The 72,089-nt window shown below is 44.0% G+C and overlaps 1 protein-coding gene across 1 annotated transcript; it reads left to right on the top strand.

Moving 5' to 3' along the window:
- The first annotated feature begins 16,929 nt into the window (after positions 1–16,929).
- On the top strand, positions 16,930–53,031 carry Thumpd2 (THUMP domain 2 tRNA and snRNA guanosine methyltransferase). The gene is given in 11 exon segments (XM_021149410.3): positions 16,930–17,077; positions 25,456–25,591; positions 26,853–27,262; positions 28,419–28,496; positions 31,414–31,466; positions 35,187–35,274; positions 41,116–41,187; positions 41,680–41,794; positions 46,941–47,049; positions 52,393–52,789; positions 52,791–53,031. Coding segments are annotated over 11 exon segments (1,650 nt in total). The 5' UTR covers positions 16,930–16,951; the 3' UTR covers positions 52,857–53,031.
- Positions 53,032–72,089: the final 19,058 nt, after the last annotated feature.

Below are 72,089 nucleotides of genomic sequence, written 5' to 3' on the forward strand. Positions count from 1 at the left end.
TCATACAGTACATACATATATCTAAAATATAACTATAGCCACAGCACTAGAGCATTGGTTCTCAAGCTTCCTAGTGAGGTAACCCTTTAATACAGCTTCCCGTGCTGTGGTAACCCCCCCCCATCCATAACATTAACTCATTAATACTTTATAAGTGAAAATTTGCTACTGCTAGAAGTCATAATATAAATATCTGATATGCAGATTATCTGAATTACAAAACCCCTTGTGAAAGGGATGTTTGTTCCTTAATGGGATTGCACCCCACAGGTTGAGAACCACTCCATTAGCGAATAAAGTAAACCTGAGAACCAGGCAAACAAGATGAAAATTAAGTCTGAAGAAAACCATGTGCATACAAGCATCCCTGATGAAATGTAAGGGAGCACAGAACAGCATAAAAATATAATACATCAGGAGTAGGGAGGAAGAAAAGGGTTGCCAGGTGGGGGAGAGATGGGAAGGAAAATAGAATCTAAACAAAGTACATTGTGTATTTGGAAAAATGAATAATTTTTAAAAAGGAAAAGGCATGTAAGGGTGGCAGATGCATAACACGTATCTCTAATGATGAACCTATCTCAACACAAATGGGAATGTTCATCAACAGAATTCTCATGAGCATTTAGTGATATAGCTCTTCCAGATCTCATGCAAGAGAGAAAGACACCAAGCAGTCAAGAGATTGGGCTTGGTTGGGAGCAGCCCTATAGCAGTGGATAGCTTTAGGAAGGGCCACCTAACTGCTTGGTGACTCAGTTTCCTTCCCTGTGAAATGAAGCTAATGATGGCATGTGCCTAGTTCTCGGGAGAAATAAAGGAGATAGAACAAGGAGCTAACAATTGTTTCTTGCTACGCCCCGGTCGAGTCAACTGGACAAGCCGAAAGGCTTAAAGGTCACTCATGAGGCAAAGGGGTTTCAAGGAAACCTTCCTCCTGGAGTCTGGCATTCCCTACCCATACAGTAATTTTTCATTCCCGTGTTCCATTCCCGCGTTAGTCTAGTGTATGGATCCATGTGCTCTCTTCCAGTATTTTCCTATTATAAGTGCCCTCTAAGTTAGAATTCCGAAATGGCTAAACCCTTTCGCCAGTGTCCCAAAAGTCCAAGGGCATCCTTGACCAAGATCGAGGCCTTAGAATTCAGTAAGATTGTAAAAGCTAAGTCACTCCCTTACACAGGAATTTACCATCACTAGGAATAAGGAAGTTTCAGACCAAAGGAGAAGTCACTCCCTTACACAGGAATTTACCATCACTAGGAATAAGGAAGTTTCAGACCAAAGGAGAAACCAGAATAGACACTTAGAAATGTAACAGAGTTACACCCATACACAAGTATTTACAATGGTCTAAGGGGAAGGTGGACCATACAAGAGACTAAAATAGGAACTATGGCAAGGGCGCGAAGCCCTTGCCCCTGGCTTCTAAGATTAGTGAATCTTAGGTGGAGCCCTTATTGATCCCAGCTGTTATCAATGAATTTTATCCCAGGTGGTTCCTGTTAGACCTGTTGCGTTTTCATTCCTCTGTTCTGTGTAAGAATCATTAAGCATCCGGTTACCTCAATTGTACCTTGAGAATATGTCACCCGTCTTCCTTATTGTACTCTGCATAAAAAGTCTAATGCTTGAGTGGAAAAATTACATTCAGATTCTACACACGAACTCTCCTGTGTGTGTCTGTCACTCGCCATCCACGTTTTGCCCACCCGCGTCGGGGAACCCGTTCCACGCAGACACAGGGACCCAGAGGGTCTGCGGCAGTTTCTAGCGCCTCAAAAGCTTCTGGGAAAACCTTTAGAAAGTGATCTGCTGGGGCAACTGTAGCTGAGAAGCCAGCACAACTGCATAGACGACATCTCAGAACTGTGTTCTCCCACTCGTTGGTTCCTGACCGAGCAGCCAAAGCAATGTTGGGGAGGGGGGGTCCAAGATTCCTCCAACCATTTTCTTCTTTCACTAAGAAAATCAGTATACAAAAAGAAAAATACAGTTGGGGCAAAGACAAGGAAAGAGCGAGTGTCTATGACACATGCCTTCCTGTGATCAGTGACAGTTTACAAACAGTTTATGGTTGATATTATAGAGCAGAGATTCTCCTGCCTTGTTCAGCACCTGAGCACCAAGCACCGGAGGTTTTCTACAGGAACCAACTGCCTGCTGAGCTTGTTTTGCAACAGAATCCAGCTGAAACAAAGTAACAGAACCCAGCTGAAACAAAGTAACAGAATCCAGCTGAAACAAAGGATGGGTCTTTGGGTTTCCCCTATATAAATATAGAGCTGAGAATTAAACTTTGAGCCTTGTTCAGAAAACTTTGTCTTGGCTTCATCCTTCTCTCACCTGCCTGTCCTTTTTCATTCCTAGCTTCCCTTTCAGGTACCCAGTTCTCTGTGGCTGCAGGACAGCTACAAAGTAACAATGAAATAATTTTATGGCTGGGGGTCACCAGAATTTGGGGAACTGGATTAAAGGGTTAGGAAGGTTGAAAACAGCTGCTGAAGAAAGTAAGGGGTTCTACACTGTATCTACCAGCCCACCTTTACTAAGGTATATGGGAAAATGTTTTCTTTGTTTTCTAAATATGTTTTATTGAATTGAGCATAACCGGTACAAAGTAGATAACTACAGTCATTTCCAAAGTCACAGAAGCAACACCAAGCAACTTGGAGTTTAATGTAAATTTCTTTCCGACATTTATTTACTGAAATATTTATCAAATAATTAAAAAATATTTGTCATGCCATAGAATCTCAGTTTTAGAGACAATGCTGGCACTACAGCATTAGAACAACCAGGAGGAGCATATATTAAAAGGGGGAGGGATGTTTACAAGGGTGATAGCTATTTCTCAAACTTGTCCCTGAGGATGTATATCATCCCACTCCTGTTTACACTTTATCCGGGATGTGAGGTCGAATGAGTTGCCTGTGTCAGATGTGGAAGTCTGGGCAAGATAAACAGTTTTCATTTTGTGCCATAAAACTTCAGACCAGAAGGTCATCGCTGTCACTCAGGGATAAAGACTGGAATGTGAGGCCCTCCAACGGCCACCCTTCCTTCTCCTCTCACTTCACAAGAGCACAGACTGACAACATGCCCTGTGGCAGGTGTCAACCCTAGACCATGTTCCTGGAAGGTGAGGACCTCCAGAGACTTCTCAGGTTTTCTCTCAAGGCAGATTATTGCTTTGACTGAAAGTGAAACTGTATTCCTCTTTGTGCCTGTTTTTAAGCAGTAACTTTCTTTTTGATCTTAGGTAACTGCTGTCTTTCACCTTCCCCAAGTATATTAAAAAACAAAAACCACCCTTGCTCCTATCTTGCTCTCTTGCTCTTCCTCTGCCCTTTTCCCTCTCTCCCCATTCCCATTCCCATGCCCTGAATAAACTCTATTCTATACTAAAGAACAAACAAAGAAACAAACAAATTCACAGATATTTCTTTAGAAAAAAAATAATCCAAAGGATAGCTAGTTACAGATTTGCCCACTGTCTCCTAAAGAACTTGTGTGCTGAGATGGCAATAAGCAAGTGCCAGTGTTACTCAAGACCAAAGCTAGAGAGCCCCTGTGGCTATTCTTGAGGTCTTACTGTGTAGCTCTGGCTGGCCTAGAACTTCATATATAGGCCAGGCTAGCCTTGAATTCATTTGTGCACTTACTTCAAATGTAATTTTTTTTTTTTTTAGATCTTTCAAGTGATTTACATAGAAAGTAATGATTTAAGCCAAGCCTTAGGTGTGTGTGGTAGTGTGCATACTTAGTACTCACAATGCCGTGGGTTCAATCTGCAGAGAATTAAATCCTCGAGCTTAAGGTGTGTACATGGTTTTATAAGTCCCCTCAGAGGAAGACTCTCAGGCGGCAAGCAGTTCCCAACCTGTGGATAATGACCCTCTTGTGGGTCAAACAATCCTTTCACAGGGGTTGGCTAAGACCATCCTGCATATTAGATATTTACATTACAATTCATAACAGTATCAAAAAATCACAGTTTTGAAGTACCAATGAAAATAATGTTATGGTTGGGGTCACTACAAAGTGAGGCACTGTGTTAAAGGGCTGCAGTGTTAGGAAGGCTGAGAACTATTGCTCTTGAAAAAGGCTTATTCCTACATCTGTCTTGTTCCCATTCTTGACGTTCATGGTTGGTAAGGCTTCACTGGGAGCTCATACAAAGTCTACCAGGGCAAGCCAGAAAGTCAAGGATGGTAAGAGTGACACCTTGCCGTAGGCCTGAGGAACACCAGCTATTGCCTCTCTCTCTTCTTTGCTCCCAAAAAGACCAACACATTGCCATTGCGATGCCCTGCTTTGCCAAACTGTACTAAAATAAACTAAAATCCAAATCACTCCATGGTAAGTATCACCCACAGATAAACCTGAAGGGCATCATGCTGAATGAAGTAAGCCAGTCACTATAAAGCAACTGTTATAAAGTTCCACTCATAAGCCATACTGAAAATAGATGCATGGAGACAGAACAATGATGGTGGCAGGAGACAGGACAAGGGGAATGGGAAGTTGTCAATGGGCAGAAAGTCCTGCTTATGAATGATGAGGTTCTGATTGCTGTTCAACACTATGCCTATACATAACAACCCGAGCTGTGTATTTAACCATTTGTTCAGAGACTATGTCTCCTATTACCTGTGCTTGACCCAGTAAAAAGAGAAAACAGGAAGGACTTCTGTAGCCAATCACAAAGCAGGGCTAATGGAACAACCTATTTTAAGAGGTGCAAAGATGGAAAGAGTCATTTAACTCTCAGACCTCCTTGGTGAGAACAAAAAAAATAGCTACATTTATCTTGTCCAGCATGTTGGGTCACCTCAGTGATTCACAAACTATTACCAGGTACAGAAACAAACAAACAAACCACAAAGGTGACAAAGGGAGAGCGCTCAGGAGTTTCTTAACCCCCAGGACACCTGTTTGCAGGAGCTAGTTCTTTGAGCATGGCCTCTTTAGGCTCATTCACAGACATGCCCACGCCTAGAACACATGCAATGATTAATTTTTAATTATTTATTGATAGATTGATATTTTCTTTTCTTTTATGTATGTGAGTGTTTTGCTGCATGTGTGTCTGTTTACTACTTGTGTGCCTAGTGCCCAATTAGGCTGAAAGAGGGCGACAAATCCCTTGGAGCTGCAGTTACAGACTACAACAAACTGCCACATGGGTACTGAGAATCAAGCCCTGGCCCTCTAGAACAGCAGCCATTGCTCTTAACAGCTGAGTCATCTCTCCATTTGTAATTGTTACTTTTTTAAATGATCCTTTGGGGTGGACTTGATGGCAAAGGTTCGCAATGCTGGTAGTCAAGTGGTAGAGACACAAATATTACAGATTTAAGGTCAGTACGGGCTACTAAGTGAGAGTTATTTCCCACCCTCCAGACCAAACCAAAAGTTGTTGTTTTTAATTCTATAAATTTGGACTGCAGAAAATTGTGTCAACTTCTGGTTTCCAAAATAATATGCCTTAAAGCGTGTGATGAGAACGTAAGGCAGACAGAGGACTCACAATCTCAATATCATCAAGGGGTCTACCTTTTCCCTTATCTGTGGTAAACAGTTGTAACTTTCCTTTGCCCTCCACAGAACACGCATCGGTTATAGCATGCATTCAGAAAACGGATATCATATTTAAGATTACATCTTTCATTTTCTAGCATCACGTTGTCCTCTCACCTTAGCCAGGCACTGCGACCCACCTGTAATCAATCCCAGCACTCAGGAGGCAGAAGTAAGAGAAGCACAGACTTGGGAGCCAGCTTCTGCTGCACAGGAAGACCTTGTCTCAGAAAAACAAACAGAAAAGGAATGGGACGATCTTGATGTCCTTTCCTGGTGTAAGTGTAATATAAACCCTGCTCTTTTTTCTATTCTGGACCTTTAATTTCTTACACACGTGCACACACACGCACACACACACACGCGCACACACACACACTCACACACACATGCACACATGCACACACACTGTAATAAAGCAGGATCTCAATGTCCACCCCAAGCTGGCCTGAAACTTACGATCCTCATGCCTCAGCCTCTGCAATACTAGGATTACAGATGTGGGCGGCCAGACCGGCTGGCATCTTCTACAGTTTTTAAGCACTTTCAATACACTATATATCTTATTATGGTGATTTTCCCCCCTCCATTTTTCCTCATAGGATATAAACTCTATGCAGTTATTGCTTTGGTGTAATCTATCCCCTAAAGTCCGTATGTTGGGTGTTGGCAGTATTTAGCAGTACTGGGCTATTAGAATCATATGAGGTCACGAGGTGAGGCTCCCATGATGAGACTAGTAGCTTGCATGTTCTTTGGGATGATGCAGAGAGAAAACACTCGAAAAAAAGAGGTCCCTCTGTCTTGGATTTACCTGCCTCCAGAACATTTAGGAACTCATTTCTTTTCTATATACATGACTATGGATAAACCCTGCTAATTAAGGTTGCAGTCTACCATGTCCAGCTACCTCCTCTGAGCTGTATACAAAATGGAAGACTCCCTTAGTTAGCATGTTAGCATTTTCTAGGCTCTGCCCAACAGTTACCTAGCAAGAGCTGGGTAGGCCTGGCTTGCTATAAAAGGGATTGTTTGGCCTCTCCCTCTCTCTGACCCTTCTCTCTCTCTCTCTCTCTCTCTCTCTCTCTCTCTCTCTCTCTCTCTCTCTCTCTCCTTCTCTGTCCCCTCTCTTTCTCTGCCTCTATTCCCTTCTCAACCCCCGTTCCCATCTCCTTAAACTTCATTCTGTATTAGACCCATTGTGTGACTGCCACCTGGGGGAGGGGGATTGGATGCCTCAACATGCACCTGCTGAGGTACCCACACCAAACCATGCTTTATAAACATATCACTGGTGCCATTAAATGGGTTTGGGGACCAAATTTAATGTGTAAATTTAGAAGCCTTTAAGACCAAGAAGCATCCCAGTGGGGAGCCTGGAGTTAGCACTGAAGACCTACCCATTGGTAGGAGTTATTATTCTATCACTAGCGGTGTGCCAGGGATAGATTTAATAACTGAGCAAGCAGCCAGACTAGATTGGCAGCTTGTCATGAGGTCAACTAGGGGCTGAGGGCCAATGCCCAAGGAAGAATGATTCACCTAGGCCTGGAATTTTTGAGCCATGAGAGGGGAACTGTCTCGAGGAGAGAGAGAAATCTCACCAAGGGAAGAGGTCCTTAGATGGTGCGTCAGCAAGAAGGGCCAGTAGCGAAGAGTGTGGATGCCTCCATCCTCCAAGACTCCAGAGGGTGGCTGAGAGCTCAACAGCCCTCCCTTGGGATCAAGGGCCATTTACACTGACCGTTGGGGTAGCTTCCAAACTCCCTAGTGTTTGCATGGAGAGATCTAGCAATCTGATGGCTAGAAAGTCAAATTGTTGGTTTTACAAAACATATCACCCTTGACCACCAGGGCTTCTCCTTCTTAGACCTTAACTGGGAAACCCAATCCACAACACCTTCTACCCGAGAAAGGACACGAAGCCCTTGGCAAACCTACAATTTCCGCTTCTACTTTTCCTTATAAGAACCTACACAGCAAGTACCTGGGATTCCTGCAATGCCTCTCCATACAAATGAAGCATTCACAGTACTGTGAACTCTAGCCAATGATTTTCATGTATCCTGAAAACTCCTTCCCAGTCTCCAAGGTCCGTATACAGCCCTTCTCCTCCACGAATAAAGTGTATGCCTACAAGCCCATCGCTAACAAAGAAATGCTCACAAGCTAAGGTCAGCTAAGGGAGCTGTTTCACTAAAGGCGGGCAGGAAGGCCTACGTTTTAAAAAGCTGTGTCACTAAGATCCTCTGAAAAAGACATTTCCCCACCCCATTCCCCCAACCAACCCGGATCCTGTAGACCCCACCCATTCCAGACCCTGCTTCGTTCTTCCAGCCAGGTATTGCAGCAATGATATGTATTCATTGATAAGTGGATATTAGCCCAAAACTTAGGATACCCAAGATATAAGATACAATTTGATAAACGCATGAAACTCAAGAAGAATGAAGACCAAAGTGTGGACACTGTGCACCTTCTTAGAATTGGGAACAAAACACCCAGGGAAGGAGTTACAGAGACAAAGTTCGTAGCTGTGATGAAAGGATGGACCATTTAGAGACTGCTGTATCCAGGGATCCGTCCCATAATCAGCTTCTAAACGCTGACACCATTGCATACACTAGCAAGATTTTGTTGAAAGGACCCAAATATAGCTGTCTCTTGTGAGACGATGCCGGGGCCTAGCAAACACAGGAGTGGATGTTCACAGTCAGCTATTGGATGTATCACAGGGCTCCCAATGGAGAAGCTAGAGAAAGTACCCAAGGAGCTAAAAGGATCTGCAACCCTATTGTTGGAACAACATGATGTACTAACCAGAACCCTGGAGCTCTTGTCTCTAGCTGCATATGTATCGAAAGATGGCCTAGTCGGCCATCAACGGAAAGAGAGGCCCATTGGACTTACAAACTTTATATGCCCCAATATAGGGGAATGCCAGGGCCAAAAGAATGGGAATGGGTGGGTAGGGAAGTGGGGGGCGCTATGGGGGACTTTTGGGATAGCATTGGAAATGTAATTGAGGAAAATATGTAATAAAAATATTAAAAATCAAAAAAAAAAAAAAGAGTGAAAAAACAGAGGACTCGGAACCACGGCTGCCCACCCCCACACGCATACCACACGTGACCTAATCTGCGGTCTGAAGTTACAGCAGCACAAAATGTATGAGGCAGCAATCTGTGTGTGTGTGTTCCCATGTTTGCCCAGGAAACTGAACCTCCTCATGTGCTACGTACATAATCTATCATACATCCTCACTTCAGACGGTAGGATGGGCACTTTTTTTTCTTTTATTGGATATTTTCTTTATTTGCATTTCAAAGTTATCCCCCTTCTAGGTCTCCCCTCCAGAAACCCCCTATCCCATCACTCCTCCCCCTGCCTTTATGAGGGCACTCCCCCACCCACTCTCCCACTCCCGCCTTCCCACTCTGGCATCCCCCTCCACTGGGGCATCAAACATCCTCAGTCCTAAGGGCGGCTCCTCTCACTGATCTCCAACAAGGCTATCCTCTGCCATATATGCAGCCGGAGCCATGGGTTCCTCCGTGTGCGCTCTTTGGTTGATGCTCCAGTCCCTTGGGGCTCGGGGGTTGGAGGGGTCTGGCTGGTGGAAGAGTTGGAGAAGGGACTGAAGGATGGGTATTTTTAAGGACAAAAACGTTTGTTTTGGTTACTGAAATGCTCCATTTGTTTACCTGAAACCATTTTCTAGTGTATAATTAATAAGTAATTGTTCAATGACTGGATAACTGATTTCTTATGTATGGAATGTTATCACACTGGATGTATAAAAATATGAAATAGATGCAAAAACTGATACATATTACATATAAAATAATTGTATATAATGGGCATCAGAGTGTTTTATGTAAAATCTTGTATAATAACATATGTATGGTAAGGCAAATTGTTTCAAAGCTTTCACCAGGATTTTGGAAAATATTTCATCTGCATCCAGTTTATGAGTTTTGTCCAGAGTCGTTTTCACCTACATTCAGAATGTTTCTGTAAGCAAAGAATAAAGAACGTTTATTAAGTGGTCTTAAACCTTCCTAATGCTGCAGCCAATTAGTACAGTTCCTCATGTTGTGGTGAACCCCAGCTATAAAATCATTTCCGTTGCTATTTCATAACTGTAATTTTGTTACTATTATGAATTGTAATATAAATATCTGACACGAAGGATATCTGATCTGGGACCCCTGTTGAGAACTGCTGACTTACAGGGGGTTAAACTGCAGCAGCCTTTACTGTTTACTTACCAAGAAAGGGTGGAGATTCTTTGGGTCCAGCAATGGTATTAAGGGTCCAGATTCTTTCCCAGTTTCAGTTTTTCTCCACTCTTGTTAGAATTTGTTTTGTATTGCTTTTTTTTAGAGGTTCGTGGTTGCAAGATGGACTGTCATAGCAAAAGCCCCACCATTTGTACATTCAAGATAAAAAAAAAAAAGAAGAAGAAGAAGAAGAAGAAGGTGCAATACCATGGGCGCCTGTGTATTTTTAAAGAAAATTAAAAGCCGGGCAATGGTGGCTTAATCCCAGCACTTGGGAGGCAGAGGCAGGTGGATTTCTGAGTTCGAGGCCAGCCTGGTCTACAAAGTGAGTTCCAGGACAGCCAGGGCTATATAGAGAAACCCTGTCTTTAAAAAAAAGAAAGAAAGAAAGAAAGAAAGAAAGAAAGAAAGAAAGAAAGAAAGAAAGAAAGAAAAAAAGAAAGAAAAAAGAAAAAAAGAAAAGAGAAAAAAAGAAAATTAAAATTGTTTTTCAGTAGAGCTGACAAAGCTTCCCTTGGCAGAGCTGGGTCTCATGGAGCTGTCAGAAGCGATGTGTGTCAGAGCAGATCAGGTGCTACAGCTGGGCGTGACAATACACACCCATCGTCTCAGTACTCATGAGGCCAAGGAAGGAATAGTGCCACAAGTTGTGGCTAACCTAGGCTACATACTGTGTTGCATAGTAGCCAAGGCTAAAAAATTAGACCTTGTCTCAAAAAAAAAAAAAAAAAAGATTATTTTTCTCAGCCTGGCTTCATTAGATTCTGGAGCTTTTGAGAAAGGAGATTAACAGCATCAAAATTAATTAGATTAATAGAAACATAAGCTACAAGTAGAAATCAAAGATATTAATATTACCTTAATCTAGTAGTTACCTAGGTTCAAACAATGTCCGCTGGTATGTCCCATTGCAGAAGTATTTAATTTTTAGAAAGCTACTTCTGCTTTTATTTTGGACAAAATTATTTTTCTACTTTGCCAAATAACTCGCATTCATCCTTTAAATACATACCATTATGTGTAAATATGCATAGTATCTATTTAATTATTAAAGTAGCAAGCTTTAAAAAAGAAACGTGTAGAAGATATGGCAGATTGCGTGAGAACATACCTCAGAACTTTTCAAAATGCGCTAAAGGCTAATTTCCAGAGCCGCACAGATATCCATGGGCTTCAAGAAATTATCACACTTCAACACAAGGAAAAATGAAAGGAAACGAGCAGAGACGCAGCAAGTAAACTCCCTTGCTCTACAGTCTGCACTCTACACTTTGTGCCAATCATGGAAGGGAGCCGACAGAATTTAGCCAACCGCCTAACAAAACTCTCAGAATTCCTTCTAAATGCCACTCATGTAAAACAGGGGACTCTGTCAGTATTTTAAGAAAATAAAATGCATTCCCTACCTATTTCTGTTTATTTGTACATCATCTTTTTGACCTTTATGGTGATTTGGTTTTTAAAACATCATGAAGAAACCATGCAAACTAAATTGAGCACCTACCGTAAGGAAGTAAAGAGTTAAGTGAAAGGGAGAAATATCAAAATACAGCATCTTTGCTGGTGTTTTAGACTTCAGTGGTTTTCTTTAAAGGATGAAATAGAAACAGAACCAGGCCCTATAGCGCATGCTTACACTACTACATTCTTGCAACCCAGGAGGCTGAGGCAAGAGAATAGTGTGTGTGCAGAATTCTGAAGCCAATCGGAGCCACACAGACTGACAGCTCAGTGGCTAAAAGAATTTGCTGTACGTTCATGAGAACTGGAATTTCGATTCCTGAGCTGGGTAGCCTTCAAATGTCTGAAAATTCAGGTCTGGGGATCCACAATTCTCTTCTGGCCGGTGCATGTGGGCGTATGTGGGCACGCGCGTGCGCGCACACACACACACACACACACACACACACACATTGTAACAAAGAGGTTAAAGAGGAGATAATAGCTAAACTCTAAAGGAAAATAATTTACACAACCACAATCATGGTGCAGCCAGAAAAAGGAATATTAAAGTAACAATCTGCATTAAAATACACATAACTGCAAAAAAGAAAATGGCTTCGTTTTATTTAGGCAATATAGCTCATTCCAGTAAATTGAAGAAAATTGCACAGTCATTCATTCTGCAGATACATTGAAGAAACAATTTTCCTACGCTCTTCTAACGGGAGCATTCAAGGGGTCTATCAAATATATATACAGTTTTATAGGCTCAAAGTGCATTTAAACAAATAAAACCCCATTAAATAGCTCAGTGTTTTGAAACAGGCACTAAACAAATACGTGATACACTACTCCAAAAAGGTACGAGAAATACTCGACTGTGTTTGTACATTAAAAAAAAAAAAGGTTTCCTGCACTGTGTAACTAAAGGCCAGACAATGTGTAAACAGGAGCGGTCTCTGAATGAGATCATAAAGATTGCATCTTTAGAATTTCAGTGCTACATTAGAAGTACATCGTTGTAAACACCAATTAGCAAGCGACATTCTACAGACAGTATTTATGTATCCTCTACAACTACTTTCTGCTGAATTTTCTCTTTTTGAACCATATATTCAAAGAAGCCTCATCTGAAGCAATTATCATGCACATATAAGTGGCTTAAATGATCATGTGATCATGGCTGGTGCTAGCTTTTCCCCAAATGGCTTGGAGTTGTAGACAAAAATAAGTTGATTCATGTTTTTTTGACTGACTCAGTTAAAATATGTCTCTCGGTCACCTTCATCTAAGGTCTGACCAAACATTACAGTGCAGCTGAATTTTAAAACATATTATTATCATTATTGCTATTGTATGTATATGTAGGTGTAGCAAATGCCTTTACCTGCTAAAACTTCAGGATGGACCTACATTCTCCTTGTAAATCACTCACTATATGTCTGTCATTCCGCCATGGAGCTCACAGAGGAATAAGAAGAGAAATGAATAAAAGTCAGGGGAGGGGTGGGGAGCAGAAGGGAAAGGGGAGGGGAACTAAGTCAGGGAAATTCCTGCCCAGAAAGAGTAGGAGAGTAGATCCGCGCGCATCAGTCAGGGCTCTTTGTTACGAAAAATAGATGCTCATTTTTTCTGATTATAAAAAAAAAAAAAAGAGAGTTTTTCTTTTTAAACAAAACAAAACATTATAAGACATCACTGAACAAATGGAAAAACAAAACAAACAAACAAAAAACAACAACATCATAACTAGGACAGGAATGCCTCCGACATCTTCCTACCCATTTTCTCCCGATAGTCCAATGGTCCCTGAAGATCAGAAACTGCTACTGCTGTCACAAGGAGAAACCGTTTCTTTCCAAGTTAGCTGTCAGTCACATGAGCTTCTTACTCATCTAATTCTCACTGGTAAACCCTCTGTTCCATCAGGATAACCCGGCTACAAAACTCCCCTAAGGCAGGGAACCACCCAGGTAGGAGAGACAAAGGCTCATGGAACTTCCAAACTACATCATTCATTCAAGGTCGCTTATTCTTATTAAGTAGCTACAGTATGCCAGGCCCAGTCGCTTGGCTTAGTTCCCCAGACATGACATTGCATTAAAAAATTTTATATGCTTCTCTTGGCATTCCAGCCCCTTCCACATTACCTACACCCTAAATTAAAGGTTTTCCCAGGACTGGGATCTTGTCATATTATGTAACATGTTGCCATGTATTCAATAAATATGTATGAACAAATAAATAATAAAGGAACAAAATGTTATATAAGCCAATGGTGCAAGAAAGAGCATCGCTGATGTGGAGTTCTAGATTAGCCTTAAAGAAAAAACTAATGAGTATTCTAGAGAGAGGGGACATATGTAGCGCATCCTGGAAGTGCGAGGTTGGGGGATATGATAGATAGAAGGTATCGGCGGTTTATGTGTGAAATGTCCCCGTGCAGTATCTGAACGCTCCATCACAGGCCGGTGGTACGTTCTGAAAAGTTGTGAAACCTCTGGGAGGTGAGTGAGTCTCCTTAGAGGAGGTTATCCACTAGAGGCCTTGAGTTTTATGCCTCGTCCCATATAGGAACCATATGTTGTCTCCCGGTCCATTAAGAGGTGAGGAGCCTCAGCCATACCAACCACTTACTCCCTCCCCCATGAACGAACTGTCATGTTGTTCCTGCTTGTTCTAGCTTGCTTTCTGTTGCTGTGATAAACACTGTGACCAGAATCGACTTCGGGGAGGAAAGGGTGTATGTCACAGGGTCCCAGTCCATCACTGAGAGAAGCCAGGGCAGGAACTCAAGCAGGAACTGAAATATAAACCACAGAGGGACGCTACTTATTTGCTGACTCTCATGCTCAAGATTAGCTAGCTTTCTCCTACAGCACAGACCACCCCACCCCACCCCACCCCACCCCCTGTATAGGAATGAAACCAAGACAGTGGGCTGTGCTCTCCTGAACCAATCAGTGTTAGGCTGGAACCCCTGCTCTCCCCCCACACACACTGGGAAACCCTGTCTGCCCTCCTTCTCCAAACCCTAGCCCCACAGAGAAAACTCCCTCATCAGCTTGGAGAAAACTTTGGGCTAACCTGTCATCACTCCTTGTCTCCCCATTTCCAGCAACCCACTCAAGAGAACCCACCCAGGGACTCAGTTTTTGACCATGTTTGGACACAATCCCAGCTCCTAACTAGCACATCACTCCTCACCGAAACTCTATAAAACCCCATTGCTTTTAGCCGGAATGTGTGACTTCACTGACCTCCACCTGTGAGATCGGTGAACCTACCCGACATCTGGCTCCTAATAAACCTGCCTTTATCTGTTTTTTATCTGGTCTAATCTAGCCTTTCTCTGTGTCACAGTGGGGTGGGGGTGGGGATCAAGACAATGCCCCAGAGACATGTCTATGGGCCACTCTGATTGAGACAATTCTTCAATCAAGGTTCCCTCTTCCCAGATGACTTCCGTTGACAGTAAAAACTAACCAAGATATGGGCCATAATCTTGAAATCCTGCGCACAGTCATTCTTTCCTCCATGAGGACGTTTCTACTGTCGTGTATCTTGCTGCATCAAGGAGAAAAGTAACTCCCGCAGTTGGCTCTATCAGTGGTTCTTAAGACAAGGCCAGGTACCAACACTCAACAGCATCAGTGTAGAGGAAAAGGTAGTAGCAAGAATGCTGCTGAAAGACCATCGTGGTCATTCGGAGGGATATTCATTCCTCTTGGCTACAGAATATGTTGCTGAGATGACAGGAAGAAGGAAAGCCAACAAGCTATGTTGCAAAGAAGTTCAGGAGTGCAATGATCCCCTACCCTTTAGCACCCCAACTTTCCTACTTTGTTGCCCATACTTCCTTTCCTTTATTCCATGCCTGCTCACAACAGCCACTGCGGATAGGATGGTGTTCTAGTATCATTTCTGTTGCCAGGATAAAACAGCCTGACTGAAAGCAACTTAGGGGTGGAAAGGGTTTGTTTGGCTTACAGTTCCAGGTTATGGAATTAATGTGCCACCTCGACACTCGGGAGCAGCAAGAAGATGGATAAATGGAGGCTGGCTTGCTTGGTTTCTGTTTATAAGCAGAAACTCTTCCCCGGCTTAGGGAATGGTGCCACCCACAGTGGGCTGTGTCAGTTAGCAAGACAATCCTCCAGAGACGTGAGCACAAGCCAACCTGATCTAGATGATTCCTTGGTTGAGGACTATAGGTGATTTTAAGGTGAAGCAAGTTGGAAAAAAACTAACCATCCTAGGCAATTATAGCCATCTTCCTAGCTGAGAGAGACTTCCTGTGTCGGTCTTTCTTTTAGTCTTATGCCAACGAATTGCATCCAATTCAGCAGCAAACTAACTTTTTACCTACCAAGAGTAAGCCTGTGTGTGACTATGGTATCCAGATGAATGAGACTATCATCTCCCCAGGAATTTTGCAGCTTAAAACATCTGCATTCTGATAGTCAATTGCATTCATTAAACACCTTTGAAGTTAAAGGAATCAACAATCACATCAAAACAGGGAGAAACTGGGAAGCAAATGTCTCACAGCTACGCCACTCTAAATGTGTACTTGAGGTGAGATAAAAATGACTAAAATTTATTATAGAAATATACAGAACTGACAAACATGAAAAAGAATTAAGGTCTGTCCGTTCTAAAATTGTTTCTGTTGACTTCCAACTTCCTCAATGTTGAATAAGTAATATTCAAATGGCAAATTGCAGCTGGATAAGTTAAATTCATCTGAAGGCATCTGAGGCTATTTTTTAAGTACAGACTATGTATGTATGTGTGTATGCATGCACATGTATGTATATGCAGGAAACTATGTGTGCGGCATACATGTGCATTTGTACACATAGAGGCCAGAAGACAACCTCAGGTATCCTTCCTCAGGTGTTGTCCCTCTTTTATTTTTATTTTTTTGGGGACAGGTCTAGGGTGAGCCACCAAATGAAACAACTTAAAACTCACCTTTGGAAAAGCTCAGGCGACAGGACTTCATAAGGAACTTGGCTCTAGTGCCCCAACCCTTCAGGAGCTGACCACTGGTTAAGGGGCAAGAGAATGTCAGTTACCCACTGGCATTCATTTCTGGACCTGGAGAAACATTCCTCTAACAGTTTCTAATAACTGATTCAATATAGAACTGCATAGCTAATTTAATGTTGTTGAATTAGAGATAGATTTTATTCTACCTGTATCAAATTTTGTCATTTTAAAACTCAAGAGGTTTTCTTTAAAAAAAAAAAAAAAACATTCAAATACCGTCACTAGCTCAAATCGATTAGACTAAACTGGATGGCACATTCATTATTTACCTAGGTGATTGCCCAGATTCAAGAAATGTAACAAGTGTCGGGAACACAAAGACGTTTTGCAGGAGAACAAGAATTTCTTCTCTTGGCCCCCGAGTTCACCGGTTCTGCCCAGTCTTTGATGAAGACAGTAAGGACAGTATATCCCCAGGACCCTTGACAATCAAGAGATGCCTGGCTGCAGGAGGCTCGCTGTAGTTTCCGAGACGCCCTATAGGGGGCGGGCCTGCAAAGGCGACGCTCAGGTGCGCGTTCCACGGAAGACTCCCAGGCGCGCTCCCGAGCTCACGTGACCGGGTCTCGGGGTCGCGCCTGAGCGCCATGGCGGTGGCCCAGGCAGACCCGGGTTCTGACCCCTCTGGCGGCGCCCGGTTCTTCTGCACCGCGGGCCGCGGCCTGGAGCCGTTCTTGATGCGGGAGGTGCGCGCGCGGCTGGAAGCCACGCAGGTGAGTCGGGCTCACCGTGCTCGGGGGGAGCCACGCTCGCACCGGGTCCCCTCTTGGCACCAGCGTGGGGCTCAGGCCCGGGAAGGACTTGTGAGCACCCCATCCTTAGCGTGCAGTGGGCCCCACCCGGGACCTTTGATGACTGCTGAGAGCAACCGGCTGCTCTGGTGGTTTCGTTCTTTATCCAGTATGGTCACTGCATATCTGTCACAGCCAAAGTTGTAAACAGAGGAGTGCGGAAGCCAGTTTTGTCCCGGAGTCCTAAAAAAAGAAACTATGACATGGCAATAGCTAGAGTTAGAATCCTTCCTTTATACCTTAAATGCAGATATACTTCTTGGGCTTACTTGTTTGAGTCTTGTTACTTGACAAGGTTGGGTTTTACATTGTAGGATGGCTGTAAGACATGCTCAGTACACCCACAACACACGTGGTAAATAGAAGCTAGAACAAGAACTCTCCCCTGCTACCCGTGCGTTTCAGTGAGTGACTAGTGAACAGATTTAAAACGTACCAGGATGTGCTGAGTTCTTGAAAACACAGGGAAAGGATGTAATAGGATAGGTCGGGACTTTTGTGTGTGACGTGTTCTTGGAAAGGGGAAACTTGCTAAAACCAAACTAGCTGTTCGCCTCTGGGAGCAGTGTTCGAAGCCTACAAAAGGACTCTGCCCACAGTGAGGATCCAGATGGAGATGGTGGAGATGCATATGGAGATGGCAGAGATGGAGATGCAGGTGCAGTGGGGAGAGTTGCCAAGACTAGCGTTTAATCTAAATAAATTTAATCTAAATTAAATATCTAAATAATAACCTCTGCATTCATCAAGGATTTAAAGTTTGTTTCAGTTTTTTGTTTGTTTTGTTTTGTTTTTAATTGTGTGTGCTCTCATATGAATGCAGAGTACTAGTGAAAGCCTGAACCATCAGCTCATCTACCTGGAGCTGGAGTTACTGGTGATTGTAGGCTGCCCTTTGTGGGTGCTAGGATGCAAACATGGTTCCTCTACAAGACTAATACCCAGTCTTAACCAGGTGAATCCAGTGATGTATTCAAGTTATACAATTACAAAATGATGTTGGTGATATTCAGATTTTGAAATCAATCATAACTATATAATGTCCAACCCACCACATGTGGGCATATACATGTTGCAGGGCACTTGATCACACTGTGAACCCCAAGATTGCCCTATTTACTGAAAAAACATGTTTCTATTTGTGGTCTGGCTCAGCCCTTAGCACATACCTTTAATCCCTCTGGCTGGAATACAGGCATGCCCTTAGCACACATCTTTAAACCCTTAGCACACATCTTTAAACCCAAACAATGAAAATCAAGTTAGTTTGTAGAAGGAGGCAGCCATGTTTGAAAGTGATGTCTAATTGAATGGCAGACAAGGTGACGAATCAGAGAAAGATTTCACAGAACAAGGACATGCCCAACTCACAAGACAAGAGAGAGGAAAGGGAAGCTACTTGAACAGGGGCAGAGAGAGGAGGAAGAGGAGGAGGAGGAGGAGGAGGAGGGAGAGACGACAGACAGTTTTACCGGACAGTTACAGAGAGATAGGTTGCAGAGAGAGAACAAGCTAGACACAGGTGAAGACAGAGCAAGCCAGAGAATGAGGAGGCAGAAGATTAGAACAGATTGCCAAAGTTAGTATGAGGCCAAGCAGAGCAATTCAGGAGAGGCAGAGAGAGAGCAGAGACAGAGACAGAAAGCAGATTGAATCAGTCAGCTTGGAGAGGAGTTTGAGCTAAAACAACTGAGTTGAACGATCCAACCAGATTTTGAGAAAGAACTAGAAAGGGTGAGTTTATTCATCAGTAAGTCTCAGAGGCTGCAAACATTCTAGGTCTAGATTAGATTGTACAGAGGCTGGACACTTCTAGCACTAAGCCTAGGTTAGCAGACAGAGGCAGGAAGCCTCGGAGACAATTCTATCTGGTAAATAAAAGTTACTTTTCCATAGTGAGGCCCAGGAATTTGTTTTGTTAACTTGGCAAGCTTAGTATGGAAATAACAATGTGTCATCCAGTCTGGTTATTTAAGATTGTTAGAAAAAGTCTTCTGTTTGTCTCCTTGAAAGAGAAAATCATTTCAGGAAGTCTTCCAACAGTACCTGAAGGTCTGTTTGTACCAGTCACTGGCCTTCTGCTGGGCTGTCAGGCAATGTACTCTCCCTCTGGCCTGAGTAAAAATAAGTTCAGGGTCAGCAGGGTCATCTGTAGTTTACCAAGACTTGTAAGATCAAAAAAAAAGGGGGTGTGTGTGCAAGGCATTTGAAAAAGCCATGGCTGAAATAGCATTTTAAATGATGTGTGCTTTTGTAGCAAGCAGCTGTGGTGACTGTGTACCTTCCTCGAGACCTCCATGGCGTGCTAGGTATTAGGGCAGTCCAGCTGCACAACTGACTGACTGTCCTTGATAAAAAGCAGCCAGAGCACCAGAGAAGCGTCTGAAGCACTTGGAGTCAAATTTCCCCAGCCCCCAACACCTTAAGCTTATTTAAAGGAAACACAGACATTAAGAGGGTTATTTGTAGAAAATGATTTGTAATCATTGATATCAATATTTAACAGTACTGCAGCAATAAGCTTACCTTCTGCCGCAGGGTGGGTTCTTCTGATCTGTCTGAGGATATTGACATCTAAGACACCTCCCTGTACACAAATGCATAGTTGCTCAAGTCTATATACAAAGTAGTGCGTATAACTTGCTCATGTGAACACTATGCAGGTAGCAGAGGGCACTAATGCTGGGTCAGCTGTGTCAGCAAATTGTTTAGGAAGTGATACCAAAGAAGGAGTCTGCGCACGTTCAGTATTTACCTCCTAAATTCCTTCTGTCTGAGATATTGAATCCACCAAGGGGGTAGACGTAGAGGACCAAGTACAGTAGTACACCTACACTGTAGCACTGAGGGAGGCTATGCTATAAAGCCACAGGAAGGAACATAACATGGCAAAGTGTTCAGTTTCCTAAGCCTCACTTTTCCTTGGCTGATACGCTCATATGACCTCACTCAACTAAAGATAGATAAGCCTGGAGTGCATTGCAAACAGTTGGTGCTCCATAAATGCTCTCCCACAAAATGAGTTGTACAAGGATACTTAAAAATCATTCTGGTGGGGCTGGAGAGATGGTTCGGAGGTTAAGAGGGCTGGCTGTTCTTCCAGAGGTCCTGAGTTCAATTCCCAGCAACCACATGACTATCTATTATGAAGTCTGGGTGCACCCTTCTGGTGTGCAGGTGTACATGCAGGTAGAACAGTGTATACATAATAATAACTAAAAATATATATTTTTAAAAGATCATTCTTGTGGTGAGAAGAGTCTCCTAGAAATTTAGGTTTGCTGGAAGAAAATTAATATTCAAAACCTCTGAATTTATAAAGCAGATTAATTCAGAAGTGACTGTTTACTTTTAATCAGTGTTTTCATGACTTTAGTGAATGTTAAGGCTCACCAGGGAAGCTTGGTGGAGGTGCATATTCCTAGGTTTGAGCCCCAAAAGGTTTTTCCTTCAGTAGGTTGCTGATGAGCCCAGGTGTTTGCATTTGCAGGAAACCACACGCTCCCTTCCCAGGGGCTGTCACTCAGGTAAATCCTCCAAAACGGCTGGCAGCAGAAAGCCTCCTGTGTATTCCTTTCCCATGCTTTTCATGGACACAGAAACAAACAAAATAATACGGTGAATTCACCATGCTCATCAGCCAGCTGCCTTAGAGCTCAACACACAGTGAGTTCTGCTCCATTCATCTCTCCTGCCACACATCCAACCCGTGGGATTTATGTATCTCTAGATTCTGATGTTCAGAGCAGGGCATATAGTGTAATGTAAAGGAGCTGATGAAGCTTTTAAAAATGTCACCTTATCATTTACATAGCTAAAAAAAAATCATCCTTTATCAACAAATACCTAATGAGTATTCAAAGTTGAATTTGTTTATAGCACCATTTTTCTTTTTAAGTTTGTGTGAGTTAGTAGGGATTTAAATGCCATCCACACATTGTGATTGGTTTATAGTCTTTTTCACCTAGTATATAAATTTACCTGTGTTTCTCTCAGAATTTTCATGTTAAAGTGATTATGTTGTTTGCCCTTAAGCTAAAGCAATCTGTAAAATAAAAGCTGTGTGCCTCACAGTTAGCTTCTGTCACACTTCCTATCATGTGGCTTGACTAGTCACGTGTGATTTCTATGAATTTTTTTTGTCTTTGCTATTGTATTTATATCCCTTAAAAAATATATTAAGCTATTCTCAGCTCAACAGAGCCAGTTAGCTCAACATGACTCTCCACGGCTGTGCAGCAGGGTCACTAATAGCCCTGTCAGTGGCTACTTAAAGTTAAATACTCATTCCCTTTTTCAGACACCTTGTTGACACTTCAGGTGCCCATAAACTACACATCCTGGATGGGATACAAAGTGGCCCTGGTCTAGACGCCCTGACTGTGCTGGTTTGGATGAGGTTGACCCCCCCTGGGCTGAGATATTTGAGTGTTTGGTTCCCAATTGTTGGTCTGTTAAGGAAGAATTAAGAAGTGTGGCCTTGTGAAGGAGGTGTGTCACTGGAGATGGGCCTCAAGGTTTCTAAAGCCCATCCATGCTAGGCCCAGCCTTTCTCTGTCTCTGTCTCTCGGTCTGTGTGTGTGTCTGTGCATGCATGTGTGTGTGTGTGTGTGTGTGTGTGTATGTGTGTGTGTGTGTATGTGGGTGAGCACGTGGTGGGGTGAGGGGGGAGAGAGCGCCATTGTCTCCATCTCTCCCCCTTCTCTCTGTCTCCATCTTGAGAATAAGATTTTAGGTTTTCAGCTATTACCCCAGCATTCTGCCTGCCTGCCTGCCTGCCTGCCTGCCTGCCTGCCTTCCCACCGTAATCCCCACCATGATGATCATGGACTTGCCCTCTGCAACTTTAAGCGAGCGACCAATTAAGTGTGTTCTTGTAAAAGCTGCCTTTGGTCATGGTGTCTGTCCGAAGTAATAGAAAAGTAACTAAGACACCAACATCCCCATGGCGTGATTTGATGCGTTCCTCTACGTCTCGATCCTTTTGTATCGCTGTAAGTGAATATTGCATATTGAATACTGTATAAAGAAAAGAAATATGCTTTTTACAGCCCTGGAGGTTCAGAAGCCCAAGAGAGAGGGACTGCATCTGTGAGAACTTCTTGCTACCTTCTAACATGGCAGGCAGCTTCTAGGGAGAGAAAGAAAAAGATTGTGCAGGGGCACACTAGGGCCCAGGCTCATGTTTATAAGAAGTTGGTTTCCTCAGAAACATCAATCCACTGTGAAGCTCTGTCTTAGAAAGCTCCTACCTCCCATAATGCACAGAGCATTATATTTCCAGCACAGAAGCAATGGGGATTTGGAAACCTAGGGCTCCATCCTCTGTGTTTCCTGCAAACTGGGTTCCTGTAACTTGGTCAGATTGAAGCTTGATTCCCTTGTTCCAGTGGTGGGGTAGATGTCTTTAGAGCTATGTGGATGTTTTAAAATATTTAATACACACATTTAGATCACTCTCAGTACAGAAAAAAATCTCTTTATACAATATGTAATGTCTTAAACACTAATTTTTGGTAAGGATCAGCAATAATTGTCTTGAAAATACAATTGAATGTCGTGGAGGTGACGTCGTGCTAGCTAAGCATAGGCTTCTGTCGATTGACTCATTGATCTTTACAAATCCACACAGCAGAGACTATTAACCCAAGCCTTTGGGAGGCCAAGTAGTTTTTCATTTTTTAATAGTGTCATGACAGTGGGGGATAGTTAAAGCTAAGGGGGTTGTTGAGTAGTTATTTCTGAAGGACAGAATGATTGTATAAGCCTTCCAAGGGTCTGCACATTACTTTTCTTTCAATTTGATGGCATTTTGAAAATTAAATCTATTTTTAACTTCTGTCTTATAAAATGAACCAAAACAAACTTAGATACCACCACAGATCATTTAGTACTTTAAAAATCCACCCTAAGTCTAAATAGTATCAGTAGAATTAGAGCTTTGTTGCCTCCCAGTGATACTGTAGTTTACCTAAATTAAACATCTACTAAGCTTTAGGCTAAACTTGAGTCCATAAATGTAAAAGGAAAGATAAAAATGTTAACCATTTATGACACACTTGCAAGGAACGGCCCTGAGCTCATCTGCAGAAGTGTTAGGCGTTAGACACTTTGTTTTCAATGGACTCAAAACGGGAGAAACAAATTGCAAATAGCTTTTCAAGTAACAAATACTGAGATAAAAATGCTATGTTGCTCTGAAATATTATAATTGAATATGATCAGTTAGAAGCAATAAGCCAAGGCCTAAGAGATCCTCACAGGTAAAAACCGCTTGCTGCCAAGCGTGACAGCCTTGAGTTCAGTGGAAGGGGAGAGCTGACTCCACGAGCTGTCCTCTGACCTCCACATTCGCACTGTTACACACAGATGCAGTCACACAAGTAAATACATGTTAAGAAGTAGTGGCAGTGGTAGCTGCTCTTCCAGAGGACCTAAGTTCAGATCCCAGCACCCACATTCAGACAGCTGACACCCACTTCCAACTCCAAAGGGTCTATCTGGCCTCCATGGGCACCCATGTCTGCAGGAGAGGGGTAGGATCCAAGCTTCTCTTATAGCAACCTGCTTTTCTGGGAAGTAGCTACTGTCATGAGACCCAGCAGCAACCATGTGACCAGCATTGGTTTCAAGGTCATTGTGACACAATCACTGCTTGCTAGACTAAGTCTAAAATTTCTGCCGGCTTTCGGTATCACCACAATGACCAGCCTCCCTTACTTGACCCTTGGGATACACATTCATCCTGTAGCACAAGGTACCCCACATTCCCTGGTACCTTAGTTCCAGATAACTTAGGATTGTGTCGGTCAGCCATGACCAATATGAAAAGAGAACTCCAGGGCCATCGATATCCGTCCTGAACTTAATGACAGCTAGGATCCCTTTTTCACCACACACTATTTCCCGCACCACATTTAGCACATTCAGTTCCCTGTGGATCAGTGAGTTTCCCATCCTTCCTCCCCACTCTACCACATGCGCATCCCAAAGACTCTTTCTATGTAATGTGGATGCCTCACTCCTGTCTCTTTTCCTGTGCCGTGGCCACCTGCCCCATCGTTCCTACCACAGTCATCTATTCCTCCCTCCAGCATCACATTCTACACCCGTCTTCTATGCCCCTTCAAGGTAATTTTTCTGTCAGCTAAATCATCGCTGTCATAGTTCTCATCAAAATTCTTTAATGGCTGCCCATTACCATCTGTGGTACTCAGGATTTCATGGCCATACATCAGGCTGGCCTAAGCTATGCCATCGTTACCCCTGACGTTATCAATCAGCATAATTCAGCCAGCGCTGCCAGGATCTGACAGTTTGCTGCAGCCAAGGTTTTGTTGCTTCTGCACCTGCTCCTGTTGGTTAGAATCCTCTGCTTCCCGGCTCTTACAAGATTCTCCTCCCAGTATTTGGAAATGGTGGCTTCCATGTTCAATGCTAAAATACTGGGTAGCTTATCAGATATCCTGGGGTTGTTTTATGAGTTTTATATCTTAGCTTACATGTCTGTTGCATCAGTGTTCATTATTTCCTATAGTTCAGCATTTTCCCTAGTGGACAATGGAAAGATGTAAGAAACATCTGCCTTGCTCTAGATACCTAGTTTGTGCTTTCTTTTGCCTACTTCTAAGCAGCGGTTGAGGTTTGGCAGTGTGATTACTAAATCTTTTGTCTCCATATTTTCCAGTCCCATGGGTGTGTACATCATAAGAAGTAGCATAATCAATAGTCTGACTACGCGACCTCAAACAGATTATTTAGTGTAGCTGTGTCCAACAGCCACGGATGAACTGGGTTACCTGAAAGGGGGGCTGGAAATGAAAAAAGAACGGGGTGCTAGAGAAGGATGGAGCCAAGACAGAGTTTCTGATCAAGGCTCAATGTTTAATTTTCATCACTGCGTTTATATAGGGAGAGCCCACAGACCCCATCCTTTGTTTCAGCTGGGTTATCTTGCAGAGCAAGCTCAGCAGGCAGTCTGCTCCTGTAGGAAATTACAAATGCATTGAGGCCAGAGACTCCTGGCTTAATGGTTGTAAAACCATTTGTGACCAGCACTCAAGGTTTGTGTAGCCTACTCAAGGGCACAATTTAGCCTACCCTAAATGCCAGTTTCTGATGTAGAAAATGGACATGATAAAATCTACCTTAGTGTTTGTAACTGTTTAAAGGAAAACCACATACTGACAGTACCTACTGCAGAACCTAACCGAAGACAGGTGATCCATACACGACCAGAGGGGGAAAGTGGTCCTGATTCTGACCCTCAGCCATAATGATACCTGTTTTTCTGTGTCTAGGTTGAATACATTTCAGGCAAAGTGTTTTTCACCACCTGTTCGGATTTGCCCTCTATGAAGAAGTTAAAGTCAGCGGAAAGACTGTTCTTGTTGATTAAGAAGCAGCTTCCCGTTGCAGTCTCTTCTCTGCACAAAGGTACAGTGTTCCCTGTCGCTTTGGTTACCCACTCAACAGTGTGTGTCTCCATTTCACACTTCCGGGTACACCCGTGCTGTGTCACTTACCGACTTCTCAGTACAGGGTATCGTCTCATAGCTATAGCAGACCCCGTGGCTTCTCTGTGGAACCTGCCACCTATCCTCTGGGTTTTATTGTTCATGTGTTTTCTTTCTAGGGATAAATACACTCCATTGTACTTGTTTGATTTTTCAAAGCATGTAATAACCAGAATGCAATTATGCATCACACATTGATTAAAAACTGTCATCTTAACCGAGTGATACAGTTGGAAAATTACTACATAGTAAAATTTTCTTCTCCTAGAACCTTAAATGTTTTCAACAAACTTATGACCATGTATAAAGAGAGCTTAGGAGATTTCTTAACTACTCCATAACTTTAAAATTATGTTGTATAAATAATTTCAAGATCGTGATTAAAGACATTTTTAAAGGGCAGAGCCTGCAGGATTTAACCCTACCTTAACCTTCACTCTGATTGCTATGTGCATAACACATCAAAGAATTATATAAATCTATAAGGAGCTATTTCAAGAAATAAATGCAGATGACAGAAACCAAGACTTGAAGAAAAGAACATTAGAGAAATCCTGAGGCCTTGTGGGTAAATCCTGAGGCCTTGTGGGTAGCATAGTTTCTTTCCAGTCATCTGCATACTGTCATCTTGAAGGAAGTAGAGTGATAATTTTCAGATAATCGTGGTGGCTTTTGTTAGCTTTTGTTTATAAGAAAAGATCAAAGTTCCCTTGGCAAGCTGACAACCCTTAACTTTAAAAAGTGGCTTGTGTATCTGAAGTTTAATTTCATGGAAACTCATCTTAAGATTTATGTCAATTTTTTTTGTGGTCTTAGATGAAACTCTGTCTCGAAAAACCAAAAATAAAAAATAAAAAATGAAAACCGTCACAATCTAGCTGAGTATATTATCACTGGATAAATGGCTTTGCTAAGCTAATACAAGGGATTTCTATAAATTTGATAAAACTTAAGAGCTCTGAACGTAAAATAGTGAAGTTTGTTCTGCTTTATATTACTAGGGTAAATTATATAAATTCCAAATAAAAGTGAAATTTTGTTCATGTAGCAATTCTTGTTTGTGTAGCCATTCAGCAAAATATTTTAAAGAAATAAAGGCCATTAAACCTGGGATTGGGGAATGTAATAGACAACTGTCCATAAAACTTGAAGATGGGTGAACTGAGATTTTGTTTATTTAGGAAGAATACTTAATGAGATGCAAAGATTTGTAAATGATGATCCAGGAAGTTGGCTGGAGGCCATTTCACTTTGGAAAAAACTTCTCGAACATGATCCAAAAAGAGAAAAAGTTTCTCAAAGGGATGCAAACCCACTAAAACGGAAAACAGGAGAAAATGAAATTATCGTTGCTAAGAAATTAAAAGTAGAGGAGAAACAAGAGGTTGCCAAGGATCATGGAGAAAGCCAGCAGGACAAACTTCTACAAGGCTCACCGGAGCAAGGGGAAGCTGTCACTAGAACAGAGCTGCAAGAACAGAGACTCATTAGTACCACAGAGAAGGCAACTGATGCTCAGAACCAGGAGGACTTGACCTTCAGGGTTTCCTGCCGCTGCACCGGGAAGGTCAGAAAGGTCATCACAGGACAGGTAGGCTCATCTCCCGAGTGGGATCCTGCTTTCCAAAAGCATGCCGCTTACAGAACAGGTAACATAGCCCAGACAGGTGAGGAAGAAGTCTGACTCCATAGGATTGTACATCTTTAAAAGTGCAAGTCCCTTTTCAGCTTAGCTCCAGAGGCTCCAGAGGAATAGTATGCTATTCCATATAACGGCTTTCTTTTGCTTTCTGCATAAAGGTTTCTCTAGGTTCATAGCTGTCCTTTGCATTTGTGAATCCCAATGCTGGGGTCTTAGTATGTTGGGGGTACTTCTGTACTTCTTTATTACATCCATATGCCTGTTGAGGACCACCCTGCTTGTGTGATGTTTTTAGACTTGTCACTGGGACCGAGACCACAAATACACCAATGCACACAAAATCTGACTGTCAAGGAAAGGTTGGTGTCTTAGAATTTTTCTGCTGTGAACAGACACCATGACCAAGGCAAGTCTTTTAAATCTTTTAAAAGACAGCATTTAATTGGGGCTGGCTTACAGGTTCAGAGGTTCAGTCCATTATTGTCAAAACAAGAACATAGCATCAAACAGGCAGGCATGGTGCAGGAGGAGCTGAGAGTTCTACATCTTCGTCGAAGACTGCTGGTAGAATACTAGCTCCCAGACAGCTAGGAAAACACCCACAAGGCCACACCTTCCAGCAGAGCCACTCCCTGGACCAAGCATAGACAGACCATCACAGATAAACACCTGTTTTTATCCCAAGACCTCCTTAGTTGACCTTTACAAAGTTCAGTAACACAGAATTGGTCTGGAGTTTTTAGCCAAAATTACAATCACAGAAAGATTGAGTCTAATGAAGCTGATCTGGTCACGCAAACATAGGATGGTCATGCTTAGTCTTTCATTGTGTGTTCATTCCTTTATTAGAAGGATCACATGAAGCAGGTCATGGTCTTATGTCACACATCTAGGATTGTCAGAGTAGAGATCTCAGGGGGGTTGAAAGATGGAGGAAGTAAAATTCAGCCCATTGCCTTGCCTAGGCAATCTTTAGAGGCATACTTTAATATCACTAAATTGCTATCGGGTGCTATGAGTTGGTTTTCCCCCAGGGATGCTAGCCTGTTTTAAAGTTTTCATCTTTCTTATATTCTTACCTTTTCTATAACTTGCCACTTCACAGGAGGCAGGAAGAGTGATTGGACTGGCTCTCATGAGGCAGTTTGGATGGAAAGCTGATTTGAGGAATCCAAATATAGAGGTAATGAATATTCACCTCAGTTTCTACACAACAGCACCGTCTCCTTCCCAGACTTTCCATGGCAGCCTCAGTTATAAAGACCATTGTCTGCCTGGGCCAAGCAGCTTGTTGCTTTTTCGCAGCCAAATAGTGCAGAAAATATCTTCCCCAGACTGCAGTCCCTTGGCCACAGCTGAAGAAAAAGTTCATAGTGATGTGACAGACACTGGCTGTGGTCTTCATACGTGTAACATTCTACCAGTGGCTTTGTTGGGCTTGTGGGATTATGTTTATCTTTAATTGGGAACAAATACATATAGAGAGTAACAACAACAACAACAACAAAAAATAGCCTTCCTTGTACTTTGAAAAATCTGAATTGATTAGGCAGGTAGGCAGTTATTTTCATAATTTCTATATAAATTTATTCCATGTGATACAACTTTCAATGGGGACAGACTTGACCAAGTAATTCAGAACCCTTTGTGAGTTGTTGGCTTTTTGTTGCCTCACACACCTTATTTGATGTTTTTCATCTCTAAAATATAGTGCTTGCTATAAATCCTGCAGGATTATGGGTCCTACCTCTGCTCCACCACAGGGCTTGGCCACTCAGGGAGGCAGGATGTCGGAAGTTGACTGTCTTTACCCAACACTGTCATCACAGAGCAGGCGTTGGGCTGTAGGCAGCCCCGTACACCACTCCAGGGGTGGGGGAGCGCAGTCTGAGGTGTTTTGGGACAGCCGGAGCTGTTTCAGGGTCCCCGGGCCTGTGATGAGGCCAGGCCATCTGGTTCTCAAACTCTTGGACACCCAGGTGCCGAGAGGCCTTCTACAGGAGATTAGACTGTAGCTCTTTAGGTGAAAGCCTTCTCCATGGCTCCCCACTGCAGATCCCGATGAAAAGAGGCAGTCTGTGATTTTAAGGCATTTATTGTCATGGCGGAAAGTGGATGAGTAAAAACCGTACCCCACTTCTCAGGGAGGGCCTGAGGTTAAATACCTTTTGCAGGGAGGAGTGTCTGGGAAGGAAAGCTTATTGGCTACGCCTCCAGGCCTTTAGGTACCTCGTTAAAATGGAGATCTGTCTTGAGTCTATGTGACCTACCAGTGGAAGGTCGTGGGGCATTGCCCTTACGTGACTGATGGTCACAAATCTTTGAGGGCTGCTGCTAGTGACAGGGGCCTGGTTCCCCAGAAACAGGCAAAGCGCCTCCTGTCCCTTTGTCCCTTCTAGGTTTCCTGGGCTTCAAGCCTTAGCTCAACTGGGAACCAAGCTACCTTTCACAGTCCCACAAAACCCCATGACATACCCAAAATATTTGGTTATTTGACATTGTGTTGTCTCTTCTCTTCATCTTCTCTCTTTGTTTTCTCCTTCTCTCCTCTAACTCCAGTATACTGTCAAAATCATCCCCAAAATATCATCAGTTTAGCTCCTATCCACCATCCCATGCAACTACTAATAGCTATAATGGGTTAAAGTAATCATGCAAAAGCTTACTTGGTATCAAAGCAACATATAATAAAATGTATGACTCAAACTGATGAAGAATCAAATCTTTGATTTGATCCCATGAAATTGATACGAATTCAGTTTTATAGTGAGAGAAACAGTCCCTGATATTTGGTATCTGAAAATGAGATCAATATATATTAAATTTGAACAGAACTTTATTAAATAATTTTGCTAAAATGCATCATCAATGTAATTGGAAAGCTCAGCTGTGATGTGTCAGTTGATGGAGGAATTGTGCACAAGTGTGACCATCTCATGCAAATCTGGATGAAGATTACCCGTATTAGAAAGACTCTGGTGAAAATGCTAGTACTGAACCTGACCTTGGGGACTCGGGTGTGGCTCACTGGTAGAGCATTTTTACCCAGCATGTGTGAGACCCTGGGTTCAGTGTTCAGACTCTAGCAGCAAGTAAGGGGAAAGACATTTGGGGCAAAAGTACCATTTGGTTTATAGTTTAGAATGGTCTATAAGTCCCATCAGTCTATAAAAGTCAGAGAAATTCCCATTTTTTAACTTGACATGGTCTACTAAGGATGACACATTAAATTCTATCCAGGACCTAACAGAAGGAAGGATTGAGACCAGGGTTTTGTTTTGTTTTGATTTGTTTTGTTAACTCGGCACAAGATGGAGTTATTTGGGAAGAGAGAACTCACTGAAATACCTTCATCAAATGGCCTGTGCGTGGGTCCGTGAGGTATTTTCTTTCTGATTGATGTGGGAGAGCCTAGCTCACTGTGGATATCAGTGCCACTCTGGGCAGGTAGGCCAGACCTGTACGAGAAAGCAGGCTGCACAGAGCTTAGGAGCCGGCCAGTAAGCAGCGGTCCTTCTTGTCTCTGCTTCACTTCCTATGTCCAGGTTCCCTCCTTGAGTTCTTGCCCTGACTTTCCTCAGGGATGGAGTTGTACTATGAGATAACCCCTTTCTCCCCAGGTTGCATTTGATCCTGGTTTTTCTCACAGCAGTAGAAACCTAACTAAGACACTCACCTGCAGATAGTAGAAAGGAGGGCGCCCTGGCTTACAGAAGTGTCCCTGGCCTGAGCTGTCTGCAGTAGCCAGCTCTGCATGGCTGTAAGTCTTGCTTGAAGTTAGACCAGACTTGAGGAAGTCTTAGCCACCCCAGCGCTATCCAGTTACTTCAGTCCAGAGAGTTCCAGGACAGAAGGGTCTGAGTTCTTTGACACAGGACTCTAGAGCTCACCCACCACCTCGACCTCAGATTTTTGTTTTTATAAAATGAACCTAAATGTGGTTCACCTCTGGTTAAGGACAAAAGGTAATAGAGTGTTTTCCAGACATGGCAAGTAGGTCCTGGCATCTCTTATTAAAATGCAAGTCATACGAACTCAAAACGAATGCTTCTGGTTGTCAGTAGCTTGTGTCGTTGTGATGCCTGGGCTTCTTCTTTCAGATCTTCATGCACCTGAGTGATGCTTACTCTGTGGTGGGGATTCCTCTGCTCAGGTAAGGGCTATATTTGTAAAATTAAGAACTTACCTTTATTTATGTGGTCTGAACTACTGATACAGCAGGGGGGCGGGGTGGGGGAATCAGTTTGCCGAGGTCTTTGCTTGGGGATGGGCCTTGATCTAACCAGAGAAAGGTTGACCACAGTCTCCCATGGATTGCAGAATAAATCTTGAAAACAATACTTCACTATTTCTATTAGTAGTCTGCACAGACCCATGTATAAACAAAGATTGTTAGTCTATTGGCATCTTGGCGATAGAATTTAAAAAGAAAATGAAGTATAGTTATACAAATGCATATTGAACACTCTACATTCTGAAGATTTTATTGCCATTATTGTTTTATTACGAGTGGTTATTGCTCATTTTAAAAATCATGCAGAGTGGGCTGGTGAGATTGCTCAGCGGTTAAGAGCACCCGACTGCTCTTCTGAAGGTCCTGAGTTCAAGTCCCAGCAACCACATGGTGGCTCACAACCATCCGTAAGGAGATCTGACTCCCTCTTCTGAAGTTTGTGAAGTGTCTTCTGAAGTGTCTGAAGACAGCTGAAGTGTACTTAGATATAATAAATAAATAAATCTTTAAAAAAAATCATGCAGAGTATTAAATAAGTTCAAAATCTTTTTTTGTTTTGTTTTGTTTTGGGGGGTTGTTTTTTGTTTGTTTGTTTTGTTTTGTTATTCGAGGCAGGGTTTCTCTGTGTAGCCCTGGCTGTCCTGGAACTCACTCTGTAGACCAGGCTGGTCTCTGCCTTCCAAGTACTGGGATTAAAGGCATGTGCCACCACTGCCCCGCTCAAATTCTTTTTTAAAAACATATTTACTGAATTCTTAGTGGGCAACAGTTGCTTTTTCTAGTTGTTTTGGGGAGAGAGCTGGTTGGGTGCCAGTAGTCACTCTTAGGTTCTTGAAAGCATGTAACTAGCACTGGCATTTAAAAACGTCTTGTGTGTCTGACCCTGCGTACACAGGTCAGTGACTTACGCACTCCTTTCTGTGTATTCCACCTTTGCCTTGAGCTCTTGTTTTCTCAGTCTTACACCAGGATGTATTTTTAAAATGCTTAGGGTGGTTATAATGGCTCTTCTCCAGTGGACCTCTGCAGGTGGCCAAGGACAAGGCAGAAAGCTCTGCACATGCACAAGAATGCTGAATGATAGTGTCCCTGCTTATCACTGGTAATATGACAGGCTCTACCGGTGTCTCACCCCCACCACCACCAAGGATCAGGAATTAGATGAAGGTTCTTAGTAGTGCAACCCCTATGAGGCCATCACCTGCCTTTGTGGCCTGATGCTTTCCCTGGGCCAGTTACCCCACTGCCAGCTCTTCAGACCCAAGCCTCACCCGCTGTATGCTGTATGGTATCCAGGCTGCCCTGCTGCGGGCCCCTCGGTGACTAATTCCAGTTCTTCTGCCCATCTGACTTCTTTTTAACTCCCCTAATTGCTGATGGAAGGAATGGGGGAGCTGCAGAATGATTACATTTGAGCTGTGTGTTTATTAGTGATCATCAAAACAAAGTCCAAGGAAGACAGTTAAACATAAAGTGTATTCTATAAGAATCCGTAGCATAAAGTGAGTCTCAGTCACTTTCTGTCTCTCGTTGTGCCTCACCCCCTCCTACTCCTTCCCTCTTCTTTTCTCTGTCTCTCCCCCCCCCATCCTTGATGCTGGGGGTCAAACCCAGGGCTTCACACACATGCAATACAACAGATGTTATACTTCTGAGCTATATTCCCAGCCGCTTTCTACTGCCTCCCAAAAAGGTGAGCCTGGAAATTTACTAGAAAAAGTTGCTAGTACTAAAATACAGAAGTGGGATATTTAGATTCCAATTGCCAAATAAACTAATATTTAAATTTTTCAATTATATAGAAAACTGTTAAATTTTTATTCAGCAAATATATATATAACTTTATATAAGTGGTTTTTAAGTCATTACACTTTATAATTCCAATGTTTCCATGCTTGTAGTAACACAAGCCATACATACAGCATTTCAAATAACAATTGGTAATAAGCTAAAAGTTTAAAAGCACATATGTATACGAAGATTAAGACTCAGAACTGGAACACACAGTGTAGTGAGAAGTTACCATGGATACCCTGTGGTGAGTTGCATTGACTACCTCAGTGAAGGGAAGACACCTCTCAAAGGTGTCTCAAAGCTGACATAATGATTTGTGTGAGTATGAACCAAAGAACAGCATGGTGACCCTAGCCATGGAAGAGACAGCTTGGTGACCCTAGCCATGGAAGAGACAGCTTGGTGACCCTAGCCATGGAAGAGACAGCTTGGTGACCCTAGCCATGGAAGAGACAGCTTGGTGACCTTAGATATGGAAGAGAGTGGGAACCTGGGAAACAGCATAAGATCTCCAGAACGTCCGATGGCCACATCAGAATATCATAGGAGTTCCTTATCAAAGGCTTGCTTTTCTAAAGATAAAAACTGTGTGGATCTTTTGGAGAACAGTTTGAAGCCTCTAGGGCATTAACTGTACCCACGCCAACACGGTCATGGTATCTCTTCTTTGCTATAAAATCAAGAAGATAATATTAGCTACTTTATAGCTGTTTATCGGTATGATTAGACATCATGGCCAAGACGACTTATAGAAGGAATCATTTATTGGGGGCTTACAGTTTCAGAGGGTTAGGGTTCGTTACCATCATGGTGGGGAGTTTGGCAGCAGGCAAGCAGGTAGAGTGCAGTAGGAGGTAGAAAGAGAGACTGGGTTTGGCATGGGCCTTTGAAACCTCAAAACTCGTCTCCAGTGAGTGACCCACCTCCTCTAATAAGGCCATACCTCCCAACCCTTCTTAAACAGTACACCATCTGTGGAGCAAGCATTTGTATATATGGGAGCTGTTCTATCCAAACCACCAAACTAGCTTTGTGGTTGAGGTTTAAATGAGCCAGCCTGTGTGACAGTTTATAAGATTCGGAGTTTGCTGAATACATTTTTAACATATTTTCGAAACTGTCCAGGAAGGGGAGGAGCATCTCTCAAGGCTGACCTATAGCCACACAAATGTCTGTCAGATGTAGAAGCATAGTAGCTAGGAAGAGGGGTGGGTGTAGGGTGGGCCTGTGCTGCAGTTAAGAATGAGAGCAGAGGAGCCGGGTGTGGTGGTGCACGCCTTTAATCCCAGCACTCGGGAGGCAGAGGAAGGCGAATTTCTGAGTTCGAGGCCATCCTGGTCTACAGAGTGAGTTCCAGGACAGCCAGGGCTACACAGAGAAACCCTGTCAAAAAAAAGAATGAGTGCAGAGACTTATTTGTATGCTTCGGCCTCTTCCTGTCCTCTGAGAAAGATGCAAATCAGCAGAAACCAAGCTTCCAGAAGCCACTATAAATTCCCCATCCTGCATCCCGATCACAAAGCCCTGCTCCTCTTAATGATGCCAGCTGTTCTGGGTAGAAGGACGGGAAGTGCTAAGTAAGAGGTTTCCTTCATGTGTGATTTTGGTTTTGTAACTTAAATTTCAGTTGTCTAAGATAATTGTTATTCTAAATACCACACTAGTTGATTAAATAAACAGCCCAATGTAGAAGGTGTTTAATAATGGGATGAAAATGTCCTTTAGTTCAGAGAACATATCAGGTTGATATGTTAAAGTGCTTCTCAGAGACAAAATAATCATTTTTTGCATCCTGTGCTTTAGCATATGGTAATATTTGATACCTACTTTGCCTCTTTCTTGCAGAGTGCCCTTGGCCAGCAGGACTTACATCCAGACAGCTGGGCTGCGGTCAACCATAGCGTGGGCCATGGCGTCCATTGCAGAAATTAAGGTCAGGAAGATACCTGTTTCCCTCTCGAGGCCAGCGAGGCCCTTCCTGTGTTAACTACACAGTCTCCAGCTGGTGGTTTCTGTTTTCCCCTCTCTAGCCTCTTTATTTTTTATTTTTTGCAGCTGCCAATGGACTTAATAGCCTTTGTTTTATTTCTTGCTTTTTGTTTTTCTGCATTGAACTTCTGTAAGCATTTTGACTAAAAAATTGTGTTTTATTATTTCTGATCTTATGAGTCCAAAATGTGACCCATAGAACCTTCATCTTTAAAAATGTTAGCTTTCTCTCTGTCCACCGTCTTCATCAGTCTGTGAAAGTTCCGCTGACAATAGGAAAGTAGTGTTTTCTTATTGAGGAGTGTTCTATATGATCTCTGCGACCTGTGTGACTGTCTAGAAGCTATTCTGAAACTTCCTGCATTGCTGTATGTGCACTAAGTTGCATTTCTCCTTCCAAGAGATCTCACTGCATGCAAATGCTCTCTGCTGTGAAACTCCTCTCTGTCTGGGTTTGCCAGCTCAGCTCAGACTTCACCATGTCTTGTGTCTTAATGATCATTTCACACCGTGCTTTCCAATTTCAAGTTCAAGGAGTTGTTGTTGTTGTTGTTGTTCTTGCTATTTTGCCTTTTGTCTCTCCCAGGAAGTCCTGAACAGCCTTTGGAGCCAAGGCTGGTCTTGAACTTGTGACTGTGCTTCTGTGTCGGCCTCCCTGTTTTCTGTTTATTGCCGCCACACCCAGCTTCACACCTGGCGTTGATCTTTTCTGTCCCTGTCTCTTTCATTGAAAACATCCAGAAAGAAGCCTGGCAGATTCACTTCCTGTCTTCCTCCTCCACTTCCTGTCTGCTGTCTGTCTATAGTGTTTCTTACTGTTGACCTGTGAACTGCCCCTGCTGTGACCAGTGGACCTGCCAATCCCTTGATATCCTCCTCCCTTGGGGCCATTCCTGTAGGTTGCTGAACCCACTCCTAGCTATCTATTCCCACTGTATCTTCCCAGCTGCCCCTCTGGGTCATGAGGAGTCCTTCCACTTCCCTTCCCAGCATCCACGCTTTTGCAACAGTCCTGGCTTCCCCTCCCAGCCCACAGCTGCTAAACTGAACTAAAATACTGTGTATCACAGATTCCCTCGAAGTTGCCCCCTGCTGTTTTTGAATCTCAGTTAGCTCTTTCCTGGCTCTCTGGTAGAGCATATTTTCATAGCACTTTTGGGTACAGTCGCAAAGACTCCGCTAACCTGTGTTGTTCCTCACCTTGTTCTCTTTCCTTCCCTATCTGCGGCACTGGCATTGACTTAGTTCAAGACAGTTTATAGCCATGTCCTCTCCTGTCGTATTTGACTGGAACACTGTCGTATCCATCCCATCCTCAGATCCCCCTTTCTTTCTTTCTTCATCATGGCGACAGAGGGTCTTGATTTGCAGTTCTACCCTTTCAGGCATGGAGTGCTCTCCCTCCTTTATCTCTGGGTGCCACCAATGAATATGCCACACACTGTGGGTCTCTTGGTTCTTTCTAAAGGCTGGCTCCTAAGAGTTTTGTCTTCAGTCTAAAGCTCAGGAATGTTGCAAGAATCTCTGTAGATGGGGTGTTTTGTTGTGCATGCACGAGTATGTTTCTATGAAGGCCCAGAGGTTCCTGCGTCTACCTTCCTGGTGAGTTTTGTCTCCAGCACTTAATGGCCAAGGACTTTTAGGAAAGATATGTAACGACACTGCCTCTCTTTCTTGTTTGTAAGATAAAAATAGTATGCTATACTGTTAGAGTAGCTGTTGGGGTCAGAACATCTCTGATGGGCTAGGCTCAGCCACTTGTCCTCGGTAGGCCAGTGACAAACAGTGCTGACAACATGGCTCAGTGGCTAAACTCAATAGCTGTTCTTCAAGAGGACCAGGGTTCAGTTGATTCCCAGCACCCACATGATGGAGTACAGCCACCTGTCACTCCAGTTCTAGGCAGGCACCTCTTTTCTGGAATCAGGCACTCACATAGTGCACAGGCACACATGCAGGCAGGCAAGACACTCATACACAGGAATAAAATAATTTTTAAATTAAAAACAAAATCATGAATAGAAAAAAAAGAAAAGAGAAGATTTAATCAGTGACACAACATTGGAAAGCAAACTAACAAAAAATGTCCAGTGAGCTACCCATCTCCAGTCTATCTCAGCAGTCCTGGCAAGATGTTTAGGTTAAATAAAGGGCAGTGTAGATAACCAAGCAGACAAGGTGTTGTCCTGCCCACCACCATCATCCCAGCCCTAGTCTCTGTTGCTCAGTCTAGCAGTTGTCTGGCAGTTGTCTGGCAGACTGTGAAATCCTTCCAAGACAAATTCCTCCTCTGGCTTTGCTTTCTCTCAGCAGAAGATCCAAAGAAAAGTTTCTTGGGTCCATCTTCTCTATGATGAGAGGAGAGACAGACCCTCATTAGAATATCTTCCTTCCTTCTCTGATGGCTACAGTAGGTTCAGATCAAGACTAGATGAGTCAGCATTAATAAAGCAATTAAACTAGTAGCTGTCGTAGGAAATGCACACGTGTGAGTTGTTATGGCAGTAGTATTTAAAGTTGTTATGGTGTGAAATTGAAATTTATGGAATTGTTGCTATGTAATAGTAAGTACTGTCTATTGTTCCTCTTAGCTAAGCACTCTTCTATTATTTAATATCATTGCCTCAGCTGTCTCGTGAGTGGGACTTCAGTCTCTTTGGTTTCGACCTCTGAAATCCCCAGTAGAGCGTGTTGACCTGCTGTTCCATCCATCCAAGCCATTCATCCTTCCACATGTGGTCCCCATATCTTACCTCTCCACTGGAGTTGTTCTTCTAAGTTCCGGGAGTAACAAACAGAGACCTGATCTCCCTTAATCACTTGTCGGTTTTTCTGGCTTTAAAGTCATGGTTTTGTTGTCAAGTGTGAGTATCTGTGATGTCTCATATCATGGCCCTCCCAGTACTCTACGGTTCTGCTCACTAGGTGCCTCCTCAGGTGAGCCAGGTGTTTTTGTTTGCACATTAAGGTCAAAATATGTTATCAGTGGATATGTGACTGCCTGGAGCAAATGGTAAGAGGCAGACAGATCTCTGTATCAGCAGTGTTCAGAGAGTCCACCCTGAGATGCCTGAAGGACAGGCAGCTGTCTGGGCTCCTTCTAGGCCTATAGCTCTCTGAAGACAAGCTGCCACCTGGTTCCACGTTGTTCTTACTACTCAGCCCAAGCAAGGAACCCCTACCAGTTCCTTCTTGGGAGTCTCAGTAGGAACCCAGGATTCTCTGAGCACCAGAGCCTTGGAGTCCGAGCATCAGCTAGACCAGGGATCAATGCCCCATGCTGGTCTTTAAACCTTTATCCTAATCTGCTTTTTTATAAGGCTAGAAATGTGATACCCTTCTGTTCTTTTCTATGCTTTCAAAGTTTGTGTTTAAGTATAAATGTATGTGACTGCATACAAATCTGAACTTTCATGTTTGTCTGAATATAGACATATGTTTGGTACCAGGACACAGATTCTCTTGCCTGAAGGATTTTTCACTTCTTTCCTTCAGGTACCATCTGGTCCTGACACCTGGCTGTGCCCTGGGGACCCTGCTTCCTCTGTAGACACGTCCAGTGATGGATGTTTTTCTCCCACATCCGAGTGTCACTCAACCTGAAGTGGGGTAGGTCTCCTGCTTGCTCCTTGCTGGTTATTGGTTCCTTTCTTCTGCCCTTGAAGCACATGCAGAGTATACCAGTCAGGTACACACCTCTCTCCCTATCATTCCTGTTAGAATAGAAGCCCTTCTTTCTATCTGGTTCTTAAAGATCACCGTAGCCAGGCAACAACCTGCCTCTTGGTTTATTGGATCTTCTCCCTATAATGATGTGACCTAGTCCCATCCTAGACCATGTCAAATCCAGAATGTCTTCTGGGTGTCTCTGTTTCAGTAGTCCTGATCTTTGCCAGGTGTGGAAATGTCCACATATAGCCTCAGCTACTTGGGAAGCTGAGGCAGGAGCATCACAAGAACCAGAGCTTTGAGGCTAGCCTTGGGAACATTGCAAGACCCTGTCTCTCAAAAATGAAGAATTCTGTTGTCTTATACTAGTTTGGGGCTTGGGTTTTTGTTTGGTTTGGTTTGGTTTTTGTTTGTTTTTGGTTCTGCACCTTCAGAGCTCTCCCTTCTTATTTGACTTGAAGACTTAGAGCCAGAACCAGTGTGTGTTCTTTACCCAACCTATCAGCTGTGAGAATCTGTGCCCACATAGCATGGCCTTTTGTCCTTTGGTGGCGAATTGTCTGTTCTATCCCAGAACTGGATACTGTATTCAGCTTCCTCTTTCATATTTAAGGACTTTTTCCTTCTACTGGGCCACTGCCATCACCCTGTCCATTGCTCTTGTAACTTGAAAAACTTATAAAATGAAATCCTCTAATAAGTTCAGGTTATACACCCCCCTCACCCCCCAACCCCCACTCCCCACCCCAACAAAACAAACTTGGAAATGACTGATATATGCTGCCCTGGTTCCTTCCTTCCCATTTTCTCATGCCCACTTCTTTCCTGAAGACCTCACTGAACCGGCCCATTGACCTTTTTAACACCTGATGACGTGACTGCTTTCCCTGGACGGATTTTCTGTGTTGGTTAGGACCCACTCTGCTTCTCCTCCTGGCTCACACGCACCACCTCTCAGTAAGCATGTCTGAGCCTTATCTTCTGGACATCTGTGTTTAGGGCACTGAGGCCTAATGCCTAGATGCCCCTTCTTAACTTCCCTTGCTCCCCGAATGATCTCACCCAGCTTTACATACTCACATTGACTAACCCTAACCCCATATCTGTAGCCTGAACCTTGAGCTCTAGATTCATCTATGCAGTCACACATTGTGTATACCAAGAGTGTCTAAAATGAGCATGTCAGAAGTTTCCTGACTCCTCAAATCTTCCTCCACACCCCTGCCCCACCCCAGTAGTAGCTCTTCTGTTGGTCACAAAAAGTTTAGTCATCTTTAACAGTCCACATCCAAACCTTCCTTCTGGCTCCATCCTTTTCAATACACCCAGAATCCAACATTTCTCCCAGTATGCCTTTCAATCTCTCCTGTCTGGTCTCTCTAACCAGCCTCCTTATGGTCCATGCTCCTGAGCAGCCAGTGTGATCCCCTCCAGCTGCAGTATCATGTGACTTCTTTAATCACACCCTGCCACACTTGCCTGTCCTTCGGCAATAGAACCAGAATCCTTAGGGAACTGGCAAGATCTGAAACGATGTTATTCCCAGAGTGGGAGTAATTAATTAGGTTTTTTTTTTCTCCAAACTTTTATTTCTTTTCAAACATAAATAGTATCTCATCCTGACTCCTTGAAGCTGTATGCACCAAGTGACTGGCATGGTTTAACCAGCCTGATGCTCTAGGCAGCCATGTGACTAACATCCAGATGTTAACATTTCAGAGCAATGCACAACTTGCCCTGCGTTCCCTCCCTCTGACATGGTGATGGGAACACTTCAGATGGTGACCACTTCATTAGACATTTCATTTCCAGAAAGAGTAAACGTCCCAGGTGCCCTGGTTTGGGTGGGCATGAAGTGTGGGTTATATGTTCTTATAGACTTCTACAGTCTGGAGATTACAGTCATGGCATCCCCTGGTTGCCTCTCCAATGTTGCCAGCACCTTTGCCCCCTCACTCAATGTTCCTTGACCACACTGGGCACCCTCCTACTTCAAACCATGGCAAATGCTGTCCTGCCTTGGAACTTGGGCTGCCTGAGGCTCCCAGGTTTAGGCTTCTTTTATAGTAGACCTATTGCAGAAGACATAGTAATACCGGTTTGTTTCTTTGTTCAGGCTGGAGCACTGGTTTTAGATCCGATGTGTGGCCTTGGGACTATACTTGTGGAAGCAGCTGAAGAGTGGCCAGTAAGTCGCAAAGTTTGGTCTGAGCCAGATTATGTTTTATAACATATGTTATATAACAGATGATGTTATATTTTAATAGTTACACTCACCAGTTTTTATAAGCAGATAGTCTATTTTTGGATTACTGTAATTATATGAGTTCTTGTTTACTATAATTATAATAGATTTTGAAGAGTTGTTAAATTTCTATATTATTTCATTAAATTCTATGAAGAATTTAAGAAAATATGACAGGACTATGATAACTTTTCATACCTAGATCATACGAATGTCTAGACTTTCTAGGCAACTATAATGGTAAAATATTAACAGACTTTAACATTTACTATTGTGTGTTTTGAAAAATATGCTTTAAGTTTGTTTTAACTTGAAATTAAGAATCTGTTAACTTTACTCTTTTCCATTTAATAAAGTGCAAGTAGGTTTTATTAAATACTGAAATACTTAATGGATTTACTTATACTTAAAGTATGGATTGTTTTTCCCCCGTAGGATGTGTTTTACATGGGTGCTGATGTGAGCAACACGCAGTTACTTGGCGCATGTGACAATCTGAAGGCTGCAGGCCTTACAGACAGGATTGAGTTACTTAAAGGCTCTGTTACAGGTGAGATGGAAAACACAAAGTGAAAGCCATTGTGTGTGTGTGTGTGTGTGTGTGTGTGTGTGCGCGCACGCGCGTGCGCGAGTGTGTGGTGTTGTTGCTTATGCCCTGTGGGGCTAACAAGCACTTTATTTCCACTACTATAGCTGTTTGAAATATTCCTAATTACTCCTGATTGGGAAGTGATATTTCTGTAGTTTCTATAGCATTAAGCTGGAATCCACCTTCTGCAGATGTTTGTGACCAAATCATTGTCCTCTCATGACCTGAGATGGAATGATACAACCATAACAGAAAGAGAGCCCTGGAGGGAGAAGAAACGACTGAACTCCTTCATGTGGGACACGCTCTGAATTAGCCAATCTTTGCTTCCCATTGGACATAGAGAAGTGGCTCAGTCACCCACCCTTGGGTGCTGAACCAATATTTTTAAGAACCCAGAGAGGTCTGGGCAAACGAGGATGGATGCAACCATCACTGATAGGGAATCAGCAGTGGCAGATGGGATAGCACTCAGAGTCCTCTCATAGCCCGGATGCCCTGTGTCCCGGTGCTGCGAAGTCCTCCCATAGCCAGCCCCTGACCGTCGTGGCTGGGGGATGCTTTAGCCGGGCTTCCCTGAGCTCCTAAACTACTTGCTGTCCCTCAGTATCATGTTCTCTCTCTCTCTCTCTCTCTCTCTCTCTCTCTCTCTCTCTCTCTCTCTCTCTCTCTCTCTCTCTCTTTCTCTCTCTCTCTCTCTCTCTCTCCTTCCCCGCTCCCTCCGTCCCTCCTTAGAAAAGCAGCTCAGTTAATTCTGCTGCAGAAACTGTATTATGCTCTTGGCCATGAGTAAATATTGAACCTATAATCCAGAAGTACAGCGCGTGTTTAGGTTTTTCTTCTAGAGAGAGAAAGCACCAGAAATGAGTGCCACGGGAGAAACTGTTAGAAGTGCTCCTGTGTAGCTTCTCAGCCTGTGGATGCTCCGAGACTCCTTAAGGAACACTCTAACAGGGAGTGCGTATCAGATATCCTGTTGTCAGATATTTACATTGCAGTTCATAATAGTATCAACACTATATTTATGAAGTCGTAACAAAAATAAATTTGTGGCTGGGGGGTCACCACAGCATGAGGAACTATATTAAGGGGCCCAGCATTTGGAAGGTTGAGAACCACTGGTATAGAAGTTTTGTAATGCAGACTCATAGAAAGACAGACTGACTGCATTCCTGTGGTTGTTGTCAACTGGTGACCATGAATTCAGTCTTGAGACACCGATTTCCAGAGGTGACCAAATCAAGTCCTTTTGACTCCAATTCTTTAAGAAGGCTCTCCCTGAGACCTTTAAGAGAAGGACTTTCTAAGTTGTCTTGGAGCTGGGGTTTTCAATCTGTTTGCTTTCTCCACGCCACCCTGCATACCTGAGGGAGGGCAGACAGACTCCTCTTCTCCCGCACCGCTCTCAAGACTTCTACCACATTTCCAGCTTCACTGTCGATTCATTTTCAAGATGTTTCCTGTGAAGTTTCACTTTAAAAACAAGAAAAGGTACCTCTGCTGTTCTTGAATAGGGTAATTTACATTCATATAAACCAATGACCTCATTCTCTTTATTGTATTGTATTGTATTGTATTGTACTGTATTTATTTACTTGATGTGTGAGGTCAAAGGACAAGTTTTCGGAGTCAGTTCTCTGTGTGCAGGGTCCAGGGAGAGAACTGTGGTCATCAGGCTTGGCAGCAAGCGTCTTTACCCAATGAGCCATCTCACTGACCCACTTTATTGTATTGTAGTGGCTTAGTTACTTCTGCCTCTTGCTAGCATTCACTTTGCTTTGTAACCCTCTGCTGGTATAATCAAAGGTGATCATTTAACATGAAGAAATTCCTCAGATTTCTTCCTGAGTTTTAGTCATTGAGAAAATATGGCCTCGAATGCTTGTGGGCTGCCAGTTATCCTAGGAAGTAAGAGCTCATTACTACTTAGGCATTGTCATCTGTTCACGTACACACATTTTTAACATATGGTAGAACATGTAACATGCAGACTTGAGCAAAAGAAATCCATTTGTGATGTAATTAAAATGTAACTAAGTAAGGCGAATGTTTACGTTGCTGCCAGTGAGACAGGCGACAGCTGCTCTCTCGTCATTTCATCTACAGGCTTTATCACAAGAGTCTTGTCACGAGCTTTTGTGTCATTTATCGGCACCCTTGTTCAGAAGTGTGACGAGCCATGTGGTTTTCTTTCCCTCATGCTGGTGTGTTTCCCTCCTCCCTCCGGCACCTCTCTCCTGTCCTGTTGGTCTGGCTGGTTACCTCTGGGGAGTTACTGGCAAATGTGGATGTCGTAGACTAGGTGTGCATGAAGGACAGAGGAAATAGATAAGAAGTCACCACAGAAGCATTTGCATGCTACCATTGTATTGTTTGGTAGCATTTCTATTGTGTAATGAACTCTTAGTGCCAGTGAGTTCATTAGAGTGCATTTTTAATGGAAAGGTAAGTACCAAGTCTGTATTCTCTAGAATGAGACAGGTCTGCTTATAGAAACACCTAGCGTTTACTTCAAAGCTTAGAAGTTATTTAAATGATATTTGTGGATCAAAGCCAGATGTTTGTCACCTGCAGCTGAAGAAAATGCATTCCACATCTCTGTGTGAAGCATGGCTCTTTGTCAACATGGAACTGCTGGTCTTCTAAATTAATGTTGTTCAGCCTCAAATGCAAGTGTTCCTATGCTTGTGGGTTTCTTTTGTCTTTTTGGGGGTCTGGGTTTTTTTGGTGATTTGTTATTAAAAATAAATTTAGCAATGGGAAAACATGAACAGATTATTGAGCTCAATAACACACAAGGTGAAATTCTGTAACTGTCCCTTGATGTCTTGTAGCAAGAGTCTCCTGATGGCTTTCTTCATTTCCTTCCTTTGAACTGGACATGAGTATATTCTGGAATAGAGTGGAATGAAACTGCAGGCCTAATTTTGTTGAGTCTTCACTTGGTAAAATAAAAACAACAGAGACAACTTTTGAATTTTGTGTTTGTTGAAGTCTCTGAGAGAAAGGTCTGTGAAGGCCTAAAATGCTCCCATCTTCCAAGTGAGGTAGAACTGAGAGCAACCTCCATTCACTGGAATTTGCTCTGAGAGCCATTGTTACTTAAACAACTCTAGACAAAGCATGTTCTCAACTATAAATGTGGCCCAACAAGGTTTTTAAATATGAAAGTAGAACTTTGACACTCAACAGGCAGTTTTATGAAAAACAGCTTTAAGCCAGTGATATCCAAAACAGTTGTGTCTTGGAAGCCTGTTGGTAGACGAGTATGTACTACAATTATTGTGGTGCTAATAAGATTTTTTAAAGTTTGATTAAGACTTTAGTATGCACAAATATATGTTATCCTTAAGCTCAACATCATGTAGTATAATAGATATTTCCAAAGTATATAATTTTAGCATCTTCCTTCCCAACAATATTCCTTACTAAATTATAAATTAAATGGTATCTCAACTCAGTTGCCAAACTAGTTATTTTACATGTTTAAGACTTCATATAGGGGCTGCAGAGATGGCTCAGTGAGTAAAGCACTGGCTACTCTTTTTGGATTTACGTTCTAGCACCCACATGGCTACTCACAAGTATATGTGACTCCAGTCTCAGAATCTGACATCCACTTCTGGTTTCCAAGGTCCCTGCAGGCATGTGGTGCACATCATACACACAGGACTGCTTTTAATCTCAGTCCTCAGGAGCAGAGGCAGGCAGACCTCTGAGCTCAAGGACAGCCAGGAGAAACTCTGGATAGATAGATAGATAGATAGAGAGATAGAGAGATAGATAGATAGATAGATAGATAGATAGATAGATAGATAGATAGATAGCCAGGAGAAAACTCTGGATAGATAGATAGATAGATAGATAGATAGATAGATAGATAGATAGATAGATAGATAGATAGATGGATGGATGGATGGATGGATGGATGGATGGATGGATGGATGGATGGATGGATGGATGCATGGATGGATGCATGGATGGATGCATGGATGGATGCATGGATGGATGCATGGATGGATGCATGGATGGATGCATGGATGGATGCATGGATGCATGGATGGATGCATGGATGGATGCATGGATGGATGGATGGATGGATGGATGCATGGATGGATAAAACATTCAGGCAAAACACTCATACACATCAAAAATAAATTGAAAACAAAAATCATTAAAGACTAACTGTGGGCTTGTGGATTGAGGTGACGGATTAAGAATTTGTTGACATTATTTGTGCCTCCCTATACTTAAGTGATCAAAAAAAGAGTAAGCATAGAAGATCCAGTAGCCGCTCATCGTCTTAGTTAATTAATTTAATTAATGAAATGCAGATGTAGAAGAGATGAATCCGCTGAGGAACAGATGTCCAGGCAAAATGACTGGGCCTGAGGAGTGAGTCTGTGTAAATACAGAACTAACTTTAACTAAGAATAGCTGTTTCTACCAGAATGTGAGTGTTCCACAGGCAGTTCAGAGCACTTCATAATTGACAGGGTTTTACTGTGTGCTCAGTCTTGTGAGTTGGGCACTTACTATCTCAGGAGTCTCTGTATCAAATCCCTGGCCCACAGCCTGTCTTGCAGATACCCCTACATGAACTCTGCACAGTCAGTGGTACTTCCTGTAGATACTGATGCTGTGGGGCTGGTGAGAGCTGGATGCTGTGGGGCTGGTGAGGGCTGAATGCTGTGGGGCTGGTGAGAGCTGGATGCTGTGAGGCTGGTGAGAGCTGGATGCTGTGGGGTTGGTGAGAAACCTGCTGCTGCAGGAGTAGGAGAGAGGCCTGTTTACAGGGAATGGCCTGGCCCTGGCCGCCTAAGCCTTTAAAGACCTTTGGCAAAGATAAAGAGGGAATTGTTAAGAGCTTCTTGTCCTCTGCATTTACTTCTGACTGTTACCCTGCCAGACCAGGGATGATTGCAAAATAGTGCTGGTGATTTTTATCTTGAATCGCCAGCCTTCGAAATCTTATTTTTTCATAGAAACAATATAGACGCTCTGAATCTTATTGGATATGTTTTATTGGATACGTAGGTCAGTATCTCGTTGAGGCGATAGAGCCCTGACCTTGCTGTAATAGGAGTCTCTGGCTTCTGCATTCCAGATTTACCATTGCCATCACAAAGTATGGATGTTATTATTTCTGACATTCCATTTGGGAAAAAATTTAAGTTAGGAAAAGACATCAAAAGCATTCTACAAGAAATGGAAAGGTAAGTTGTTGAATTTTTTTCCCATAATATTCTAGCTATGGACCATTTAGTCAAAATATATCATTGTCCCTAAGACTGTTTACAGTGGAATAATTTCTTACTTCAAACAATTCAAAAATTGTTACTATTAATTTTCCAAAAGTTAGAAGTTTATAACTGAAATGTGTTTTCTGAATCTTCTTATATCATTAGTTTTATTGAGAAAAAAATGACTATTGTTTCAGTCACCAGAGTGGATAATTTAGATATCTGCTTCTAATCTTCACAAACCTTACATCCTCCATGTCAGACCCCACACTTTAAAGATAAGAAACTGGGCGGGCCCAGGAAGATGGGCCTGTGCCGCTGAACCACAGACCAAAGTGACAGGGTGGGACCTCGCTGGCATGAGATGATAATGCATACTGTTATTCATACCACACTTTCCAGGGTTGACCTCTGGATGTAGTTTCATGGAAGTGTTTTTTCAAGAGGTTCAGTAAGGCCGAGATAAACATTTCCCAGTCATCTGTATTGATACAGGAATAAGTAGACAACAATAAGGGATTGATCAATGATAAACTACATCAGCTGGACCAGGACCTGCATGTCGCTACCCTTCTATGGGAGTCATGTGTCACCAGTGTGTAAGAGAGAAAGAATTCAGTGTCAAGGCTAACATACCATAGGAGTAAAAGCCTCGCTCAAGTTGTCACCCACCTGTTAGCTGTCTCACTGCATCTTGTCAGCTGGGCGCCTCACGTTTCTCATTTCTGGTGTACATGTGTGTGTTCATGTGGTACACATGTGTGGAAACCAGACATTTCTGTTTGGTGTCTTTCTGTCTCACTCACCACTCAACTTTTGAGACAAGTTCTCATAGCATGGCTGGAACTCACAGATTTGGCTAGACTGTGACCAGCAAGCCCCAGGGATCTTTCTGTCTCACCACACCCCATGCTGGGACCGAAGGCACCCACTGTCACATCTGCTCTTCCCATGAGTGCTAGGGATTCGGCCTGGGGTCCTCATGTGCATGGACAGGTACAGTGAAGGATATCTCCATCTGCAATCCCAGAGTTCCTGTCACGTGAGAGTAAGAGCTGGCTGTGGAGTGACCCCTCTGACCCCTGTGTGTGTGTGCTGTGGCATGCAGGCATGCAAAAATAAATACATGAAATAAATACATTTTAAAGCCATTCCCTGCTGCCTGGATCCCTGGCTCTGTCCTGCTCAAAGCAGCACTTGTGATGTAGGCATCTCTTCGTCATCCCCAGATCTGATATTAATTCTCCTCATCGCCAGATCTGATATTAATTCTCCTTCAGCAGATTTCACAACCCTCTTTTCATGTTAAAGTTATTGCCTCAGTGTGTTTAAAAATACTATGGCCGTTTCCCATCTCTCACCACATCTCTAACTTAATTGATCTAGGATTGGGCCTGGATATGATTCTTAAAAGCTGCCGGCTGTGATCTTGTTGTACAGCCTAGCTCATAAGGACAGGCTGTGACCCTGACTGAGTTGCTTACTACCTATTAACCAGTTCACGGAGAGATAAAGAAATGTGTAAGCCATGACACGCATTTAAACTGGAACTTTGCAGAGAGATAATGACTTGACTAAAGATCTAGCTTTCTCTATTTTAGACATGTCTACACGTCATGGGAGTTAGGGTTATAGACAGCACCTGCGGCAGTTGAAGTTTCTGTAGATGTGACACTGATGAATGTGCCTGCCTGCCTGCCTGCCCACTGTCAGGGAATTTAAACATTTACCACAGAGTCAGGAAGATGAAAGTGTCCTGCATGGTTAAGCATGCCTCAGTAGGTCCAGTTTAAAGTCTGTGCATTTCAATATAAGAGGGGGGATGGTTCTTTCTCCTTTGCCCCATCTTCCTGGCTGCCTGCCTGACCTTTGACTTCTGTAGTTTCAGGGTTGTCCAGACAGCACACAGTGATTGAGAACACAGCCTTGGAAGCCAGGCAGCTTGTTACAGGCTTGGCTGTGACACTATAATTCCTGAGGCATAAGCAGACTGACCACTTCATGGCTCATTTTTCTATCATAATATATACTTTCACGTATTGTTCAGAGGGTCCCATGGATCTCAAGCTTTCAGAACAGCTGAGCACGAGTCAGCACTCAGCTTCTTAGCTCCTACCCAGACTTCCTAGCATAAGACACTGCTTGGAAGGTATCTGAGGATATACATTCATAGCTAAATACACAAGCTTTTCTCCTAATAATTCACTGGTGTCTATTGGATCTAGACATCTAGAAATCAAAAGAGGAGACTTGTGTTACTAAAATTAAGAGGAAGAAGTATTCAGTAACCTTATTCATAATGGCTATGAAAATCTATGGTTCTGTGTGTCACACAGAATGGATCCCCGAGAAGGAATATGGGTCAGACTCCAAAGATTGTCAGACTGACGATTACTGTGATAGCAAGAGCCACACATGCAGCCCACTTAGTTATCTCGTCAAGACAGAGCACAGTTAGGAATTTGATGGACCGTTTGGGCTTTCTTCTCAACTATTCCCAAATACATGAACAACATTTGAAATGAACCTTGCTCACCTTGATGAAAGAGGAATGTTCCCGAATGCTGAAGAAGCCTGGAATGGTTTCAGGGGAGACAAGAGTTGCCAGTAAAATTTGGAAGGTGTGAAGGAATTTTTAAAGGGGGCCTTGTTTTTATCCATGCTAATATTCCATGAGGAAGGGAGCAGCAAAGCTACTCAAGGGCCAGGGGCTACACCAAACGTCCTGAGGCAGAAGGCTGGCAGTCGATGGTTTAGATGGCAAATGCCTAAGGTGCTCCATGGTCCAGGAACAGCTTTATTGAATCATCTACCCCTGGGCTTGCAGGATCCCATGCAGAAGAGAAATCCTTTCTATGGTTTGGTGTACAGTTTTCTCGCCCTTTTAACAACAGGACATTTTAAAGATATCATCAGTGTCGAGAACTGAAATACTGCTGCTGTTCAAGGCAAGCATTTTGAGCAATAGTATAATTTCTGATAGCCCTTTTGTGAGACATTCTGTGTCCATGTACATGGGAAGAGGCTTAGAAGAACTCTCATCACAGAAGGTTGGTTCTTCTTTTCTCCTTTCTCCATTATTTGAAAGAAATTACAGAGAATAAGCTGGTAACTATCACGTGGAGTGCCTTGCACGTGTGCTAGAAGAGGGAGATGATACACAGTAAGGAAATATTGGTTATCATCATTATTGAGCCCTGGGACTCTGCTGCTACTGCAATTATGTAATCTCGGGATAATTTCCCAGAGGTAATATTGCAGGATTAATGATATCCTGCATTGTTGATATAATATAACTAACCACTGTCCCAAAAAATACCATAGCAGTTTCCATCTTCAGAAATGGTCATCATCCCAGTGTTTCCGTCCTACGCGCCAGCCTTTTCATCCTGGATAATGAAATGAGTCAAAAGACCTTGTTGTTACCACTTTACTTCTATTTTCTTTGCTGTGTTCAGAGCTATTTGTAGTTTTATAGCTGACCTCCTTCTGCCTGCCGGTCTGTGTAGAAGTGGCTTTTCTCCTCCAAGCCAGGCTGCTTCTCACAGTCCCTTCCTTCCTAAAGACCCATACTCTGCCTGCTTCCCTCCCTAGTCTTCAGCCATTTTACCCCCCTGTTCTTCCTAAGAGGTTCCATGGCTCTTTCTGGAGAGGTGTGAATGTTTGTGTCCTGAATCCTGAGGACACAGCTGTGGGCAGGACAGGTGAGGTCCTGGGACAGAGGTACACACAGCAGTGTTTCCAGTTATGGTTGCTGTGGTGGAGCAAGAGGACAGGATACCCAGCTGGAGCGAGACAACAGTCCTGGCTGTGCCTTAGACATACATAGTCAATAGATGCCTGTCTACAGAGGTGGCAGCAGAAGTCTAGGGCCTGAGGGGTGAGACGCACACAAGGGGAGGCCTGTGAAGTGGAGAGAGAGCAATGAGACCAATTGACTGAAGGCAGAAACATGTTAGTGAGTGTGAGCAACTGAGGGGAGATCCTTGGCCAAAGGGAAGCAAGCAGGCAGTGGGCCTTAAATACAGGAGTGAGCAGACTGCAGAGCAGCCTTGAGAACCATAGGACAGACAGGAAGAAGTGGACAGACTGCAGAGCAGCCTGGAGTGCTATAGGACAGACCTTAGACATGTGCCTTCTGAGTGGACACTGGGAAGAGATGGAGTGCACCGTATTGAGTGGACTTCCTTGGCAAATCATTATCTCCTTGCTGCCTTGGCCTTCCATCCATCTGTCCCGAGGCTCACTAACCATGACCACTTGCTGGTCCTATAGCTTTTGACACTTGATACCATGCCTTTTTGGCCGACATGGCACAACCGGTGTTCCGGCTTCCTCTTGGGTACATCTCCTGGTTCCCTTCCACAGTCCTTCCTTAAGAGAGAAGTTTCTGCTTCCTGACTTTGCTTCCCTCTTCCCCTGCAAAATCCAGGCATTTTGGCTTTATCTTCCATTTACCATTAAGCCTCCTGTCTCTGCCTCAAGCCCTGGTGCCTCAGGACACACACCCCTCCACCCCACCCCACCCCCAGACTGTGCACCCAGCTGTCCTCTGGAACCCACCATCCGTACTGAGCAAATCATTCCATACTGAGCTCTGCGCCCCTCTTTCTGCTTCCCCCACCAGGCTGAGCAGCCTTTAGTCCCTCCTCCTGCAGCGTCTACCCCCTGCCTGCTTCCTCCCAGGCCCCTTCCTGTCACTGGGCTGGCTCAGTCCTGAGCTTGGTTTTGCAGCCTCTGATGTGCACCTTGCAGCTTCTACTGACCCTCACTGCCCCCTTGCTTCCCCCTCACTGCGTGAACCTTTAGTCACTCATAAGCTGTCACTGTTCCCACAGATGTGTCACTGACAACACTTGAATGACTGAGTAGATAAATTCTCAGAAGCTGATGTCTCCTGATCCTCGCGCCCTTTGTGGGGTCATCCCTTAATTGTCCCTTGTTCATGTCCTAACTCCTCCCTGGTGACTCCTGCCGGCAGCCTTGTCTATCTTAAATATGCAGCTCCAAAGGATTCTCACACTTACCATCATTTATTAGAATGTGACTATAAATTACTTTGAATCTTGCCTTCTAAGTAGAGCAAAAATAGATAATTAAAGCAGATTTGTACTAGAGATTCCATAATTACTATAATGAGTATGCATTATGGAAGATGCTACCTAATTATCAAAACTCTTGTATTTAAATAAATGAAATTAAATTTCAGATTAACAACTATTTTAAATAAATCGGAATGGTGTGTTGTCTCGGAACATAGAAACACTCATCCCAATTACGGTTTGTTTGGGATTTTTTTTTTTTTTTTGGTCACAGAGTGCTGCGTGTTGGTGGGGCCATGGTCTTGTTGCTCAGTGAGGATCACCACCGGCATCTTACAGACTGTGGAGGCGGCAGCATCCCCCTGACTTCCCAGGGTCACATCGCCGAGCGAGAGATGAAGACGCTTTTGAATCCTGACAGAACTGGTGCACCAGACACAGCATCACCTTCACAAAGAGCAAGTAGCTTGCAGTGTCTGGGCAGGATGTGGCCCTGTGGCTCACTGGTACCAGTGGAGTCCTTCAAAGTTAGCCTTGGAAAAACAGATGCATTCATATGTAAGTATAAGAAGGCCCAGGCTTCGGGCCTGTCCTCAGCTGAATGCCATGAGCCAGGTGCACACGCTGAGATGGCAGCCATGCAAGAATCCCCTTCTCTCCAGGATTCCTTATAGCCCCGGAGCTCCAAGAACACAGCCTGTATGGGTGGATGTGGCCAAAAACACTCTTGTCAAATAAGGCTTCCTGCTTTGGACTCGCCAGTATCCAGTTCTTGACAGAGAACAGCTGGTTAAGATTTTGAAAAGACTTGATGTAAAAACTACTTCTTCCCCAAAGTCTAAGTGGGGAAGAAATGAGGAAACCTGTATGGGTAACTTTTTTTATATATTAAACTTGATTTTTGTTTTTTAACCTATAATTTGCTTATAGACTCTTATGTGTGAATGCTGGACCATACGGAGTGGCACTGTTAGGTGTGGCTTGTTAACAGCTAGGAAGTTAATATGGAGCTAGACACTCAGGAATGTCAAGCAACAAACCCCCAGAAATGAGAGTGTGTTGCTGGCTGTGTAGCCTAGCTGGGTAAAAGATGGATTAGAGAGAGCAGTATAGAAAGTTTTTGGCAGGTCTTGGTGGTGAAACAATCTATTACTCCTGGGCTTACCAGCTGCCACAGGATTCATAAAAAACCCAAGGAACATCAGCTCTGTGGGGTAGCCTCTGTGGTTATAACAGAACTTGACAGCCCAGGAGAAGACATTCGGTTTGAGTCACTGCGGTGGTCTCAGCCAGGGGCAACTTTGTCTGTAAAGATGTATGGGAGTCTCTTCAGATTTCAGCTACTGCCTTATGAGGCAGAGAGAGAAAATTGGAGTCTCGTGAATAAAGACGCATAGAGCAGCCTCTCACAGCAAAATGGCACCAGTGCCAAGCTGAGAAACACTGGCTTAAGGCAGATGCCGAGGATCACTCGAGACGATGCCAACGCAGCCCTTCAAATGAAAGAATAGGCAAGTTGGAGGGAAGAGACCTCCCAGCCTTCCACAGAGAAAACTTACAACCAGTAAAAATAGCTGCTCTTGACCAAGCAAGGGAAGTATCTAGACCTCTCTGTCCATTGCTATCTGGCAGTGCCATCCCTGGAATTCCAAGTACCACTGAAGTACACGAGTCAGAATGGGGGCTCATGGACTTCAGTGATAAGTGACCCTTTGACCCTGAACTGCCTCACAGTCTTAGACAACAGATACTACCTACTGATGCCAAGGCACTTGGATAGTTGTTTCTGCTCTGACACAGTACTTGGTAAAAGCAGCATGAGAAACAAGTATCTTTGGACATGCTGTTTGATGTCACCATCCAACGTGACAGCGGGCATGGTAGCAAGATCATGAAGCAGTTGGTCACATTATAGCCACAGTCAGGAAGTAGAAAGCAATGATCCTACTGTTCATCTTGTGTCTGAGTTAGGGTTTTACTCCTGTCAACAGACACCACGACCAAGGCAACTCTTATAAGGACAACATTTAATTGGGGCTGGCTTATAGGTTCAGAGGGTCAGTCCATTATCATCAAGACTGGAGCATGGTAGCATCCAGGCAGGCATGGTACAGGAGGAGCTGAGAGTTTTACATCTTCATCTGAAGGCTGCTAGCAGAATACTGGCTTCCAGGCAGCTAGGATGAAGGTCTTAAAGCCCATGCCCAGTGACACACCTACTCCACACCTAATAGTGTCACCAACCCCTAGACCAAGCATATACAAACCATCACACCTTGTGTTTTCCTCAGCCCATGAAATGGTGCCAGTCTCCATCAACCCCCTCACAGACATTCCCGAGGTTTGTTTGTGCAGTTCTAAATCCCATCAAGCTACCACACTTTATCATCACAGAGTTGTTCTAAGCTTACAGCACATTCATTACCCAAACCCTCGTTGAATTTAAACATTTGGGGAAGGCAGGATGCATAAGAAACAACCGATAGCATTTATTTACCAGGTTAGATCAGTTGTGATAGCTGTGAAGATGAGAAAACAGAATGAAGTTCCAGTCTGGGAGAAATGAGACACTCTAACGAGACACCTGCGACTCTCAGTCTGACTGTCAGACTATTGGAACAGTGGACCTCAAAAGAAATGAGAATTTCCCCCAGGAATCTGCTGGGGGAAGGAAGAGGCCTCAGCCAGAGGAAGAACCTGTCATACAGACTTTACGCATCTAACAGCATATCAGACCACTTTACAGGTAAGACTGGAGCCCAGATATTGGGTCAGAGTAGACAGGACCACACATTGACCTTGATTGCTTAGATGTACACGTTTTTAGCCCCCTATTTTATTAATTTCACTTCAAGAAACATAAGGGTATATTTACGGGGTGCTTAGAGTTTTTGCTGGATCTTTGTCCTTCTTCCCAGGGTGGCCACATTGAATAAATGGTTTCTGTTTTCCAATACTAATTTGACCCTCAGTTGCCTTATTGTGGCCAGGTGGCTAAAACTGGCTTGGGGCACAGGCTGTGACACCCCAAGTTCAACGACAAAGTGGTTGTGGAATAGGGAGCTAGATTTTACTTTTCTTCTCATGCATAGTGTGTATGATGTGAGTGTGTGTGTGTGTGTATGTATGTTTGTATATATGTATGTATGTATTGTATATATGTATACATGCATGGGGTGGGGAGGGGGCTCATATGTCCATGCATGTAAAGGCCTAAGGTTGATATCCCAAATCACTCCCCATTTTTATTCTTTTTGAAGCAAGTTCTCTCCATCCAACCAAGATCTGAAGTTATGGCTCGTCCACTGCTATCCCACTGGTCAAAAATAAGACCACTTCCACAATTTTGAAGCAAGCTTTAATTAAATACTGGCCAGGAGGATGGATCTCTGGCCAAGTCCATTCTGAGTTTCCAGAAAATGGCCACCAGTCATGTTTTACAAGAGCTTAAGAAGGTAAAACTGACAATACACCACGTTTCCAATTAGGGACAAGCATACATCCTGAAATATTACCCGCTCACGTACCTCCCACCCACATGTGACTAAGCACATCTGGTGCAGATGGATCAAACATGACAAACAGAAATGTATTCTTTTTTACAGAATATTGATGATTTGTGAATTTCACAGCATGAACCCCAAGCATACTCACTTCCCAGTCTTCCCAGGTCTGTTCCCCCCACCCACCCTTGAGAAGAAGAAGAAAAGAGGAGGAAGTGGAAAGAAAGGAAGAAGAAGAAGAAGAAGAAGAAGAAGAAGAAGAAGAAGAAGAAGAAGAAGAAGAAGAGGAGGAGGAGGAGGAGGAGGAGGACGAGGAGGACGAGGAGGACGAGGAGGACGAGGAGGACGAGGAGGACGAGGAGGACGAGGAGGACGAGGAGGACGAGGAGGACGAGGAGGACGAGGACGAGGACGAGGACGAGGACGAGGACGAGGACGAGGACGAGGACGAGGAGGGAAGCAGAAGCAGCCCACTCACTCACTGGGGCATAGAAAACTGAGCAGGAACTTACTCTTCACTGTAAACAGAGCTCCTAACCTACAAGGTGTATTTTTTCCAGTTTTGGTCTCCCAGTAGCCAGCTTGCTCTGGGAATCCGTGGTCTCTCTTCCTTCTGAGACTGGAATTACCTGCTCCCATTCCCACCTAGCAGGGTGCTAGGGATCCAAACACAAGCCTTCTTGCTGTTGATCTTAAATGGCACCCTCAAATGGCAGTGCTGGTGACATTGTTCTAAACAGAAGGACTTTCAGTGGGTGAAGAGAAGGGTGGTTACAGGTATGCAAGCCTAAAGGTTTCTATTTACTAGAAAAGCAGTCTTAAGGCAGCTTCTTTTGTCAGGAACTTCCATCAACCTTACCCCAAAGGTCAACCACCTCCACAAAGGGCTCCTAATTCCCAGCAATCCGGACAGCCAGTATCAGCTCAAAGACTGATCAGCCCTGGTGACTCGTAGACTCTGCTTGCTTTTGGGTCCCCAATAAGCCTTTCTTCCTACCCATGGAGCGGTTTAGTTCTGTAGCTTCACAGCCCCCTCACTTACACTTGCCTGTACATCAAGTATTTTAAGCACTGACCCATCTCCCCAAGCCCTGTTTACATTTACGTTTTTAATTAGAACAGGTCTCACAGAGACTGTGAGATTTAAGCAAATATTTAAAAATGGTAGAGGAATGATCCAGGCAGAAGAAATAGGTAGGGTCTCTGCAAGAGGCAGAAGAACCACAGAGGAAAGCAAAGATGCCAGGGACAGGATGGAGAATGACAGATCAGGAAGCTGCAGGGATGTCATGCAGGCTACATCAGACAAGGCCTGGAGGCAGATCATAAAGGCCGCTTTTAACACAAGAACTAACAGAACAGCTGAATCTAGCATACGTGCATGGCAAACTATCGAAAGGAAATGACAGAACTTTGAAGTTGGTTGGGTCCTTTTTGTTTGTTTGTTTGTCCCCTGCCTCTGCCTCCAGAATATTGAGCTTCCTCATAAGCTGAATCACACCTGACTAGCTAGGAGGGACTGTTGTTGTTGTTGTTGTTGTTGTTGTTGTTGTTGTTGTTGTTGTTGTTGTTGTTTGGGGGGTTGTTTTGCAGTAATACAAGCAAGAGAAAACTATGACATATCCTAAAATGGGAAGAGCAAAGGGGGAGGAGGTAGCTTGGCTATACTCTAAAAGTAGAACGGCACAGGCTCTGAGGTGTGTTTAATAGCAGTGTGATGGATGGTAAGGCAACAAATGACTGCACAGCCTTTGGGCATACTCCTGGAGCAAAGGAGTTTCTGTCAGCTGTGACAGGGAAAGGCTGCAGAGACAGTGGAGCAGGGATAGTTTTGGGGGTATCAGAAGTTCAGATTTTAGACTTGCTAAGTCTAGACAGCCTAATTTTGACTTGTCTAGCCGAGACCATCTCAACTAACACAATCTAGTTTAGACTTGCTCGCCAGACAGTTTTAGACTTTCTAATTTTGAAACATGTATTAAGCAAAGTGGAGATGTCAAATAGGCAACTGAATATTTGGATCTGCAGCTTAAGAAAAATGGAGCTTCATTGGAACACAATGAAGGTTTGTGTTCCCAGTGGCCTGAGGTTGGGTGTCATCACCAAAGAACTGAGCATAAAAGGAAAGAGCTGTGACATCCTGGATGGAAGCTCCATCCACAGAGACGGATTGACTGATTAGACTTCAGAACTGTGGAGCGATTGGGATGTTGCAGGTCCAGAGGCCAATTATGTTATCTTGGACTAGCTTTAGATCTGGGACAGCCATTCCTTACCCACCTCTGTGTCAGAACTAATACCTATGATTAGGAAATAAAAACTTTTAGAATCTGTTACCTTAGCAGATCCAATGGCTTCTTCCACCCACAAAAACTAAGACTCATCAGTTAGCATCTTGGGCCTATAGAAAAATGTCCTCTGTCTTGCTGTTCCCCTCTCTGATGTACTTTAAACTCTGCTTGACTTATGAATTTCTTTGCTCTGTAAAACAATAAAACTTAGTGAAATTGTTCCCACACTAGAGCATAGAATTTAAAGTAACTGGGGTAAATCTATGTTCTGGAGCCATGGTCACTCAACATGGCTCCAAGATAAACTCTTATTTCTTTTAAGATGAAGCTGAGAGTTTTGCATAAACAGGGGCCGTGGCTGGGCCCTGCACTCCTTTGGCCCTAACAGAAGAGACAAAGATGGAGCCACCACCAAGAAGGAAATGCAAGAGTGTGGTTGGCTGAAAGCAAATGGACACCAGTTATGGAGAAGGAGGGAGCCATTCTGCCCATGCATCTAACGGACCACGTGGAAAAAGGATGGGAATCAATCACTGGATTTGCCAACAAGGTCACTCACTGGTGGCTTTGGCACTAGAAGTTTTGATAAGAGGAGGTAAATAGGGGCTGGAGAGAGGGCACAATGGTTACGAGCACTAACTGCTATCATCGTAGAACCTAGGTTCAGTTCCCAGTATCTACACAGAGGCTCATAACATCTAAAACTCCAGTTTCAAGGAATCTGATACCTTCTCCTAACCTTCAAAGTCACAGCATATATACGATGCACATACAAACATGGAGGTGACACACCCATACACATAAAACTTTAAAAAAAAAAAAAAAACATTTTTAAAAGAAGAGGAAACAAAACCAGACTGCAGTGGGATCAAGAGAAAATAGAAGAGAAGATGGAGTCGGTGAACACGGACAACAGGTACAACTAGGCTTTAAAAATGGAAGCAATAGATGCAGAAAATGACTTATAATGGATGCAGAATCAGGAAATAATTGTTTTAATTGGGGAAAGTAGGAAGTGTAACTGGGGTAACCTACATATGTAAATATATAAAATACTAAAACCTATATAACATTATATACGTTATTATGTAAGTTTATATGATGTTAAAGCATATAGGATGTTAAAGCATCCTAGGAGAGCTGAGAAATTGATGAATGGGGAGACCCTGGGGCAGCATCTCTGAATAAGGGATGAGATGTTGTCTACAAGCAGAGGACTTCGTTTTAGGAAGCAGCACAAACCACTCACTCATGGTGAAGCGCAGATGCTCACTGCAGCTCTTTGGCATCTGAAGGCACCCCATGTCACCTCTGGGGTTGCCACTCTCATTTCCTGGAAGCCTGGTAAGAGAGTCTCCAGCTGGTTCGGGCCTCGCTGTCAGCAGCTCCACATTAATGTCCTTATGACCTGAGAGATCTAACGGTGCCCAGAACATCTGTGGCAGATCCCAATGGGAGCGAGCACAGCTGCAGCCTCTTAACCTCTGGAGCGATGCCAAGCTCTAGCCTACAAGTAATTATTCTGCTTTGGGGAACAACCCCTTGTTTGCTCCCGGATCTTGACTTCAGACACTATGTAACCATATTACCTGCTATGCATGTCTGGAACTGGGAGTGATTTGTCCTACCAAGCTCAGAGTCGGGAAGACTCAGCACAGCGGCAGCACCTCATTTCTCAGTGCAGAGCTCCATGGGGCTGCAGGGAAAGGAACTCTGCATTGTGTCCTGGCTAGATGCCTCCCACCACACCGCCACTACTGGACACCCTCTCTCTCACAGTCTCCCAAGGAATTAGCAGCAGGAAGCTTGAAAACATCAGCAAGTGAAATCTGGCTTAAAGGTAACTCTGCAGGCTTTTCTGGTCCTGCAGGGGCATTTGAACCCCACTCCTAGTGAGGGGATGTGGGAAAGAAGTCTTCCTAGGGATCCAAACTTGGGGCTGTGCACTACTACCAAGGCATACTTTGCTCAAAGTCCAGATGTTCTGAAAGGCGTGTTCTTGCCGTGTCACGGGTGGAGACTACCTATATAGAAGATATACAGAGAAGAGGAATGTGGGTGAGTCTCTCACTGTGCCATAGCAGGAGAACATCAGTACCCCCACTGGAATGACCTCAGAGGCCCCACTGTATGTATACAGAGGGCTCTGTATGATATAGGAGCTCATCTTCCCTGTGCCCTCTAGATGTCAGTCTGTTCCTTCCCCGGCCTCCTTGGTTCTTGCTCAGGACCTCAAATGGGCAGGGATGGAAACAATTCATTAGAGCGACAATGACTTCTCACCAGACTGAAGTGGCTACTGCCAGTTCCAATTAAATTTTAGTAGTAGTAGCCATCTGTGAGACTTGCAACACAGTAAAGGGAAAAGGGGGCTCCATGAGAGACCCTTGGGCAATACTTTGCTGGAAAAACCCATTTCTTCTGCTTATAGAGCCTCCATCGATCAACACATTCTGTGCACACAGTGAACTACCTTATTCACAGTTGTGTATTTCCATACACTATGGGGCTTGCTTCGCACCAAGAAGCTCACGGCTGCAGGGGAGGGTGACAAAATGACAGACACCCCATAGGACTCCTTGTTTGTATCCTGTCACCTGAAGCAGACATTATTTCTGCCAGTCCTTTCAAAAGCTCTACCAGACAGAGACCATTCCAGGGAGGCTGAGAGTCAGTCAGGGAGCACTGGCTTTGTTGTCTTTTGCCTTTCCTCTAAGCTCTTCCTACCGTGCTTCCTCATCTTCTGGTGGAGGGGTGGGCGCTCGCATCCAAGCTTCTCCTTGTTTTCTTTTAGCTCAGCACTAGCCCCTATCTTATATACATGTCGTGTATGATAACGTTCTATAAATAAAGGAAGATGCCGTATCTTGAATAAAAGACTTTCAGATCCACCAGAGGTACCTTTTCTTTCCTTAAAAAGGCCATTCATCAGCTGACGCTATAGCTCCAACGTTGGCAGAGCACTGGCCCAGAGTGATGAATACCAGGTACGTGGTAAAGGGACAGGGGATTCACTTCTACTATACTGAAACTTTTGGTGGGGGAAGGGGCAAAGTTCAAGACAGGGTTTCTCTATGTAGCCCTGACTGTCCTAAAACTTAATATGTAGACCAGGCTAGCCTTGAACTCACAGAGATCTGCCTGCCTTAGATTGCTGGGATCAAAGGCGTGTGAAATCCCCGCCAGGCTACATTGAAAGTTAAAAAGTAACTAACTTGAGGTGGCGCAGGCCTTTAATCCCAGCACTCAGGAGGCAGAGGCAGGCGGATTTCTGAGTTCGAGGCCAGCCTGGTCTACAGAGTGAGTTTCAGGACAGCAAGGGCTACACAGAGAAACTCTGACTGGAAAAACCAAAAAAAAAAAAAAATTTAAAAATAACTAACTTGAAATGACATCGTCTATCAAAAGGAAGCATGAAATTGCTACAAAGATAAATATAGAAGCAAAAGAAAGGTTTCATTGTGACACTTCATGCAAACATATCCTTGTACTTTGTCACATGCATTCCTCCCTCCCCATCTCTAATCTTCCCTCCCCTCCTTCACCCATCTCCACAAGAAGCAACACACACACACACACACACACACCCCACACACACACACACACCCCACACACCTTCCCTTGTGCTTTCAAGGCTTAGTCTGTTAAAAGTCATGTTGTTGTTCCCTCTAGAGAGCGATGTAGTCATGCATGAGGATACCAGCCTGTGGCATGCTGCCTGTTCTATGAATTAATGACCAATAGATGGCGCCGCTTCTCCCATAGTCAGGATAAGGAGTCCAGAGCTGAAAGGGAGACGACTCCTCCACCATAGCACTCCTAACTACCCTACTGAAACATCTGTATCTCACCACTGGAGTGTCCGGTTGTCCTGGCTTTGTGGTCTGAAGACCTCTTCTTCCAGGACTGTCACCCATCTCATGAAGAGTCAGCACATATTCCACAGAATCTCTTGATCTCATCCTCTCATAGAAAGATCCATTATATCACAGCAAATAACCGTCAGCATCCTGCCCACCCGGGGCCACCGCAGCCTGGGGCCTGCTTTATCTGACAACTGTGATAAAGGAGCCTTTCCTATGGGAAAACACACAAGCTTCTCTGTGCCAGACATCTGAATTTAGTCTTCTGTATCTTTCCAGAAATTGCCTGGGAACCCAGTTTCTCTGTATCTGTGTATCTAGATCTACTGACCCTGGGGTCACATGATACGTTACAGTCTCTTCCCAGGTAGGGATAAAAAGCAGAAAGTAAGCATTGGTTTTGTGGGGATCTGGGTTTAAATGAAGACAGCCCCTCTTTCTGGAAAAAGTGATTCCCTCCGTCAAATTCCCAGATACTAATAATTCACTGTGAGCGGCCAGAGTCATTCACAGAATAACCCTGTTCTTTACGTAACTGTTCTAAAAGAGGATTTCCTGCCAGGAGACACAACAATGAAGCTACCGGATAAGGAGATATTGATTGTTTTGGATTCATCCTGCCGATGGATAAAGAAACACAAAGGATGTTAGCTGTGTGGGCTGGAATGTTTTTCAGTGCTCAGTGACAGGTATGTCTGTCTAGCATGCAAGTGTCAGCCTCCATTCCCACCCGGCAAGATCAGAGCTGAGACTGAGACTGCCTTGCGGGTGATTTATTTGGGGGTGGAAGCCCAGAAGGAGTGAATGGGGAAAGAGGGAAAGTTAATCCAGGATACGAGCAGAAGCAACTGTGAGGAGTTCTTCCACCCAACGGACAGGAGAAGAGGGTGCCTCGCCACCTGCTCATACCGACCACTAGTCCAATAGCACAACCTTTCACTCCTTCCGCTGTTTTTTAAGATTTAAACGTCACAGTCTAATCCACTATCCACAGGATGTCATATAGAGGGAAAATTGAGACTGCGCAGAAATAATGTTCTTGAAATGTGAGTGTCCATGACCTTTGTCATAGGACAGAGGGTGGGATGGGTTCTTGTGTGGAGGAAGAACAACTACATTACATTATGTGGGAACAGTGGGTACTTGCAGAAATCTTAAGGATAAACTGAGAATGGATGTCAATTCCAAAGAACGCACTGAATTAGCAAATCATCATATTTTCAGGTTACCAGGGCATTTTCCAGCACTGGGGGTACTTCCCATCCCCAAAGGCAGAATGCCAGTCTTTTCAACCTCTATGCTATAGAAGAACCTTACCAATACAGATGTGGATGTTTGTAGCCAACCATTAGACTGAGCACGGAGTCCCCAATGGGAGAATTAGGGGAAGGACTGAAGGAGCTGAAGGGGTTTGCAACCCCGTAGGAAGAACAACAATATCAACCAACTAGACCCCCCAGAGCTCCCAGGGTCTAAACCGCCAACCAAAGAATACACATGGCTCCAGCTTCATATGTAGCAGAGGATGGCCTTATCTGGCATCAGTGGGAGGAGAGGCCCTTGGTCTTGTGAAGGCTTGATGCCCCAGCGTAGGGGAATGCTAATGTGAGGCATGAGAAGGCGATGGGTGGGGGAGCACCCTCATAGAGGCAGGGAGGATGGGACTTTGGGATAGAGGGTTTGAAGAGGGGAAACCTGGAAGGGTGATAACATTTGAAATGTAAATAAATAAAATAACCAATAAAAAATTTAAAAAGAAAAAAAAAGAGAAAACGCACACAATTCTAAAGTTTTCTAAATTCCCCCCCCAACTGATGATGTAGGTGTATAATATTTTCTAAAGTTATTTTTTCCCCTTCTCCAGCACATGGTTCAGAGTTATGCCCACATACACAAGAGCACCTACTGTCTCACATACTAGATTCAGCTAGCTCTTATTGGAAGTAAACAAATAAATGCTTGTGGGTCTGAGAATAGAAAAGAGACACTCAGAAAGTCACACTGGAAATAGACAGCTGTCAGGGGAGACATGGACTTTCAGTGTAACCCAAAGCCCATTAAGGATTCCAAATAAACTGCACTTCAAGAGCAACTGTTCTCGTCAATATTAGATAAATATCACTGTTCAGGGAGCTATGCATGGCAGCTTTGGACTAAATGTGTAAGATGCAGAGTCTTGACAGAGAGACCCTGCTAATTAAGACATAGCAAGTGGGTGTTTTCATGCGCCTGTACATTTTGCTTTGTGAAAGTGTGTTGCTCTTTCAAATCTCTTACTCCTTCTTTCCTTCAGCCAGCCACGAGGCATTTATGGAGTGCCAGCTTGGCATCAGACGCTGGGTAAACTGGCCTTTCCTAAGTCACTGCCATGATTGTTCAAAAGATAGCCAGACTGATGGTTGGTTTGTGATGAAGAGGAATATTCATAACCAAGGGAAAGGATTGGCTGAAGCCTGTCCATTAAACCTTGACACAGAGAGAAGGATGCACAGAATCCAGGCAAACACTGAGGAAGTGATACGAAGACCCCTGCATTCCTGCAGAGCTCAACTTTATCTTTTGGTTAAAGCCCATACATTTATTATGTTAAGCGGAACAAAGCAAGCTGAAGTATAATCTTGCCCTCCACCTGCCACAATGATTTAATATTGTCAGTCTCCATCAATTCGCCTCTCAGTCACTCCCTTCTGCAGGATGAAGGATGGCATAAATGAGAAGAGCCCTTTCCCCTGCCTCCACTTACCTTCTACACCCTCCTAAGTTGTCCTTTCATGACTCCTGCTCTCCATCCCTCTCCACCGTTTGAGATGGATTTTGCCTTGAAAGAGTTTGCCTATTCATCATGGGATAAGCCCAGTACCAGCTTGCGGGGAGTAAAACATGGAAACAAGAACTTATTACTGAACCAAGAGGTCTTTGTTTTGCTGTAAGTCAGATTATATTACTTTTCTGCCCAACATCTTCCAATGACTGTATTTAACTAAGAATGAAGCCCAAAGTTTCTCCTGTTCTTTTCTCTCCAAACAGCCTTCTGTTTATTCTGCCTCTATTGGCCCTGGGTCCACTGTCCTTACTTCTCCAGCTACCTGCATTGCTTGGGCTCTCTCCTTAAGTGTCTCCTTCTAAGAGAAGCCATCTAGAGCTTCTCTGTCCAAGAAGGGCAGCCTGCCATTGTTGAGTCTCCTGGTCACCTTGAGTTCACAACATACATCTCCACTACACAGGACAGAACCAACTATTGTCTGCCTTTATGCTGTCGCAGACTCGGATGAGGACAGCAGCTTTGTTTGTTCATTGTCTGCCATTTGCACTGAAGTCAGTCTCTGGCACACACTGTGCACTTAATATAGATTCGACGTGTGGATGACCCCACGGGTTAAGGAGCATGCACACAACACGGGTCTCTCGTTCTAGGACCACATGCATCTTTGCTCTATAACGCGGAGGCAGCTTCTTTTGTACTCAGGCCCAGGGCCATTTTGCTGCTGTTGCCTTGCTCTTAAAGCAATCACAGAAATCTTGACTTCTGTGAGAAGTGGGCTTCTGAGCAACCCGAGAATGTAGGCTTGCGAAACAAAAGCTATGCATGAGACAGCATCTTCAGGGACCTCATCTCCGCAGTATTCTGCTCACACATCCCCTCCTTCCATTAGCACACAGCCTAGTGCTTTCTCCAATCTCCACTGACCCCCTACCCACCCGAGGGTGCCAAAGCAGACCTGGCCTCCAGGTTCTCCAGTATCCTTCTGTTACAGGGTACGGCTGGCATGCCCCACCCTCTACCTTGAACTCTGGGCCGCCCTTCCCCACAGAGGCTCTTCCCTATGTAATCCAGACATTTTGGTCACCTCCTCTCTTTTCCCTTCTTTTCCTACCTTTGGCCTCCTGGCTGTTGTACTTGGTTGTTCTCTCTCCCTTTCCCTCCCCCTCTCCCAACATGTCTCAGGGGCACGACCACTCTGGACTCTTCCAGATGTGTCTGTTTCTGGATCTGCCCTCCCACGTATATCTAAGAAACTTCCTTCTCCGGCAGACCTAGGAGCGGTCACGTCCTCTCTTTCCTTTTTATTTCTTTTTGTAATGCAGCACCCCCCCCCGGGCCAAATTACTTCTCCTGCTCAACTGCCAGTAATGTGAACAGAGCCAGAAGGGGCCCAAGATTCTCAACCACGCCCCCCCACCCCCCCACTTTGCTTTGAGCAAGTCCATGCATTCTAATGTCACCAAGGGGAAAAGACAATCTTTTCCCAAGGGAAGCCCTCTCTTTTCCTTTGTGACACCGAGGTACATGGAGTCACGCAGCCAGCCGAGAAATCTTGGGGCAACACTGCTGGGGCAGGCCTGACGCCTTCTGTGACGCTCTTCCTGATGATGTAGGTAAGTCGCACATTCACAGGCTGATTCAATGCACCGCTCCCAGTTTCCCTCTTAGCTGTCGCGTTCCCTCTGGCTCCCCAGCGTAACTCAGCTCTGTCTTATCTGCTTTGCTTTGTTGTTGCATTTTTGGACAGGCTTGTGAGAAAAGGCCGTTCCTCCATCCCCTCTGCGAGCCCCATATGGTCCTCCCTCTGGCTCTCCCTCCCTCCTTCCGCAGCTTCGCTCGAAAACCATTCCCCACTGCTAGGGACACTGTTTAAACCATTGCTTTATTTGGAGAATTCCTTATTTAGGAGCTGGCTCATCCTCCCGGTCGATACTGCATTCATCACTGCGTTATCTCCTCAGGTTACCTTTCACAGCTGGTTTAGTCTCAACTCCCAAGTCCGTTTTATCTGAGAACCACGTTGGCAGGACAGCGATTTACTGTAGCCACAGCAGAGGCTCATAAAGCAGGGCTGATGATGCTTCACTGATGTTTTGCAGAGACAGACACAGCTACCTCACAGCCCAACTCACTCCTTTGTGGGCGTTTGGCTCTGGGTCTCTCTCTCTCTCTCTCTCTCTCTCTCTCTCTCTCTCTCTCTCTCTCCTACTGCTAACAAGACAACAGTCACTGCCTCTGTTTACCTCCAAGACTGCTTCAAGGTTTGAGTCTTCGTGTTTGAGGAAGATTCTGTGATACAGGCCACCACCACCACCCCCAAATCACCACACAGTGCACTAATCTCAGAAAGGAACAATATAAAATGGACTGCTCTCCTTAATATGTAATAAAAAAAAAAAAAAACTACTGGAAGGTAGCCTTGTACTGACAACATCAGATAGATCTATTTTATTGCTAATGTAATTTAATATGTGATGTCTTGTTCATTAGTTCACATTCAACATGAATAAAGAAAATAATGGTTTGCACTGTCTTCACAGTGCTGGCTGGGGAGGTGGCGTGAGAGGCTCTTTAATGTGTGGCTATTGCCGACATTTCTGGAAAATACCCCAGCTTGCGGATGTCTCCTGAGAGGATCAACTGAGATGATTGACTTTCAAAGTCATGCAGCTAGACAGCCACGAAGAAGCAAGGACTGACTGCATTTCCTGAGCCTCTGAGAGGCCAGCCTGCCACTCACCACAAAGCTCTGTAGCCTCCTTTTTTTCAAATAATTGCTTTCATTTAATAATTTTTTTAAAAAGCCATCAGGGATGCTTTCACAGGACAAAATAGGGAAGATCTACCCACTTAGATATTAATCTTCAGTCAGTCCTGGTGACGTGAGAATTTCTCATCATGTGCTCTGGGGGGTGGGGCGGGGGGAGTGCCAAGTAGGTAATTAAAATTGCTGTCATACCTTTAGGCTACTGCAGACTATGGGGTCCCTTGAAGGTCAGTCATGTAAAGAGAAGCCTGTGCTTATGAAAAATAAGCCTGGCATTCTTTGCAGAGTTACAAAGGGCAGAGTGCGTTCTGGTTTAGAAATACAGCTGCCTGATTAAAAACTGTGGAGCAATTACTTCTGAGGGGAATCCGTCAAAATCGTGAGGCGATGAGAATCTACCTAGATGCATAAAACGTTAAGGATGTCTCACATCCTGGTTAGGAATAGATTACTGGAGTGTCTGCAGAGTCTGGGGGTGAGGGGTGGGGGGAGATGTTCACATGGAGGCTGCATAGTGAGAGCGAAAGTCTGGGTGAGTGAACTGGAAAACAACTCCCAACCCTGCTACGTGGTAAATCTCAGGACGTGGAGAGGCAAGTCTTCTCTGAAAGACTCACTCTTACTAACGCCCAGAGCCAGCGGTGGAGAGGACCCAGAAGACCAGAGCGATCTTCTCTACCTCTTGTATATGTCTAACCAGAATGAAGAAGCACTAACAGTATGAATGTGACTCTGGGATAGGTGTCTTAAACGAAAGTGCTTTACAAAAGCCAAGTTTAATGCTGATTGTTTGGGTTTTTTTTTTTTCTGTGTTTGTTTTATTTACTAAGCGCCCCATGGAGTAGAGAACTAAGAAGTGGAAAACCAGGCTCAGGGGAGACATGAGAGGACCTCGGCAATGTCTTTGGGTGCATTTTAAACACTTGGGTCTAAACACTGCAGCAGCATGACAAGCTGAGGTGTAATGTGTTTGACTTGTAGGGAATGTGTCTGAAACCCCGCAAAAGCCATGGATGGATGAAGCTCAGGTCGGGTGTGGCCAAGCTTTTAATGCCACCATTGATGTGCTCACCACAGTCAGCCTGACAGGCAAGCAAAGCCATAAAGATCGGAATAGCAGATATTTGGTGATTTAAGAATGAACTCTGCTGAGCCAGGTGGTGGTGGTGCACGCCTTTAATCGCAGCATTTGGGAGACAGAGGCAGGCAGATTTCTAGTTCCAGGCCAAACCTGTTCTACAGAGCAAGTTCCAGAAAAACCCTGTCTCAAAAATAAATAAATAGTAAATAAATAAATAAGAAAGAAAGAATGAATGAATGAACAAACGAATGAATGAATGAATGAACTGTCCTGTGCTCACATCTGGCTATGATGGTGTGGTACTTACTGTGTTTTAGGAACATGATCAACAGAGAGAGAGAGAGACCAGGCCCTCTTTGCCAGAGTCTAATGATACCTCTAGGAATCTTGCAAGGCTCTGTGTACTTTCTAGAATCCCCAGAGGATGTCACTCCACACATACACATGAACAGAATGCACAGAGGTCCCGTGTGGACCTAAAGGTTCCTTTTGGAGAATCCTGAGGCTGTAGCTCACCTAGACTCACAACACTCAAGGAGGTCAGGGTCTTGGCTGTTTTAGGTAAAGGAATTATTTTCACAATGACCTGAGCATTTCGGCAACGTCAGTCCTAAGTCTCTCAGGAGCACATTCTCGCAATGTTAGTAAGCTCTGGAGGAGGGAAACACTTGGCCAAAGATCTAGAGCCTAGTGGGTATAGCTGAGCGTGGAAGTCACTACTACGGGATGCTTGCCTCTCCCACTCATGATCATTTACCCACAATCATTAGAAGCATTTCCCTTGAGCCTGAACTGAAACCTTGCCAGTCTCACGCATTGAGCAATGATTTCTAGCCCTGTAGAGCCAGCTTCTAGGGAGCATCTAGAAGAGAAAGCAGATGGGCTAGAAGTTGGGGAAGTTCAATGAAGGAAGAGTGCTGGGACCATAAGCCCAGCCCTCATGTTCAGTTCCATGATATATCAAGTTCAGGATACATTCCATCCTATGTAACTGTGATGGTGTGTATATACTCAGCCCAGGGAGTGCGACTAATAGAAGGTGTGGCCCTGTTGGAGTAGGTGTGTCACTGTGGGTGTGGGCTTTAAGACCCTTGTTCTAGCTGCCTGGAATCCAGTCTTCTGCTAGCCAGCCTTCAGATGAAGATGTAGAACTCTCAGCTCTTCCTGCACCATGTTTGCCTGGATGCTGCCATGCTCCTGCCTTGATGATAACGGACTGACCCTCTGAACCTGTAAGCCACCCCCAATTAAATGTTGTCCTTATAAGAGTTGCCTTGGTCATGGCATCTGTTCACAGCAGTAAAACCCTAACTGAGACAGTAATACAGACTTCACAATGAAACTGAATATGTTTTCTTCTTTGCCTGTTACCTTTTCCTTCTCTCTCTCTCTCTCTCTCTCTCTCTCTCTCTCTCTCTCTCTCTCTCTCTCTCTCTCTCTCTCTCTCTTCTAGTAGCTCAGTTGGTAGAGTGCTTGCTTAACATACACAAAACCCTAGGATCCATCACCAATACTCCACCAACTACAAGTGGTGGCACGTGCCAGTAACCGTATTACTTAGGAGGTTAAGGTAGGGGGATCAGATTTACAACAAAAGGGGGGAAAGTCAGTTAGTGTTTTGTTTGTTTAATTTATTATTGGAGACTGGGTCTCAGTCACCCAAGTTAATCTCCCCAATGTAGCCAAGGATGACCTTGATCGTCCCTCCCAGCAATCACACTCAAGAGAAGAGGCTAAGAACCTAAGTAAACTACCTAGTTCTGGTTTTTGGTTTGGTTTGGTTTGGTTTGGTTTGGTTTGGTTTGGTTTGGTTTGGTTTGGTTTGGTTTTTCGAGACAGGGTTTCTCTGTGTAGCCCTGGCTGTCCTGGAACTCACTTTGTAGACCAGGCTGGCCTCGAACTCAGAAATCCGCCTGCCTCTGCCTCCCGAGTGCTGGGATTAAAGGCGTGCGCCACTACGCCCGGCTAACTATCTAGTTCTGGAAGCTTCCAAAGGCATCATCTGTGATTATCCTTCTGTTACACTGAGTCTACTGTGCGCCAGGAGGAAGGGGGAAAGAAAACACCTGTGGGCTTGGGAAACAGCAAAATCTTTATTATTCCTACCACATAAGCAGAGTCACTGATTGATCCAGGCAGCCAGACAGGGGCTTAGAAGCTTTGTTTTCTCTGAGTGGGAGTTGAAGCAGGTTTTATAAGCAGAAAACCCGCAAGCATCTGAGCCTAGTTACAGTTATAATTTTTACCAATCAGAACTCCAGGATTAGGGACTTTGCCTAGCATTCCGCCGCCATTGTCAACTGGCATCAAATGTAAGTGCATTTGCCCAAGCAAACTCATTTGTTCTTTCTGTTGTTAGGAACAGACATTATATTTTGGGTAACTATTGTTGAACAGGTATGTTTTGGGTAACTACTGTTGCTTAGAGAGGGTGCTGGTCAGCTTAGGTAAAATGGAGTCGGAAGTCAAAATGGCGGTGCTTAAGGTAAGTTCCCTTTCTCTGCCCCCAACACTTCCTATCCTTTCTCCTACATCCAGTTTACTAACCAGTCTTGTCAATGCCATCTTTGAAATGTATCTCCCCACTCGTCTCCCTTTTCCTTGCCCGTCCAGGCCATTCTCTCATCTCCTGTGAGGCCAGGGCTAGCCTCTGTCTTTTCTGCTCCCTCCTCTACCCAGCTGCAGTTCTAATATTCCTAAGCTAGAAATAAAATCAAACAAGTCTCCCTCATTAAACCCTTTAATTGCTTCCCACTGCCAGAATGAAGTGCACTACCCTACTAAGGGCAGCCAAGAAAGCTTTGCTGGTCTCAGGGCCTCGTCTCTACCACTGACCTTTTGTGCTCTCTACGCCAGACCCTTGACCCTCTCTGTTTCCTACTGGCAATGAGTTCACTTAGAGACCCCAAAGGAGACAGACGGCAGTCCAAGCACGCAGGCACTGGTTTAACAATGTATGCTGAAGGAGAGGACACACACACACACACACACACACACACAATCAAAAAAGAAAGAGGAATCTGAGGGGATAAGTCTATGGGTAAGAGAGCTTGCTGTGCAGGAGGAGTTTGACTCCCAAGTACCCACATAAAACCCAGGCATGGCCTCACACAGGTATAACCCCAGCCTTTGAGGACTGAGGCCAGCAGATCCCAGGAGCTTGGGTGAGCTTCAGGTTCTGTGAGAGACCTGTCTCAAAGGAACAGAAAGAGAACAACAATAAATGTAAACATCTAATGTCTTCCTCTGGCCTTTCCTTGCATGTGCATGGACCTATGTATCCACACCCATGCGTGTGACATGCACAGAAATAGAGAAAGGGGGAGATGAGAGAGAGAGAGAGAGAGAGAGAGAGAGAGAGAGAGAGAGATCTTAATTTATAGCTAACCAATTTGTTTTCCTCTCATGTCTCTCCAGGCAGACAACCTCACATATCCGGTTTAGAACAATTAAAATGCTGGCTTTGAAGGTTTGCACAAATATAAGTTGCATACAAAGAGACAATATATTGAAGAGCCACATTTGCAGTTTGCAGCTGAGTGCCTTAGGCATCTTCAACCATTTGTGGTTGTTTTGCAGAACAGAGAACCTCCACTCCTTCTGGTCAAAGGACAAAGCCCTGGAGAAATGCAGAAGCAGTTGAAAAGAGTTCTTGGTCAGTGTAGCCATTTGCATTCAAAAGAAATTATTTCTGAAGCGTCC

Source organism: Mus caroli, unplaced genomic scaffold, assembly GCF_978045245.1.
Source record: "Mus caroli unplaced genomic scaffold, Mus_caroli_1 scaffold_18, whole genome shotgun sequence".
NCBI lineage: Eukaryota > Metazoa > Chordata > Mammalia > Rodentia > Muridae > Mus > Mus caroli.